The 60,948-nt window shown below is 49.8% G+C and overlaps 4 protein-coding genes across 4 annotated transcripts in view; all 4 read right to left on the bottom strand.

The window, feature by feature from the left end:
• Positions 1-10,774: 10,774 nt before the first annotated feature.
• On the bottom strand, positions 10,775-22,911 carry LOC308530672 (myeloid cell surface antigen CD33-like; the record flags this gene model as incomplete). The annotated part of the gene is made up of 7 exons (XM_081107368.1): positions 10,775-11,686; positions 16,558-16,636; positions 16,916-17,012; positions 18,521-18,799; positions 19,001-19,387; positions 19,453-19,509; positions 22,881-22,911. The coding sequence occupies 7 exons, from the start codon at positions 22,909-22,911 to the stop codon at positions 11,510-11,512; spliced, it is 1,107 nt and encodes a 368-aa protein (XP_080963494.1). The 3' UTR covers positions 10,775-11,509.
• A 4,994-nt stretch (positions 22,912-27,905) lies between these two features.
• LOC308530671 (myeloid cell surface antigen CD33-like) lies at positions 27,906-31,564 on the bottom strand (the record flags this gene model as incomplete). The annotated part of the gene is made up of 5 exons (XM_081107367.1): positions 27,906-28,003; positions 30,315-30,362; positions 30,592-30,870; positions 31,070-31,459; positions 31,525-31,564. 5 exons carry the CDS (start codon positions 31,562-31,564, stop codon positions 27,906-27,908), a joined length of 855 nt encoding a protein of 284 aa, XP_080963493.1.
• Positions 31,565-37,270: 5,706 nt separating this feature from the next.
• On the bottom strand, positions 37,271-40,936 carry LOC308530670 (myeloid cell surface antigen CD33-like; the record flags this gene model as incomplete). Its single annotated transcript, XM_081107366.1, has 5 exons — positions 37,271-37,368; positions 39,685-39,732; positions 39,962-40,240; positions 40,442-40,831; positions 40,897-40,936. 5 exons carry the CDS (start codon positions 40,934-40,936, stop codon positions 37,271-37,273), a joined length of 855 nt encoding a protein of 284 aa, XP_080963492.1.
• Positions 40,937-52,224: 11,288 nt separating this feature from the next.
• Positions 52,225-60,948, bottom strand: part of LOC308530669 (myeloid cell surface antigen CD33-like) — a gene marked incomplete at its 5' end in the record, with an annotated part of 12,193 nt that continues 3,469 nt past the window's right edge. Inside the window, 7 exons of the mRNA XM_081107365.1 lie at positions 52,225-53,128; positions 57,969-58,047; positions 58,327-58,423; positions 59,657-59,704; positions 59,932-60,210; positions 60,412-60,798; positions 60,864-60,920. Of these exons, the coding sequence (XP_080963491.1) occupies positions 52,952-53,128; positions 57,969-58,047; positions 58,327-58,423; positions 59,657-59,704; positions 59,932-60,210; positions 60,412-60,798; positions 60,864-60,920 (1,124 nt within the window). The 3' untranslated portion in view covers positions 52,225-52,951. The remainder of the gene's footprint in view (positions 53,129-57,968; positions 58,048-58,326; positions 58,424-59,656; positions 59,705-59,931; positions 60,211-60,411; positions 60,799-60,863; positions 60,921-60,948) is intronic.

Raw genomic sequence — 60,948 nt, 5'->3', positions numbered from 1 at the left:
CTTGGCTATTGTAAATAATGCTGCAATGAACACAGGGTTGCATATCTTTTGAATTAGTGTTGTGGGTTTCATAGGCTATATTCCCTGAAGTGGGATCGCTGGGTCAAAAGGCAGTTTTATTTTTAATGTTTTGAGGTAACTCCACACTGTTTTCCACAGTGGCTGTGCCTACCCTGTGGTACGTTTATACCTGGAACACTACTAGGCCATAAAAATAAAGAACTTTTACTTTTTGTGACATCATGGATGGACCTGGAGAGCATTATGCTAAGTGAAATGAGCCAGTCAGAGAAGACAAAAACCACATGCTCTCACTCATATGTGGAATCTAATGAACAAAATAAACTGATGAACAAAATAGAAATAGAGGCATGGATACATGGAACAGACTGACAGCTGTCGGAGATGAGGGCAGTTGGGGGACTGGATGAAAGAAGGTGAAGGGATTAACAGACACAGACAACAGTTGGTGGTAGCCAGAAGGAAAGGGGGGGAGGGGAGTAGGTTGAGGTGGGCAAAGGTGGGGAATGGGGATGGAAGGAGACTTTACTTGGGGCGATGGGTGCATGATGCAGTGTGCAGATGATGTTTTACTGAGCTGTACACTTGAAACCTGGATGGTTTGTGAACCAATGTCACCCCAATAAATTCATTTTTTTTTTTTAAAAAAAAGCACATTCCTTTGTGATGGCGCTCTTTCTTTCATTCCTTCAGTCAAACAACATTTTTGAGCTCCTCCTATATGACAGGTGGCAGTAAACAAGAATGATTCTTCCTTGTCCTCATTCTAATATGGAAGGTAGACAATAAACAGATTGACAATGAAGACAATTTGGTACCTGTAAGCACTATGAAGAAAAATGACACAGGATAATAGGAAAGCTATGGGATGTTATGGGATGGGGTAACAGTGTAGGTAGGGTGGGTCAGAAAAGGCCTCTTTGAGGGAGTGACATTTCAGCAAAACATAGAGGGAGTACAACCATGGCAAACTGGGGGAGGGAAATGGCAGGCAGAGGGCACAGCAATTGTAAAGCTTGAGGAGTTCATCATGCTTAAGAGGAAACATGTTCTACACTTAAAAAGGGTGAGTGTTATGGTATGTCAATTACATCTCAATTTTTAAAATCGATTATAAAATTGTAGGTAAAACAACTCAGTTCAAAACTTTTCTTTCATCAGCGATATTCATTGGATACGTACTATGTTGGGTGCTGAAGAGTCAGTGACTGTGTCACAGTGATTTTCTCACAGGGCTCAAAGTTTGGTGGGGGAGACAGACACAATAACTGCCTAAACTTAAGTCATCTTCGATTCTTCTCTTTCCCTCACCTCTCTAATTCACCAATTTAACTCCAAATACAAGTAATCATAAATCTCCACTCTGAGCCAAGCCATCGTCACCTTTATCCAGCTGCCTGAAGCAGCCTCCCAAATGGTCTCTGTGCTTCCACTCTTGCCCTCTACATGATCCATGTTTCACACAGAAGTCATAATGAATGTACTCGCCATCCCCTAAAAACCTGGTATCCATGAACAGTCACTCTTTTTTTGTTTGTTTTTGTTAATCCTCACCCCAGGATATTTTCCGCTGATTTTTAGAGAGAGTGAGAGGGAGGGGAAGAGACACACACAGAGAAACATCAATGTGTGTGTGTGTGAGAAAGAGATCAATTGGTTGCCTCCCTGATGTGCCCCAACCAGGGCTGGGCATCAAGCCTGCAACCAAGGTATGTGCCCTTGACCAGAATCGAATTCCGGACCCTTCAGTCCACAGGCCAATGCACAGTCCACTGAGCCGAACCAGCTGGGGCGAACATTCACTCTTACTCTCCCCTAACCCTCATCCCCGCCCCTTGTGTTAGGCAACCACTAATCTATTTTTATGTATCTATGTATTTGCCTATTCGGGGGTGTTTTATACAACTAAAATGATACCGTATGTGGTCTTTTGTGTCTGGCTTCTTTCACTTAGCATAATGTTTTCAAGGTTCATTCACGTTGTATCAGTGCTTCTATTGTTATGGTTGAAACATATTTCACGTATGGGCAGATAGACCATATTTTGCTGAGCCATTCATCAACTGACAGACAGTTGGATTGTTTCTACTCTTTAGCTATTATGAATCCATTATAATAGCAGCTGCTACAACTGGTAGCCACTTTGCAGTTAGCATCTAATGAGAAAATATCGTTGTCATTTACAACTCTAGAGACTTGGAAATTTTATGTCACTGAAACCTCTCAATAACCCTATGAGATAGACTTCATTATTATGATTTCACAGAAGAGAGCACAGACCCCAAAGTACATGACTGACCCAAACATTTGCAGCCATTAGGTTGACAGATTTCAGACTCAACCCCTGACTCCAAAGGCAGTGTCCTTTCCATGACACAATTTTTCCTTAAAAATTGCTGTGCCAGCATGGTCAAGTCCATTCTCTTCTCTGAATCCAAATCCTCATGAATAAAATATGGGAATAAATCAGTTAGCCCTCACAGGACTGGTAAAATATGTAGGGAAAGAGCTATAAACCACACAGCAATGTGAGTTAAAGACGTTTTTAGCTATGACCTGTTAAGACACACAGTATACTCAGGATAGAGTTCTAGATTCTTCCTGGAAGTGAACCAGAAGTCAGAAGGCCTCATCTTTGTCTCCCACGTCTGGGAGATTCTAGGTAAGTCCCTTCTCTCACTGTGGGTCAATGAATTTTCTCTCATCATTGATGTTTCTCTCTCTCTCTCTCTCTCTCCCTAACTCTCTGAAACCAACAAAAACATATTTAAAAAGAAATAAAGCAAGTCTAATTAACCGATGAACAGGGCAGGCTATCCGTGGTTCTCAACCTTCTGGCCCTTTAAATACAGTTCCTCATGCGGTGACCCAACCATAAGACTATTTTCGTTGCTACTTCACAACTGTCATGTTGCTACTGTGATGAATCGTCATGTAAATATCTGATATGCAGAATGGTCTTAGGCGACCCCTGTGAAAGGGTCGTTGGACCGCCAAAGGGGTCGCGGCCCACAGGTTGAGAACCGCTGGAACTGGTTCGCAAGGGGACGAACTGTTGACGCAATAAAGCACTCACCTGGTCACTAACCGACCGACCGCTTGGCGGCCCCTCAGCTGGGCCCAGTGGCCGGCTGGGCGGCCGGCTGGCGATACAGAGACAGGCTCCTGGGCGACTGACTAGCCGGCTCTCCGGGAGCCTCCCCGCCGGACTGACCCAGAACTGCTCTTGGTCCAACCGGGAGGCTCGAGGGGGGCCTCTGAGGCCCGAGAGCCGCCTGGCTGCCCACACTCACGCTGACGGACGGCCTGCCCGACTGACAGACAAGTCCCGCTTTCAGGGGAGTCCGGTTTGGTCAGTCCCAACGCACGTCCCACATTCAATGATGGTCAGGAAAAGCCAACAGGCCGGGCACAGCCTCGTGAGGCCAGTTGTCGCGGAAGCCTGCGTAATGGCGCTCGGAAGTCTCTCTCTGGGTCCTCCCAGCATGCCTTGGGCGGGGAGCGTCCACCCGGCAGCCAATCAGCGGCTGCAGGTGCTCTTCCACTGCAGCCAATCAGCGGCTGCGTGCTTTGTTACCCTGCAGCCAATCAATGAGGCAGGTGAAGATTTGCATTCATGGACGCACGTCTGTGGCTTGGGAGTTATTAGCACGCGCAGCTGCAGAGTGGCTGCCGGTGGCCGATACCCGCGCAAGGCATGCTGGAGGGCCCAGAGAGAGACTGCCGAGGGCCATTACACAGGCTTCCCCAACAACTGGCATCAGGAGGTCCTCCCGGCATGCCTTGCGCGGGGAGCGTCCATCTTGCAGCCAATCAATGAGGCAGATGAAGATTTGCATTCACGAGTACACGCCTGTTAGACCTGATGACAGCGACCAGAGCCAATCAGGAGCTGATAGTGAATGTCCCTCCCCCCCTTTGTGTGAGTGTGTGAGTGTGTGTGTGTGTGTGTGTGTGTGGTGGGGGGCGGTGTGAGGTGGGAGATGGGGAGGGCTAGTGCAAATCCGTATTTGTGGGCTGTGCCACGGGAATTTGGGCGTCAGTTTGCTTCTCTGAGAGGCCTTTCTTGACCCTGTTAATGAAAACCATGTTCCTCTCCCATTATGATTGCTTCATGGCTCTTCGTTAACTCTGCTTTATTTTTTTTTACACTGTACTCATGAAACACATTCTTACCCACTAAGCATTGTTCAAAAACACTTGTTGCTGAGTTATATTTTTGCTCATGGCCTGACTACCCCACTAGAATGTAAGCTGATAGTGGACAGAGGTGTTTTGTTTGTTTTTCACTGCTGTTTCCTCCCCACCTGGAACACTGAGGGTGGATTCATATTCATCAATAAGTATTTATTTATTCATGAACCGGCCTTTGGAGGCAAGGGCTCAGAGTTTCATGTTAGGTGTATGTTTAGCATTGTCTGATATTGCCAAAGAATTTTTCAAAGTGGATGAACCAGTGTACACGTCCACCTAAATGGTGAACTCTTATAGCGTTGAACTCTTATAACTCAACTAAAGGCCCAGTGCATGAAATTTGTGCATGGGTAGGGTCCCTAGGCCTGGCCAGCGGTCAGGGCTGATCTGCAGGGCTACCGGAAGGGCATTTGGGGGATGCCCACTGGCACCCACCTTGGCTGGCCTGGGACCTGTGGGCTGGGGGCAGTTCCTGCGTTGAGTGTCTGCCCCCTGGTGGTCAGTGGCCATCACAGTGACTGGTCATTCTGCTGGTCTATTTGCATATTAGGCTTTTATTATATAGGATAATGCTCAGGAATGTAGGAGAGTACCAGGTGGTTCACATCCTTGCTAACATGCGATTAGCCAATTAATATACATATATACATATACATATATATATATATATATATATATATATATATATATGGTTGATTTTCAAAGAGGAAGGGAGAGGGAGAGAGAGATAGAAACATTAATGATAAGAGACAATCACTGATGGGCTGCCTCCTGCAGGCCCCCTACTGGGGATCCAGCCCACAACCAGGCATGTGCCCTGACTGGGAATCGAATCTCCTGGCTCATAGGTCAAAACTCAACCACTGAGTCATGCCTGCTGGGCAGCCAATTTTTAATTTTAGCCATTCTGGTGTTTGTATAGTGGTATTTTACCGTGGTTTTAATTTGCATTTCCCTGATGCAAATTTTCATATTATTGTTAATCATTTGGAAATACTTTTTTTGGTGAAGTGCCCATGTAGACTCTCTTCCTGTTAAAATAAAATATAGTTGATGGCTGGCTTTAAAAAAAACTTTTGAAGAAGTAATTTATATATCCTGGATTTCTTTGTCATATTTTTTAAAACAAATATCTTCTTTAAATTTTTTGCCTGTCTTTCACTCTCTTAATGGTGTTTATGATTAAGAGAAGTTCTTTATTTAAGTGAAATTCAATTTATCATTTAATTTTTTTATTGGTCTGATTTGGAGGAATTGTCTAGCTCAGACTTAAATTTTTTTTATGGTAGTGATACTTGTGTTTCGTTTAAGAATTCTTAGACTCCCCTAAGGTGGTAAAATATCCTCTTTGTTTTCTGGAAGCTTTATTGTTGTACCATTCATGTTTAAGTGTCTGATACAAACCAAATGAATGTGTGGGTGTAATTTGAAGTGTGGGTCCAGTTTAATTCTTTATGAATAGATATATAATGTCTTATTAAAAAGACAATTATTTTCTCCCTCAATTGCAGGATCACCTTATTCATAAATCAAGTCTCTATCTGTGTGGATCTATATTTAATTACTGTTTGCATTCCAATGACTGATTATCTATGCTTACACCAATACCGGGCATATGCCCTGACTGGGAATTGAATCTGGGACCTCTTGGGTCCATAGGCCAACTTTCAACCACTGAGCAATACCAGCCAGGCCCATATTGTGTTTTAACAGTTTACATATTTCTGTGCCTTCCCCAAGCCCTACACCATGCACTTGAATGTTTCTGGCGTATAATCACATGCAGTAAAATTTTGGAGAACAAAAACATGAGGGGAAGATGTAGGGGTTTCTCAATGCTCCCTTCATGAATGCATTTAAAAAGGAGCTGAAATGCACTTTTGTTTCGAAACTAGCCAGGAGCGAAGGTTTCTGTGGTGGCCTTGAAAAGAAAAACTAGAGAAAGTTTGTCGTTCTGCTGACATATCTCTGTGAAGGCAGAAGAGGGAGGCTCTAACGGTTAGAGTCTAACCCAGTGGTTCTCAAACTGGGGTTTTTTTTTTGCCACCCGCGGACATTTGACAATGTTTGGAGATACTTTTGGTTGTCAAAACAGGGCAGGGGAAGCTCCTGGCATCTCATGTGTGGAGGCCAGGGATGCTCCTTAACATCCTACAATGCACAGGGAAGCCCACCCCCCACACAACAAAAAAATCACCCAGCTACAAATGCCCAAATATCAATGGCACTGAGGTTGACTAAAACCATGGCCCTAATCCAACCTGTGGGAATGGCCAGGAGTGGAAGTGTTCTTAAGGCAGGGAATGCAGTTTGCCTGAGGAGGTGATATTTGAGCTGCATTTCAAAAGATAAGCATATGCTGCAAAGATGGAGAAAGGGGACCCTATGACCGGGAGATGGAACCATGTGAATGAAGCATGGAGAGGCAAGAAGGGGCAGGATCCCTAGCTAGGTACCTCAGGTGATTAGAGCACCATCCTGATACACCTGGGACAGGCCCTGGTCAGGGCACATACAAGGAGCAACCAATGAATGCATCAATAAGTGGAACAACAGTCCTAACCGGTTTGGCTCAGTAGCTAGAGCATCGACCTTCGGACTGAAGGGTCCTTGGTTCGATTCTGGTCAAGGACATGTACCTGGGTTGTGGGCACATCCCCAGTAGGGGGTGTGCAGGAGGCAGCTGACCGATGTTTCTCTCTCATCAATGTTTCTCTCTATCTCTCTCCCTTCCTCTCTGTAAAAAATCAATAAAATATATTTTTTTAAAAAGTGGAAAAACAAATCAATGTGTTTCTCTCTCTCTCCCTAGAAATCCATAAATAAACTTTTAAAAATTGACTTTAGAGAGAAAGGAACGGAGAAGGATAGAGAGATAGAAACATCAATGAGAGAGAAACATTGATCGGCTGCCTCCTGCACGCCCCCTCCCGGTGATCGTGCCCCAAACCCCGGGCAGGTGCCCTGATTGGTAATCAGACCAGTGACCTCTTGGTTCATGGGTGGATGCTCAGCCACTGAGCCACATCAGTCAGACAATAAAATAATTTTTTTTTTTTTTTTTTTTTTTTTTACAAAAAGAAGGAGCAGGAGGTCTTCAGGTGGTGTCAAGGATGTGGCTGAAGTGTGTGATGGTTGGTGGCTGAGAGAAAGGAGCAAGGTAGATGACGGTGAGGTTGTGAAGATTCTTGAACAACTCCCACTGGAGTTGATACCTCGAACGCGGCAGGTGTGGAAGGATGTTTATCTGGGAGACGGGCAGAGTTGGAGCTGAGTATCAGAAAGCTCTCTTTGCTGCTGGCGCTGGTGCTGGTGCTGGGCTGGATGGGGTGAAACGAAGCCCAGAGGCTGGGGGGTGGGGGTGGGGGTAGGCATGAGGCTGTTTCAATGGTCCTGAAGTGAAGGATCAGGTTAGGACCCAGTCAGGGGATGGAGAAGAGGGGACAGATCCTGGGCTTGGTGACTCATGAGAAGGGGCAATGTGGGAGGGGAAGTGAAACAAAACCCTGGCCGTAAATACTACTGACCTAAAATAGGCCTGATACTTATTTGCTAACTTGCTCATCAGCAGCCTTTCCCGTAACAAGAACGCCCACTTGGTCAGGCTGCAAGTAGAAAGCCTCTCACCACTTATTTACATATGGGAACCGAGAGGTCATCTAGGGAGTCAAATGATCCCCTTGGCAGAGTTTATCTGAGTGTACTTGACCAGCTGCCCATGGCTGACGGTTACTGCAGGCTCGCCGTGCCTCCGGCCCTGCCCATGCCTGTGCGAATTAAATCATGGAATCCTCAGAACAAGCACATGAGCTAAGGACTGTTCTTGCCCCCATTTAACAGATGAGCTGGTGGAAGGAGCAAGAGGCTCGGTGGTGAAGCAGGTGTTTGAATCCTGGTGGGATGACTTTAAGAGCTTAAATGCTTGTTTTTAATTGAGGGAAAATTGCATAACAAAATGAACCATTTTAAAGTGAACAATTCAGTGGCACAATGTTGTGTAACCACCACCTCAGCCTCCTCGCAAAACATTTTCCATCACCCGCCAAAAACCCCGTCCCCATTCAACAGTCACTCGCCATTGCATCTTCCCAGAAGCCCCTAGCAGCCCTGAATCTACATTCTGTCCCTATGGGTTTATCTATTTTGGGTGTTTTGTGTTAATAGAATCATACAACATGTGAACTTTTGTGTACAGTGTCTTTCATGTAGCATGTCTTTGAGGTTCATCCATGTTGAAGCATGTATCTGTGTACCACCTTTTGTTATGGCTGAATAATATTCCATGTGTGGGTGGTCCACATTTTGTTTATTCATTCATGTATTGATGGACATTTTGGTTGTTTCCACCTTTAGGTGGAGGCTTAAATTTTAAAAAAAATCCTCACTTGATGACATGCTTATTGATTTTAAAGAGAGAGAGAGAGAGAGAGAGAGAGAGAGAGAGAGAGAGAGAGACATTGACCAGTTGCCTCCTATACTTGCCCTGACAGGGGATCAAAATGCAACCTAGATATGTGCCATGCCAGGAATTGAACCTGCAACTTTTTTGGTGTACAGGATGATGCTCCAACCAACTGAGCCACATTGACTAGGGCTATACTAAATGCCACTGGATTGTTCACTTTAAAAATTCAACCACTGTCCTCTACTGCCTTCATTAAGACAGTTTAGGTGGTCTGTAGTACCTGGGATTAAAGCTTGGGGGAGAGATGAATGGAGTCCGTGGGGTCCCAGAAGAAGGAGTTCCAGAATCTTCCACAGGGCAGTGGAAGCAAAGCAGTTAAAGAAGACATCACGTTGGAAGTTCTGTACCCGTTCAACATTAACTGCCTACCCGCTCCCCCAATCTGAAGCCCTCGGTAACTACTATATATTACTTTTCTTCATTGTGGTTAAAAAAAACAACAAACCCATAAAATCTACTATCTTAACTATTTCAGTTGAGGATGCTTTTCCCTTCATCTTTTCAACCCAGACACATATTTTTGAGCCCATTTTGAAGGATAATTTTGAGCCCATTTTGAAGGAGGGATGTGGATGCTCAAAGACAGTGAGGAACACACCAGAACAAGGGTTCTTAGAGAATGGCTTGAGGAGTTGATGACTTAGGCTATGGTGATGGAAAAGTGGACTGCATGAGATTAAGAATAACTTAGAACAGCCCTGGCTGGGTGGCTCAGTTGGTTGGAGCATTGTCCTATACACTAAAAGGTGAAAAGTTTGATTCCTGGTCAGGGCACATACCTAGGTTGTGGGTTCCATCCCCAATAAGGGTATATATAGGAGACGACCAATTGATGTTTCTCTTTCACCTCTCTCTCGCTCTCTCTTTCTCTCTCTCTCAAAATCAAATAAACATATCCTCAATGAAAATTTTTAAAAAAAGAATAACTTAGAGCAGAGGTCAGAAAACTATAGCCGGGAGGAGGGGGGCTGCCTACTTTTGTAAATAAAATTTTGTTGAGACACAGCCACATTAATATATTTTCAGATTGCCTATGGCTGTGTTTGCACTGCAAACAGAGATGCCTAGTTGCAACAAAAACCACACAGCTTGCAAAGCCTAACATATTTGCTCTCTGTCCCCTTACTAAGTTTTTTCCCTGATTCGTGATCTAGAATATCAAATTGAGAGGCTTGTCAATGGTTCTTTTGGGCTGAGTAGATAGAGCAGTGTTTTGCCTCCGAGTTTTAGGAAATTCTATAAGTGTTAGTAAGTGATTTTGCCCATAGCAGGCAGGCAGGACGGACAGGAAAGATTCAGGAGTGGAGCGAGATGATGGGAAGGGATCCACAGAAGGAATCTGCGTAGAGAGTGAGGCTGACATGTTGCAATACAGTGTCCGGGACAGGACAGATTATACCCAGCCTCTGAGTGATGCCACTAACACCATCCCGGGGACGGAGCCAGCGTGCATCAAACTCTCACAGCATACCAGGACTTTTGCTGGGTGTTTCCCATATGTACTTTTAAAAAAACATCTTTGTTAAAGAAGAATCTCTTACCCATTGAGACAGCCTGGAGGGACCTGGAGAATGTCATGCTAAGTGAAATAAGTCAGTCAGAAAGACAAGTATCACATGATTGCATAGGTGGAATCTACATAACAAAATAAACTGATGAACGGAGTGGATCTAGAGACACGGAAGCATGGAACAGAGTGCAGGCGGATCTCAGAGGGAAGGCAGGGGAAGGTGGGTGGGTGGGAGGTAACCAACCAAAGAAATTGTATGCATATATGCATGACCCATGGACACAGACAATAGGGTGTTAAAGGTCTTGGGTGGGGGTGGTGAGCGGGGGTGGGTTGGAGGGGGTCAATGGGGGAATAAAGGGGACATATGTAAGACTTTCAACAATAAAGAATTCTTAAAAAAAGAAAAAATATCTTTTTAAATTGATTTCAGAGAGGAAGGAAGAGGGAAAGAGAGAAACATCAATGATGAGAGAGAATTGAGCCCACAACCCAGTCATATGCCCTGACCAGGAATTGAACCATGATCTCCTGGTTCATAGGTCGACACTCAACCACTAAACCACACCAGCCAGGCACCATATGCATTTTCTTAAAAAAAATTTTTATTGATTGATTTGAGAGAGAGAGAGAGAGAGAGAGAGAGAGAGAGAGAGAGAGAGAGATTTGTTGTTCCACTTACGCATTCATTGGTTGGTTCTTTTTTTAAAAATATTTTCATTGATTTTTTTTTTTGAAAGACAGGGGAATGGAGAGGGAGAGAGAAAGAGAAACATGGATGCGAGAGCAGGGCATTGATCAGCTGTCTCCTGCACGGCCCCTACTGGGAATCAAGCCAGAAACCTGGGCATGGAATCAAACCAGCAACCTTTCAGCGCACGGGATGCACTCAACCAACGGAGCCACACCAGCCGGCGCCATTGGTTGATTGTTGTGTGTGCCCTGACTGAGGCTCACCGCCTTGGCGTAACAGGACAACACTCTAACCAACTGAGCCGCCGGCTAGGTTCCATGCGTACTTTTATTTAATGCTCATAACAATCCTGTGATGTAGAACTTCTTACGCCTGATCACAAATCAGGAAATCAAGTCCCGGAGGAGTAAGGTGGCTCAGGTGTGTCATATATTTTTCTTAATCGACGGAAAGAGCATGAACTTGCTCCCAGGTCTCTCTGAATGCAATGTCTAAGATGGTTCCAACATACCAGGAAAGGCATCTACAGTAGTTTATAAACCCACTGCCTGTGGGGATGTGAGCTCTCCAAAAGTCAGCTGGTAGGTCCCCCTTCCTCCCAGAGGGATATGGACATTTCGGCCTCTCACTGGGTCCTAACATCTGAGTATTCCGGTTCGGTGCTTGTCTGAGTACGATTCTTCCCCTGAAAGCGGATGGAGGCATAATACACCTCTGGCTCCACCCTCAAGGTCCGGGCGGCCTCTGCACAGCTAGTGGAGTCAGCTGCTGGGCTGTCTAATTCCGGCGTCTTCTGGTGACCCTGTGTGGAGAGCAAAGAACATCAAGGTCATAGCAGGGTGGAGGTAGCGGGAGGAGTTCCTGCAACGAATTTGATTGTAATAGCATCTTTGTTCATTCTCCCATCTCTTTAAAATAAATTTTTAAATTTTATTTTTTGTTAATCCTCACCTGAGGATATCTTTTTCCATTGATTTTTAGAGAGGGGGGAGGAGAGAGAGAGAGAGAGAGAGAGAGAGAGAGAGAGAGAGAGAGAGAGGGAGAGAAACATTGATTTGAGAGAGACACATCTATTGGGTGCCTCCTGCATGCACCCCGAATGGGGTGGGGCTGGAACCTCTAACCCAGGTACGTGCCCTTGACCAGAAATTGAATCCACAACCCTTCTGTGCATGGGCTGACACTCTAACCACTGAGAAATATCAGTCAGATCATTCTTTCATTCTTTTATTGAATATTTCTCAAGGTCCCATTTAATCACTTATCCAACAAAGATAGCTCTCATTGGTTGCTTTCCAATTCTAGTGACCACTCTAACAGACCTTTGTGGGAAATACTATTATTTTACAAGGAAAGACAGTAAGTCTCAGAGAAGTTAGGTACTTCTCAAGAGCACACATCTACTGGTCATGAACTCAACCCCTGGTCTCTCAGAGCTCTCCTTTGTGCCAAACACTGGATGTTTATGAAAAAGAACTTCTACTCCTGTGTGTCTCTCCTTTACTCCCTTTAAAAAAAATTCTCCCCCACGGATATGTTTTTATTGATTTATAGAAAGAGAGGAAGGGAGAGAGAAACATCGATGTGAGAGAGAAACATGGATCAGTTTCCTCCCGTATGTGCCCCAACCAGGCATCTAACCTGCAACCTTTTGGTGTTATGAGATGACGCTCTAACCAACTGAGCCACCCAGTCAGGGATCTCCTTTAGTCTTAAACCAAGCAATTCTCTGACACCAGCTGGACATCCTACAACTGGACGCAGTTCTGACACCATCTGCTTGAAGATATTGTCAGATCCCACAGGTTAAAGGCTCAGTCCCACAGGATCCCCCATCCCCACTGCCACTTCAGATGCCAATCACAAGTCCAGGTTGCCACCTGTGCTTCTGTCCTACTGGCTGTAAATCAGAGGTCTCCACAATTCCCTCCTCAAGTTCAATTAATTCTCTAGTGTGACTCACAGAATTCAGGGAAACTAGCCATAGAGCAGCTTGTTATGGAAGGATGTGATACAGGATACAGATGAGCATCCGATGAAGAGATGCAAGGGCCCAGGTATGAGGGAAGGGCAAGGAGCTTCTATGTCTCGCCAACTGCACCAACTTGAAATCTCCCTCAGCCCCATACTCGGCATTTTTATGCAGGTTTCATCATGTAGACATGCTCAATAATTAATTCCATTTCCAGCCCCTCTCTCCTCTCTGGAGAATGGAGGATGGAACTTAAATGTCTAAGCTTCTAATTATAGCTCAGTCTTTCTGGTGGCCAGCCCCCACCCAGGAGTCCACAAGAGTTGCCTCATTACACCCTGGCTGGTGTTCTCAGTGGTTAGAGTGCCAGCCGAGCACTAAAGGGTCATGGTTTGAATTCCTGTCAAGGGCAGGTACCTGGATTGCAGGTTTGATTCCTGGCCCCGGTCCGGCACCTATGGGAGGCAATCAATCAATGTGTCTCTCTCACATCGATGTTTCTGTTTCTCTCTTTCTCTCCCCCTCTCTCTTTCCCGCACCCTTGCCCTCCCTCCTTTCCACTCTTTCTAAAAAAATCAATGGAGAAAATATCCTCAGGTAAGGATTAACAACAACAACAAAAATGTTGCCCCATTAGAAAAAAAAAATGACTCTTCTATCACTTTGGAAATTCCAAGGGACTGAGGAGTACAGCCATTTTCTGCTATAGACTCATTCCTTGGCTGCAGAGTTACTGCAACATTTCTCAAACGAGGCTTTCACTTCCTCTTCCTTCATTCTCTCTTGAACTCAAGCCACTGAAGATATCTGCCTCTGTAAGGCCACCAGCTCTGCTTTTGTCCAGATCATTTCTGATGCCACTTAGCTAAATTTAAACCAGTGGTTCCCAATGTGGGGCACACGCCCCACGGGGCAGGGGGGAGAATTTGATTTTTAAGGGGGGCAATTGGGGAATGAGTTATTAACAGTGAATTTTTTGCATTTCTTATGGTTCTAGGGGCCTCATATACAGCATATAAATATATATTGTGATGTATTTATGCATTTCAGTTCTCTATTATATGTTTTGAAAATTTGCTATTTTTTAATATCACTTCATATTATGTTATTTTTTAAAGCAATTTCTTAGTGATTTCTTCCTCAGTACTTCAACTGTCCTTTCATTCTTTTATTTTTCTCTTTCACAGGTGCCATGTTCTTTGGAAGCTTGTTTAGACCATTTAATGGCCTTTTTAGCTTCCTCCACGTGAATAGGAATTCACTTTTTGAATAATAAGAATTATATGTCAGAGGGGTAGAGGGGTATCAGGATTTTAGAGATGCTTAGGTGCGGAGTGGCCAAAGAAAGGTTGGGAACCACTGATTTAAAGTCATTTCTCAGACCCTATTTTACCAGACTTATTAGCATTTGAAAAAAGGTGGGCACTCTCGCCCCCTTGAAGTTCCATCCCCACGTGGCCACCAGGACCCAACTCTACACTCTCCTGGTGAATTATTTTTCTTCAGTGGTCTTTTTGCTCTTTCCACCACATCTCCCTGACTCTAAGTGCTGGAGGGCCCCAGGGCTCTGTCCGCAGGCCCCTTCTTTCCTTGCTGGATTCATCCACTATCAGACCTTCATGTGGAAGACCACCAAATCTCCGTGCCTCCCACCTGGACCCCTCTCCTGAACTCCAGACTCTGGCCATCTACTTGTCCTCTTCTCATAAACATCTCAGAAGTGCCTCAAACTTACCATAACCAAAGCAAAGTTTGATCACCTCTCAAAAACATACCTTTCCTGCAGAGTTGGCAATTTCAAGAATTCGTATTTCAATTCTTTAAGTTGCTCAGGGCAACCACATTAGAGTCATCCTTGGTATCTATGGACATTTGTGGACATCTATGACTATCTATGGACCCCTATAACATCGTTGGACATCTGTGACATCCATGAATATATCCATGACAATCAATGGACATCTCTGACCACCTTTGAATATCTGTGACATTTCTGGGCATCTATACTATCGAGAGTTATCTTTGACATCTATAAGTATTTAAGGGCATCTATGACTATAGATGGACTTATGACATCACTGGACATCTATGACATCTATGGAATCCTCCTTGACGTCTATGACACCTATGAGGTAAAGACAGTGAGCTCACACCAAAGTATACCCTATCATTCAAATCCTGTTGACCCAACCTGCAAAATGTATCCAGATCTGCTTCACACCAGATTCATCACTGATACCCTGATTAAGTCTGTTTTATGGACTGAACTGTGTCTCCCAAATTCATATGTTGAAGCTTTAACTTCCAATGTGACTGTATCTGGTGATAAGACCTTTAAAGAGGTACTTAATTTTTTAAATGGGGTCATTAGAGTTGGACACAACATGACTCAAGTCTTTATAAAAAGAAGAGAGACCAGGAATGCATGGGCACTCAGCAAAGGCCATGAGAGAGCAAGGAGGTGGCCATCTGCAAACTCAGGAGGGACAGTTTACATTTGTAATGTAATGATTTGTAAAAATACAGATATTGACAAGTGGGAGATACTGGCCGAAGGAAAAGATAAATGCATGGGTGATGGCTGATCGTGTGCTCAAAAACCTCACAGCGGTACCCACATAAGTTAGAGTTCGATGAGAGTCAGAATTTGGAGGATGAGCAGGAGCAGGGCGGGTTGAGGCAGGCATGTGAAGAGGAGGGGACAGCCAAGCTATGATTCTGAGATGCAAAAAGCATACTTTGCTGGAGGTGAATGAACAGGCGAGTGTGGGAGGCACAAAGCATGGAAAGTGACTGGTTTTTCCTGCCTCAAATGCCAGACCAAGTTGTCTGGGTGCTCGGCAGTGTGGAGAACCAGTGCATTTCAGACTTGGGTGTGATGTGGCAGTGCTGGGGAGGAGAGGTAGGAGGGCTTCAGTAGACATGCTTTGCAGTGTATTAGTGCAGAAAGAGCTGGTGGAGGACTGGGCAGGACAGGGCCAGGTCTCTGGTTGGGTTTCAGGGACAAGAATGCCATTAGTGAGATGGAGAGCCCAGCAGAAGTATATTGTGGGGGTGTATTAACCATGTGCATTTTATGTTTTGATATTTGGGGCTTTGATAACCCTAGAGAAACTGTCCCTGCCAGGACAAGCTAATTGCTAGAGATAGGAAAGGACTTGCCTGTAAGTGTGACTTTCATATTGCAAACCAACCAGTCCAATCCAAACTCCATGCCTCCAACCATCTCCTGTATAGAACTCTTACACTTCTGACCAGTCCCCTCCTGCCCTGATCACACCAGGACCAGGGACCAGACAACGAGAGACAGCCCCTACACCCCAGAGCCTTTTGAAATTATTCAAACTAGCTAGTCCTAAGCCTGCTCCCCCTGCCTCACCTCACCTTCCCCATGGAAACCATCATCAAGGTTCCTGCCCACATTTTCCCCTTCACTCCTTCTGCCCCCTGACCGACCCTGGTGCTGCCCTGTGTGGCCCTGTGGTGTGACGTTTTCCCCTCCTCTTGGGAACTGTGAGGAACAAATCAACAAGTTGTCTCCTGATCTGTTGGCCTGACATACCTGAATAATAATAAAACCTACATTTTCCAAAGGAGTGGAAAGATGAAGAGCTCATTTCTGGACACGCTGAATGGAACGCAAATGAGGGTCACCCAGGAAGTGGGGCAGGGTTGCATGCCAGGATGTCCATGTTACTCACCAGGGAAGCTGGCCCCGTGGCAGTGTGGATGTTGTCCATGCCCATGGCTGTCCTGGCTTTCTTCCTGCGGGTCTTCACTCTGTTGGGAGATGCCAGGGTCTTTGACACAGGGTCACAATTTGAGGCTGGAGTGAGTGACTAGGGAAGGCCAAGGGTGGGGCAAGACCAGGAGCCTTCATAACAAGACTTTGGAACAAGGTTTTCCCCCACCACCACCACCCTCACCCCGATGCAAGCCTGGCTCAGTGGATACAGTCTGGATTCTCACCACCATGGCACCCCTTACCCTTGCTCTGGGCCCTCACAACCCCTCCAGATCCCTATATTCCACCTCTGGCCCACACCTGTCCCATCTCACACAAAATAGATGAGGCAGAGACAGCCAGCCAGCAGTGCAGTGACACTGGCTCCCCCGACGGCCGCCCGAACCACATCTGTCTTCGTCCTCAGTTCCCCTGCAGACAAGAGAGACAGGGGCGAACTCCAAGCTTGATGAGCAGGCATGTATCCCCTCTTCTCAATCAGGAAGAGATGGGTTCCCCTCTCCTCCCATCCAGGGCTGAGCAACTAGGTCCTCCAGGACCATGGGGTGAAGGACACGGTCTATGTGACATCTCCTATCCAGTCCCCACACTCCTGTGCAGTAAACCTCATCTTTTCTAGGACCTGGGTTCTTCTCCATCTAGGGTTTCTCTGCCACAGACTCCAGACCTGGCTGTAGTAGGATCTTGAGCCTCAGTGTCCCATGGGCACTCCAGGGAGAGACACACACAGAGAGCTGTGGGTTGCTGAAAGACCTCTCTTCTTCCTTCCTAGGAAGGTGTCAGAGTATTCTCTCCTGGCCTCCATTGGCCCTGTCTCTCAGGTGGTCTTTTGTGCCTCCAGAAGAAGGTGAAATCCAGGAGGTTCTCAGACCTTCAGGTGAGACCCAGCTTTTGTGGTCTCATTTGGCCTCCCAGGAGCCCTGGGGTCAGGGATGTGTCTCTGAGCATCACCTGTTACAGTCTGATGGAACTGCTCAGAGAGTCCTAACAGGGTCACTGACCAGTCGGGGTGGGGACCAGATGCCATCACCAATGGGAATAAGGCAGGAGGAGGAGAGGGCTCCAGAGACAGGTCAAGGTGAGGGCCAAGGGGAGGGCAGGCAAAAACATAGAGATTATCAGAGAAGTGAAACTGCTCTGCATGACGCTATAATGGTGTACAGATGTCATGATACAATGTCCAAGCCCATCGAGTGTACAACACCAAGAGTAAACCATAAATATGAGTTTTGGTTGACAATGATGTGTCAGTGTAGGTTCATCGATTGTACAAATGTCCCCTCTGGTGGGGGATGTGCATTTGAGGGAGGGTGTGACTGCTTTAGGGGAAATCTCTCTACCTTCTGTCTCCTGCTCAATATTGCTGTGAATTTATAACTTCTCTTAAAACCTAAGTCTACTCTAAAAATGACTCAAGGCATTTGTAACTGGGGCAAGATAAAGAGCATCTGTTAGGGTGGGCAGGGAGACGGCTGTGGTCACTCTGGCCAGACTGTGGTTGGAGGGTATTGGGGAAGAGGTCAGATGGGGTGTTCATGTTTAACTGCACCCACACCCCCCTGCTGAACTCTGAAGTCCAGCTCTGAATCACCCAGACAGAGACCTACGTCAGTCAATGCCCCATGACAGAAGGCTCCTTCCCACCTGCACTGTCTCCTAGGCAACCACCTGATGAAGGGTTCTGTGGGGCACCTAGGACAGGAAGAGAGGAATTCCTTCTTCGGTGGGCTGAGATGGAGTAAGGATCATTTAGACATTCCCCATCCACCCTCAGAGACCACAGAAATGCAAGAGGGACAGGGCTTTCTCCTGCAAGTCCCCTACACAGCAAGGTCCCCAGGCCAAAAGCACCGACCACACCAGCCTGGCCCTCCTGCTCTGCACACCCTCATGGACTTGTGTTCCGACCCAGCACTCACAGGTGACGTTGAGCTGGATGGTTGTCTCCACTGTCACACCAGCGGCAGAAAAATGCACCTGACAGGTGAGGTTAGTGCCGTGGTCCTGGGGCCGTGGGGTGAGGGTGAGCACGGAGGAGAGACGGGTCCTGGGGCCCAGGGAGCTGTGGGCAGCTGACGTCCAGGAGAAGATGGGGGGCGTGCCCCGCTCACAGGCCCAGGGCACAGAGCAGGTCAGGTTCCTGGGGAGGCCGCTCTCCAGGGTCTCCGGGATGAGGATCTGGGGTGTGTGGTTGAGGGCTGATGATGAGGAGGAGACAGGGGATCAGGAGGGAGGGTCCCAGGTGCAGCCCTGAGAGAAGCCTCAGGCTTTGGTCCAGCTCCTGCCTCTCAGCCCAACAGGCTGTACCCCAACCCCCTCACAGAATGGGGCCCCATCCCAGTCCTGTCCGGGACCACCATGAACTTCTCCCAAGGCCTCTTCTGGAGCCCATTCCTTACCTGTCACTCGCACGGAGAGCATGTCCTGTACATAAGAATATTTAAACCCTTGGTAAAGTCCCCTCTCCACTCGAAAAAAATATAATCCCTCATCTGTCTTCCTGGCGTCTCTGATGTCCAGGGAGCAGTTCTTGGTCTGGGGATCCCCGAGGAGGTGGAATCGGCCCTGGGTCTCCTCCTGCACTTTACGAGTCTGGTTGTTTGTGACCACAGCAGCATCGTGGAATACATTAGCTCCTTCTGGGAACCAGTAGCCATATGTAGGGATAGAAATCCGAGTGGTCCACGGGGCAGTGAAGGTGCAAGACACAGAAACACACAGGCCCTCCTGCACTGTCACGGGTGTCTGCACTGTCACCGTGTATCTTGTATCCTGAGCCAGGGACCCTGCAGGGAAAGGAGGGTCAGCCGCAGCCCCCGCCCTACGCCCCCTTCTCCCCTCAGACACTCACCTGCCCACAGCAGAGGCAGCAGCCACAGCATCTCTGACATGGAGCGTTTCTGGGCTCCTGTGGGTGAAAAAAGAATCAAGACAGTGGGAGGGGGGACCATGGTGAGACCACGGAAGCTGGGGAGGAGCACGAGATCTTGGCCGTTCACAAAAGAGGAACCTCAGAGTCCAAGCCCTTCCTCTCTCTGCACAGAGCAGGCAGACACCCCGCAGCCCAGGACAGACAGAAAGCCAGCACCGAGTCCTGCCCAATCTCGGGTCTTTCCTGCAGCTCCAGAGCAGAACCAGAACCACTGAGGACATCTGAGGAGGGGACACAGGAGTCTCTTAAGGTCCTCCCATTAGGGACTTTTCTGAGCTCTGGTGTCTACACCAGGCATGTAAATGTACAGTTGGGTCTTAGGTAAAGTGTCAGGGGCAGCCATTATTTCAGGAATTCATTCATTCACTCACTCATTCATTCATTCACCCATTCTCTCCCTCATCCATTCATTCTGCACAGAGTGGGAGGACACCCCACAGCCCAGAGACCCTCAGAGGCAGGTCCATCCAGCATGTTCTGGACCTGGGTGAGGGCCGCCCTGACCCACGAGGGTGAAAGCAGGGGCCTCTGCAGATCCGAGGCTTGCCAGACCACGGGTGGGTGTCTGAGTCCTGCCCAGGCAGAGTTGTTGTTGGTGCCTTCAGTGGGCACTGGGGAGTCGTCATGCATTTACCCATTCATTCATTCATTCATTCACCCATTCACTCACTCTTTCATTCACCCATTCATTTAGTCACCCATTCATTCACTCACTCACTCATTCATTCATCCATTCATGCATTTACCCATTCATTCATTCATTCATTCATTCATTCATTCAGTCATTCAGCCATTCATCAATTCATTTACCCATTCACTCACTCCTTCATTCACCAATTCAGTTTTTCACCCATTCAATCATTCACTCATTTGTTTATTCATTCACCCGACAAACAGACTGAGCCTGTGCCCTGTGTGGGCGCTGGAGGAGAGAAGACGGGCAGATGCCCTCTGTCCACGCTCAGTGATGCTCCCCATGGCGGGGGGCGGGGGGGGGGGGGCAGATGACCTCAGGACCTGCCTGGTAGAGGCGGTGATGGTGCTACAAGGCTGGGGCCATGACTGGAGGCCCCGCTGGCTGGTGGCTCTTGGGCACAACAGGGCAGACTGGACGTGGCCTGGACTCTGAGGGGACAAGGAGGAACATTCCCAGCTGTGGGACCTGCTGTGGGCCCAGGGACAGTGAGGGGGTGAAGTCGCTGAGGGCGGTGGGTAAGGAGCGCTCTGCTTTCTCCCTGCTCACATGACATCGGCCCCCTGGTCTGGCCTCCTTTCTCACTTCCCTTCCTCCTGCCCTGTCACCTCTGCTGGAAGCCATCCCTGGGCACCAGGGGCGCTAGCCGCCCACGTCTTCTTTGTCATCAACTCTCTGACCTCCACGTGGTGACCGGCCTGTCCATTCTCCCGGCATTCCCTGTGCTGGAGCTGGGGGTGGACAGACAGACACACCCTGAACCCTGGCCGGGCTACTGCGAGGCGTGTGCAGGGAGCTCTTAGCAGCTATACCAGGGAAGCTCAGCTGGTGTTGCCCAGCCCTGGGCTTGCTCACATCCCCTTTCCCGTGTCTCTCTCCCCAGAACCCCAGTGCCGCAGCCACACGCCGGACAGGCCCCAGGCCCTTCACCCAGGCCCAGGCCCCCCAGGACAAGCGCCCCGCCCCAACACACACACACACACACCACTGTGTGTCCCCGGCATCCCTGAAGCTGAACCGGAGAATAAGGTAGAGCTGTTGGACTTCATCCCGGCTGAACTGGGATCCCCATTGGCCTGGAGTAGCCCCCCTCTGCCCCCTTCCCCATCCTCACTTATATCTCTCAAGCAGGAGCAGCTCAGACCCCAGCTTTCCCTCGCTCTGCCCCCCCCAACCCCCCCATGCAAGGAGACCTGGACACCCACAGGTGCCATGCCAGCAGGTGAACTCCCCAGGTCTCCAGCCCTGCTGCGCGGGACAGCTCCGCACCAGGGCATGGAGGACTGGCAGGGCTCAGGGCGTGGCCTCTGACATTCGAATCATCTCCTAGTCCCCCAACCTGGAGGGAGGACACCCCGTCCCCGGGTCCTGGGAAAGGCTGCACTCCTGGCAGTTCACATGGAGCAGACTAGGTGCACAGCAGTGTGTGAGTTTAGGGGGTAGGACCCCCCCACCATGCAGGCCCTGCGGGCTGACCCGGAGGGGGGGGGGGCAGCGTGACACGACCCGCTGTGCAGGAGGCTCCGCAGTGACAGGAGGGAGCGAGCCTGGCTCCCAGGGCAAGATTGCACGGGCTTGTTGATGTGACTCCGCGGGTGGACTGGGAACTCGGCCAGCGCAGGCTCCAGGCTCCGTGACAGCATCCTAGGACCCGCAGCTCAAAGGACGGAGCTGTGTTTCTTTCGGCTTTGGAGGCTGGGAGGCCCAGGGTCAAATGCCAGCAGATTGGGTTCCTGGTGTGAGCATGCCTCCGGGCCTCACATCGCCTATGTTTTATTATTATTACTAGAGGCCCAGTGCATGAAATTCGTGCATGGGGTTGGGGGGGGGGGGCGGCAGTTCCCTCAGCCCGGCCTGCACCCTCTCACAATTCAGGACCCCCTCGGGGGATGTCAGACTGCCGATCAGGCCTAAACTGGCAGTCGGACATCCCTCTCACAATTCGGGACTGCTGGCTCCTAACTGCTTGCCTGCCTGCCTGATGCCTGATCGCCCCTAACTGCCTCTGCCTCAACCCCCGCCACCATGGCTTCATGCAGAAGGTCGTTTGGCTGTCAAGTCTAATTAGCATATGAGCCTTTTATTATTATAGATTACTAGAGGCCCGGTGCACGAAATTCATGCACTGGAGGGTGGGGTTCCCTCAGCCCAGCCTGCCCCTCTCACAGTCCGGGAGCCCTCAGTGGCTGTCCTACTGATGGCCACAGTCTGGCAGCAGAGGTTTGGAGCAGGCGTCCTCTGTGTGTGTGTGTGTGTGTGTGTGTGTGTGTGTGTGTGTGTGTCTGTCTGCTAGGGTCTGCCCCAGCCGCGCCATGTAGGCTCGAAGCAGTTGCCGTGTGTGTGTGTGTGTGTGTGTGTGTGTGTGTGTGTGTGTCTGCTGGGGGCCTGCCCCCAGCCACACCATGGAGGCTTGGAGCAAGAGCCCCTCTGTGTTGATCTCTCAGGCTCCTGGCCTCCACTGCATGTTGTACTCTCCATTGAGCTATGGCCAGGATGGGGGTGCTGTTTGCAAGTCAGGCTTTCCAGCGCCTGGATCACCTTGGCGACCGGGGGGCAGGCCCAGCTGGGGGCTGCCCACAGGCTGGGCTTGCTCTCCTGCTTCCAGATCCGCATGGAAACTGGGAGCATGCAAAGTTTGGGGCCGCCCGCAGACCAGGCTTGCTCTCCTGCTCCGGGATCCTCATGGCGACCGGGGGGAAGGAGCAGCTGGGGGCTGCCCGCAGGCCTGGCTTGCTTTCCTTGCTCCTGGATCAGGCCAACTGGGGGGGCTGCCTGCAGGCAGCACTTTTCTACTTACCGATGGCCGGATCACCACAACGACCCAGAGCCCAGCGGCACTTTCCTACTCTCCAATAGTCATAGAGTTCTGGCTTGGGTCGGGGCTTAGCAGTGCGGGGCTTAGGTGGCACGGGGGTCCCGGCTGGGGGCTCAGGTGGCACACAGGGGTCCTGGCTGGGGGCAGGGCTTATGCCCCGCTTTCCAGGGCTGCACATGGGGCCCAGATGGCAGCTCGCGCTGTCCTGCCCTGCCTGTAGTATAGGATAGAGGCCTGGTGCACGGGTGGGGGCCAGCTGGTTTACCCTGAAAGTGTCCCAGATCAGGGTAGGGGTCCCGCTTGGGTGCCTGGCCAGCCTGGATGACGAGCTGATGGCTATTTGCAGCTGGCAACACCCTCTTCAGGGTGGGGGTCCCCACTGGGGTACCTGGCCAGTCTGGGTGAGGGCCTGAGAGCCGTTTTCAGGCTGGAGGGCAACTTAAGCTCCCAGCCTCTCCTTTTCCTTTTTTTTTTTAATTCTGGGATTTATTTACCTTCTATAGCTGTCACTGGAGCTGAGAGCTGGCTCCAGCTCTGAGGGCTGAAAGCAAGTTCTGGGTCTGTTTAGCTTCTATAATTGAAACTCTGTTGCCATCACAGCAGCTCTAAGCTCTGAGGCCGAAGCTGGCTGAAAGCAGGTCTCTGGAGCTTGTTTAGCTTCTATAATTGCAACATAGTTGCTTAGAGTGCAGCTCAGAGCCCAGCAGCGGCAGGCCGGGAATGTTGGCTTCCTCTGTCACTGGAACAAGCAAGCCTCCTGTTCGCTTCAGCTGCGTGGCTGCCGGCCGCCATCTTGGTTGTCAGTTAATTTGCATATCCTGCTGATTAGCCAATGGGAAGGGTGTCGGGTTATGGTCAATTTGCATGTTTCTCTTTTATTAGATAGGATTACAGGTGGGGAGAGAAATGGAAGATCACTTTCTCACTTTCTCTTCCTTGTCTTTTCTTTTTTTTTCTTGTCAGATTTGGCTCTGAGCTTTTTTTTTTTTTTTTAAATTGTCAAAAGTTTTACATAGGTCTCCTTTTTCTCCGATTGACCCTCCACCCCCAGCCATTCCCACCCCAGGCAAGCCCTTAACCCCCAGTGTCTGTGTCCTCGCGTCCTTTCCTTATCAGGCCCTCAGTTTCAGAAGGCCACCCTCATGGGCTCCTTTAATGTCACTCTTTCTGAAAGAACAATCCTGTTGGGGGTTAAGGCTTCAAGAGATGAATGTGGTGGGAGGGGACCCAATTCTGTCTAGAACATCCAGGTTCCTGGGGTCCCCACCTTCCATCCATCCTTGTCTTTATTATTTTATTGTATGTATTTTTAATGATTTCAGAGAGAAAGGGAGAGGGAGAGACAGATAGAAACATCAATAATGACAGAGAATGAGTGATCAGCTGCCTCCTGCACACCCCCTACTGAGGATCGAGCCTGCAACCTAGGCATGTGCCCTGACCAAAAATTGAACCTGGAACCTTCAGTCTGCAGGCCGAGGGTCTATCCACTGAGCCAAACAGATTAGGGCCATCCTCGTCCTTAATACAGGCGGTACCGCACCTGGTACGTGCAGAAAAACCAAGCATGTAAGTAATTACATCATTCCTTCTCCCCTGTTGAAAGAAATACGTCCATCTCCATCATCCAGGTGATATTCAAAGCACGGTTATATTTCCAGGGACTTGACTGAGGGGGGCTGCAGTCCTGAGGGCACCCTCCCCAGGCTCCTCCCAGCTCTGGAACCGGTAGCCACAGGGAGGTGCGGGTTTGCTCCAGCCGCCCGTGGGCAGGAGATGGTGCAGGGTGCGGGGACGCACAAGCCCTCCTGTATCATCACTTCCAGCTTGAAATCCGGGTGCTGGGCCTAGGACCCGGGAGTGGGCCCTTGCCCTTCCAGCTCACCCCAGACGCCAGGGGCAGCGGCCTCTCTGGAACGGGACATGCCACACCCCTTCCTGGTTTAGTCTGATGTCGAAGTTTCCTCTTTCAAAGAACGAAGAGCTGCAGAGCGCAGAGGAAGCCCCGACAATAAGGTGAGGAGGTTTTGGTGCACACAGGAGAGGAACCTCGGGCCCACTCTCCATCACAACCGCGTGGGCTGCCCTGGGAGACTTGCTCGCTCCCTCATTTCTCAGAGGCGGAGCCTGCGGTTCAGAGAGGGCCACAGACAGGTCACCGGAGCCTGGGAGGCCAGCACCTGCCCCATCTCTCTCCTGGCTCCTTCCCGTAGCCTGTCCTTTGCCACCAGCGACCGAGGCATCTGAATCCTGCTAAGAAGTGGAGAAAAAGGCCCCAGCCGGTTTGGCTCAGTGGATAGAGTGTCGGCCTGCAGCATGAAGGGTCCTGGGTTTGATCCCAGTCAGGGCACATGCCCGGGTTGCAGGCTGAATCCCCAATAGGGGGTGGGGGTGGGGGGGCGTGCAGGAGGCAGCCCATCAGATTCTTTCTCATCGTCGATGTTTCTATTTCTCTCTCCCTCTCCCTTCCTCTCTGAAATCAAGGGAGAGAGAGACAAAGTGGAGAAAGAGGATGGAAATATGGATTTCCATGAAGCCACAAGCCATGCCCCTAATTACCCGGGCATTTAGCACACAGAATGCACTCATCGCCTGGGCCCCTGGCCAGCCTCTCTCCACCAGCACATGAGGGCGGGGCTGGGGGAGGGCTTGAAGGCTGCTGGCAACGCCCCTTCTAAGCCACAGTGCAGGTTTCCTCTGCACCTGGCCTCCCGCCTTTGATTCGGGCAGCACCTCCTCTGGTCCAGGCTGGTCTCTGTGGGGGTTTCTCTAGCTTTTCACAAGCCCCGCAGCCTGCAACTGTTCGTCCTGAGCCACCCGGGATCACCCAGAGGTCATATTGTGTCTGGTACGATGTGGTGTGCAGTAAGCTTACTTACAGCTTCCCGGTAGCACCAGGGAAAGTGTTCTCTCTCTCTTCCTTTCTCTCTCTCTCTCTCTCTCTCTCTCTCTCTCTCTCTCTCTCTCTCTCTCCCTCTCTCCCCTTCTATCTTTCCCCCTCCCCCTCTCTCCCCTTCTCTCTTTCCTCTCCCTGCTCTAGACTTTCAGTCCCCAAGTCAACTTGAACTTCAAGATATATCCAGAAATTAAACCTCACCATCCACCTCACTTCCCTGGTTCAGCCACCATCCCTTCTAGCCTTCTGTGTCCTTCCCATTCTCTGTTTGGCTGCTATGGACACGCTAGTCTATTCTGAAAAGAGCAGCCATGAGAATTGGTTACAAAGAATGTTCAACCATATCTCTGATTTCCTCAATGGCTCCCCGGTTCTTGCATTTGCTGCAAGCTTTCACTAGGCTGCACACCATAAGTTCTGCACCTCCCTCCAGGGCTCTCCCCTCCCAGGCGCCCCTGGACTGTTATGCCAGAGTCCTGTCTCCATCACACACCAGGCTGCTTCTGCCTCAGAGCTGGGACACTGCTCTCCATCTTTCTGGCTAATCTCCCTGAGGGCAACACACAGTGTGCTCTCTCACCAGCATCAAGTCTAGGCTCAGAATCACAGTTCATACTCTCAAATGTTGGAATTGTCCCTCCATGTCACCTGATCTTTTCCTTGTATGATTCCTCCCCCAACGTATATCACCATCCAACAGGCTGTAATAATTTTTAAATTTATTTTTAATTTATCCTCTTGTCTCCAGAATGACAGCTTCTGGATGACAGAGATTTTTGATGCCAGGTTCATGGTTGCATATCCATTACCTACAACACTGCTGGCACATAGTAGGTGTTCAGTTATACTTTCTAAAGTGTCTGTATATAAATGACTAAATATGATTTCATTAAAATTTATACAATAATCACACACACATGTTCAATTGGATGACTATTAACTAAGTTCGAAGTATGGTCATCCGTTGGAGATGTAGGAATGGGGAGGGAAGGATATTTCAGCCAAAGGAACTGCACATGCAAAGTCTAAGAGTCACAAAGGCCCGGGCCCAGCCAGATGTGGAGATGATGTGAGATGCAGGGAGATAATAGAATCTAGTGGAGAGTCCAGCAGGAGACAGACCACGCTGAGCCCTCAAGTCCAGCCTGTGGTGGTTGCACCTCATCTCTGGCCATGGAGGGGAAGCATCATTGTTCACACTGTGCAGGAAGTGGACCATATGTCTCTGGATACACAATCTGGAGACAGGTAGCTGGTGGGTTCAAGGACCCAGGGAAGAGATGAGGCCACAGGAACAATCCCAGCATGATGAGCAGGAGATGGCCCTCAATGTAGGCTCTGACTGGGATGAAGGATGGACAAGTCTTAGTGGATTGGGGAGAACGGGATGGTCTTAGAGAAGGGGGCCACCATGTCATCACTGTGATGGGAAGCCCAGCAGAGAAGTGGGTTTGGGGAGGAAGGTGACAGCTCCATTTCAGCAATGCTGATGGGCAGACTGGTGGGAGGTGTCAGTGGGTGTTGGGTGGTGACACACCTGTATCACTCACCTGAGGGGTTAACCTGAGACTGTGTTTGCATCCTTTGTGCTCCTTTGGGGCCTCGGGGCCTTCCTCCTATAGTACCTGACTCTGAGGGAAGACACCAGGATCTTTCAGTATGATTGCATCAGGTCCAGTGGGCAGCAGACCCAACCCCCTATTCCCTGTTCAAGGCCTGGAGAGGTGACTGAAGTGGGAAAGGGTGTGTCTGGCCTGACAGACCCTCCTGATCACTGTAGGTACCTCCCACCCTGGACACCTGGCTTATGGGACACTCAACAGGTCTGTCTGTATGGAGTCCTCATTCACCACACCTTCGCCTCCTTCCAGCCCTGCCTCTGACCCATCGGGATCCAAGGTCTCAGTTCAGCACTCAGCCTCCTGTCCCCTGCCCTCTTTAGGCCTCCCTTCCCCCCTGAGCTGAGCTCACATGAGGACGATGAGGCAGAGGAGGAGGAACAGGATCTTGACAGCGGCTTCCCCGATGGCCACCAACACCACCTCTGCCCTGGGTCCTGATAATCCTGCAGGAAAGAGGGACGAGGATGGAGTCACCTGTTCTGCCGCAATCCTGAGTCCTTCTTCCCCCAGTAGGACCCTGGACGTCGTTCACCAGGCGTTCCTGCATCTCTGGATTTGGGACCATTTGGGCTCTCAGCATAGACCCCGTCCTTATCCCCAGCAATTGGACAGAAATGGAAATGTGTAAGTTGGAATTCATCAAATTGAAACATTCTGCTGATCAATGGACATGATGGGGAAAATGAAAAGCCAACCCACTTAATGGGAGAGAACATTTGCTAGCTATAGATTGGATAAGTATTAATAACCTGCCCATATACCAAACTCTTAAAACTCAACAACAAAAAGTCAAAGAACCTGATTAAACAACTGGCAGAAGACTTGAACTAAAATGTTCTTTAAAGGTGACATACAAATGAACAATAATTCTGTGATATAATAAGCGGCGTCGTAATTATCACAGAAATGCAAATCAAAGCCATGTTGAAGTAGCCTTTCACACCCACTAGTAGCCTATGATTTTTTTGTTTTTGTCTTTTTATAATTTTTATTTCTTGAAGTATTACAAAGAGTATTACATATGTCTCCTCCCCCCCCCTTGACATTTCCCTGGCCCCTACCCCGCCCCCCGCTCCGCCCCCCCCGGTGTCTTGTGTCCATTGGTTAATCTTATATGCATGCATATAAGTCCTTCGGTTGATCTCTTAATCCCCCCCTCAAACCCTCACCAGGCTTCCCACTGTAGTTTGACAGTCTGTTCAATATTGCTCTGCCCTGCATCTACCCCTGTTCATCAGTCTATACTGGTCCCCATTTTCTGTCCCAACCTCACTGGAGCAGTCCCAACCTCACTGGGGCCGTCTCAGCCTCACCGGGGCCGTTTCAACCTCACCGGGGCCATGCTGACCTCACCGGGGCCGTTTCAACCTCACCGGGGCCATGCTGACCTCACTGGGCCCGCTTCAACCTCACCGGGGTCATCCCGACCTCACTGGGCCCGCTTCAACCTCACCGGGGTCATCCCGACCTCACCGGGGCTGTTTCAACCTCACCGGGGTGGTCCCGACATCACCAGAGCAGTTTCAACCTCACCAGGGCCGCTATGATTTTTTTTTAAAGGAAAATATCAATGTTGGCAATTGTGTGGAGAAATTGGAAGCCTTATAGTTTGCTGGTGGGAATGTAAACTGATGCTGCTACTGTGGAATACAGTCCAGAATTTTCTCAGAAAGTTATACATAGAAAGTACCATTTGACTCAGCAATTCCACTCCCAGGTACATGACCTAAAAAACAGAAAACATGTCTGAACAAAAAAACGTACATCAAGTTCACAGCAGTATTATAACCACCCAAAACTGGGAACACCCTAATGTTTATCAACTGATCAACAGAAGAACTCAATGTGGTACATCCATACAATGGACTATTTATTCAGAAAACCCCTTAATGCCCTTGTTCTCCATTAGAAAAGATGTGCACACAGCCAGATCCCTTCACACCATGGACAATTCCACAGTCACAGAGATGGCGATGGGGGGGAGGGGGGGGTAACGTCTATCTTTCTGGTGGCAAAGAACCTGTTAGGTCCTTCAGGTGAACAACCAATGCTCACAGCAGTGTATGGACCCTGCTCACTTGCAGGGGGAGACTGAGCTTCTGAGGGCAGACTTCAGTGCCTCTAAGGGAAAAGTCTTTTGTTTTTAATAATTGATGTTTAGAGGGAGAGAGGAAAGGAAAGAGAGAAGGGAGAGAGAGAGAGAGAGAGAGAGAGAGAGAGAGAGAGAGAAACATTGGTGTGCTGTTCCAATAATTTATGCATTCATTGGTTGCCTCTTGTATGTGCCCTGACAGGGGGATCAAATTCACAACCTTGGTGCACTGGGGCAGCAGTATAACCAACTGAGTTACCTGGCCAGGGCCAACTTCAGTGCTTCCTTCATTATTGGCCATGTGACTATATTGCTTGTTCAAAAATACATAAATTAAACTATTGGAAGAAAATGAAAACGTGAGCCTGGAGGATTCGTCAGGAGATGGAGGAAAAAGGCCTTGAGAGGCAGCTCAGCCATGTGCAGGGTGCCTAGTTCTCCTGGTGCAGCTGACAGGGGCTGGGAGAAGTCCTCAGGGGAGCAAGGGGCCAATGGGGACAGCTGCTCACAGTGGCCATGGGGCTGAGGAAGAAGTGGGAGCACTGTGTCCACCCACAGGGGGCGTCTGGTCACCAGGTGAGTCCAGAATGAGACAGAGTTTAGCCCTGTCCATATCTGGAAATGGCCCTGCTCCCTACAGCCCATGAGGGGCTCCTTCTTACCTGTGCCGTCTCCTAGGCAACCACCTGTTGTTGGGTTCTCCGGCGCACCTGGGACAGGAAGAGAGGTGTTTGCTCATCAGTGAGCAGAGATGGGGTGAGGATTTTTTCAGGCATTGCACTTTGACCCACAGAGAACACAGAAATGCAAGAGGGCCAGGTATTGTGTCCTTGAGGTCCCCTACACAGCCAGGCCTCCGGGACAAAGCACCAAGCACACCTGCCTGGCCCTCTTTCTCTTCACACCCTCAGGGACCTGGTGTTCCGACCCAGCACTCACAGGTGACGCTGAGCTGGATGGTTGTCTCCACGGTCACACCAGCGGCAGGAAAATGCACCTGACAGGTGAGGTTGGTGCCGTGGTCCTGAGGCTGTGGGGTGAGGGTGAGCACGGAGGAGAGACGGGTCCTGGGGCCCAGGGAGCTGTGGGCAGCTGACGTCCAGGAGAAGATGGGGGGCGTGCCCCGCTCACAGGCCCAGGGCACAGAGCAGGTCAGGTTCCTGGGGAGGCCGCTCTCCAGGGGCCCCGGGTTGAGGATGTGGGGTGTGTGGCTGAGGGCTGGTCGGAGGGGGAGACAGGGGATCAGGAGGGAGGGTCCCAGGTGCGGCCCTGAGAGAAGCCTCGGCTTTGGTCCAGCTCCTCCCTCTGAGCCCAACAGGCTGTACCCCAACCCTCTCGCAGAATGGGGTTCCCTCCCAGTCCTGCCCAGGGCTACCGTGAACTTCTCCCAAGGCCTCTTCTGGAGCCCATTCCTTACCTGTCACTCGCACAGAAAGCATGTCCTGTATGTAAGAATATTTATGCCACTGGGAAATTCCTCTCTCCACCCGAAAAAAATATAATCCATCATCTGTCCTCCTGGCGTCTCTGATGTCCAGGGAGCAGTTGTTGGTCCGGGGATCCCCAAGGAGGTGGAATCGGCCCTGGGTCTCCTCCTGCATGTTACGAGCCGGGTTGTTTGTGACCACAGCAGCATCCTGATTTATATTAGCTCCTCCCTGGAACCAGTAGCCATATGCAGGGGAAAGATGATTCCAGTCGCGCCCCGGGTGGGTGAAGGTGCAGGGCACAAACACACACAGGCCCTCCTGCACCATCACGGGTGTCTGCACTGTGAGCGTGAGTCTTTCATCCTGAGCCTGGGACCCTGCAGGAAAAGGAGGGTCAGCCACAGCCCCCGCCCTACGCCCCCTTCTCCCCTCAGACACTCACCTGCCCACAGCAGGGGCAGCAGCCACAGCATCTCTGACATGGAGGGTTTCTGGGCTCCTGTGGGTGAAAAAAGAATGAAGACAGTGGGAGGGGGGACCATGGTGAGGCCACGGAAGCTGGGGAGGGGCGTGAGATCTCGGCCTTTCACAAAAGAGGAACCACAGAGCCCAAGCGCTTCCCCTCTCTACACAGAGACCGAGGGCACCCTCCCAGAGAAGGACAGACAGGAAGCTCACCATGAGTCCTGCCCAATCTCAGGTCTTCCCTGCAGCTTCAGAGCTGAACCAGGACCTCTGAGGACATTTGAGGAGGGGACACGGGAGTCTCCTATGGTCCTCCCATTAGGGGCTTTTCTGAGCTCTGGTGTCTACACCAGGCATGTAAAATATACGGAAGGATCTTAGGTAAAGTGTCAGGGGCAGCCATTATTTCAGGCATTCATTCATTCATTCATTCATTCATTCATTCACTCATTCATTCATTCACCCATTCACTCCCTCATTCATTCATTCTGCACAGAGAGGGAGACACCCCACAGCCCAGAGACTCTCAGGAGCAGGTCCATCCAGCATGTTCTGGACCTGGGTGAGGCCCAACCTGACCCACAAGGGGGCCAGCAGAGGCCTCTGCAGATCTGAGGATTGACAGACCATGGGTGGGTGTCTGAGTCCTGCCCAGGCAGAGGTGCTGTTGGTGCCCTCAGTGTGCACTGGGGAGTGGGCACTTCCTGGCCTGAAAGTCACAGTGTTGCATAAACTTGTGGTTCTGAACCAGGGCCCACTGGGAACATTTGGCAAGGTTGGGACACATGTCATGGTCACGGCTAGAGAGGAAGGTGTAATGGGCAGCCAGTAGGTAGAGTCCAGAGATGTTTCTGCACATCCTGTTTTGCACAGGACGGCCTCCCAACAGCAAGCCCTAAGGTCAGCCATGCCAAGGTCAAGACACCAGATCTAGACCCAGAGGCCGGCAGGAAGGGGTGTGGGATGTTTATGTGAGGGTGTGGTATGTCAAATATATGTAAGGATCTTAGTAAAGTATAGAAGGCAGCCATTATTTCAGGCATTCATTCACCCATTCACTCATTTATTCACTCCCTCATTCATTCAACAAACAGAGTGAGCCTGTGCCCTGTGCGGGGGCTGGAGGAGAGAAGACCAGCAGACGCCCTCCATCCATGCCCAGAGATGGTCCCCATAGGGATGGAAAGGAAAGATGACCTCAGGACATGCCTGGGAGGGGCCATGATGGTGAAACAAGGCTGGGGCCATGACTGGAGGCCTCAAGAGCCACAAGAGAGCAGATTGGATGCGGCCTGGACTCTCCAGGGACAAGGAGAAACATTCCCAGCTGTGGGACCTGCTGTGGGCCCAGGGACAGTAAGGAGGTGAAATTGCTGAGGGGTTGGGGGGTTAGGGAGCTTTCTGCTTTCTCCCTTTTCACATGACATCGTCCCCCAGGTCTGGCCTCCTTTCTCACTTCCCTTCCTCCTGCCCTCTCACAATCTGGGACTGCTGGCTCCTGACCACTTGCCTGCCTTCCTGATTTCCCCTAACCACTTCTGCCTGCCAGCCTCTTCGCCCCCTAACTGCTTCCCTGCCAGCCTGATTGACACCTAACAGCTCCTCTGCCTGCCAGATTTCCCCCAACTGCCCTCCCCTGTAGGCCATCCTGTCACTATGGGGGAGCAGCCATCTTGTGATGACATGGAGCGGCCAACTTGTGATGCGAAGGCGTGAGGGTCAATTTGCATATTACCTCTTTAATATATAGAATTACATGTGGTGAGAGAAATGGAAGATCACTTTCTCACTTTCTCTTCCTTGTCATTTTTTCTTTTTTTTTTTGGTGAGATTTGGCTCTGAGCTTTTTTTTCTTGTTTTTTTTTTTTTTTTTAATTGTCAAAAGTTTTACATAGGTCTCCTTTTTCTCTGATTTACCCCCTGCCCCCAGCCATTCCCACCCCAGGAAAGCCCCCACCTCCCCAGTGTCTGTGTCCTCTCTTCCTTTCCTTATCAGGCCCTCAGTTTTAGAAGGCCACCCTCATGGGCTCCTTTAATGTCACTCCTTCTGAAAGAACAATCCTGTTGGGGGTTAAGGCTTCAAGAGATGAATGTGGGGGGAGGGGACCCAATTCTGTCTAGAGCATCCAGGTTCCTGGGGTCCCCACCTTCCATTCATCCTTGTCTTTATTATTTTATTGTATGTATTTTTATTGATTGCAGAGGGGAAGGGAGAGGGAGAGAGAGATAGAAACATCAATGATGACAGAGAATAAGTGATCAGCTGCCTCCTGAACACCCCCTAATGGGGATCGAGCCTGCAACCCGGGCACGTGCCCTGACCAGGAATTGAACCTGGGACCTTCAGTCTGCAGGCCGAGGCTCTATCCACTGAGCCAAACAGATTAGGGCCATCCTTGTCCTTATTACAGGTGGTACCACACCTGGTACGTGCAGAGAAAATATGCATGTAAGTAATTACATCATTCCTTTTTACCAGTTGAAAGAAATACGTCCATCTCCATCATCCAGGTGATATTCAAAGCACGGTTATATTTCCAGGGACTTGACTGAGGGGGGCTGCAGTCCTGAGGGCACCGTCCCCAGGCTCCTCCCAGCTCTGGAACCGGTAGCCACAGGCAGGTGCGGGTTTGCTCCAGCCGCCCGAGGGCAGGAGATGGTGCAGGGTGCGGGGACGCACAAGCCCTCCTGTATCATCACTTCCAGCTTGAAATCCAGGTGCTGGGCCTGGGACCCCAGGGTGGGCGGCTCGGCCTCACCCCCTGCCCTTCCAGCTCACCCCAGACGCCAGGGGCAGGGGCCCCTCTGGAGCGGGACATGCCACGCCCGTTCCTGGTTTAGTCGGATGTCGAAGTTTCCTCTTTCAAGGAATGAAGAGCTGCAGAGCCCAGAGGAAGCCCGACAATAAGGTGAGGAGGTTTTGGTGCACACAGGAGAGGAACCTCGGGCCCACTCTCCATCACAACCGCCTGGGCTGCCCTGGGAGACTTGCTCGCTTCCTCATTTCTCAGAGACTCAGCCTGCGGTTCAGAGAGGGCCACAGACAGGCCACCGGAGCCTGGGAGGGCAGCACCTGCCCCATCTCTCTCCTGGCTCCTTCCCGTAGCCTGTCCTTTGCCACCAGCGACCGAGGCATCTGAATCCTGCTAAGAAGTGGAGAAAAAGGCCCCAGCCGGTTTGGCTCAGTGGATAGAGTGTCGGCCTGCAGCATGAAGGGTCCTGGGTTTGATCCCAGTCAGGGCACATGCCCGGGTTGCAGGCTGAATCCCCAATAGGGGATGGGGGTGGGGGGGCGTGCAGGAGGCAGCCCATCAGATTCTTTCTCATCGTCGATGTTTCTATTTCTCTCTCCCTCTCCCTTCCTCTCTGAAATCAAGGGAGAGAGAGACAAAGTGGAGAAAGAGGATGGAAATATGGATTTCCATGAAGCCACAAGCCATGCCCCTAATTACCCGGGCATTTAGCACACAGAATGCACTCATCGCCTGGGCCCCTGGCCAGCCTCTCTCCACCAGCACATGAGGGCGGGGCTGGGGGAGGGCTTGAAGGCTGCTGGCAACGCCCCTTCTAAGCCACAGTGCAGGTTTCCTCTGCACCTGGCCTCCCGCCTTTGATTCGGGCAGCACCTCCTCTGGTCCAGGCTGGTCTCTGTGGCGGTTTCTCTAGCTTTTCACAAGCCCCGCAGCCTGCAACTGTTCGTCCTGAGCCCCCGGGATCACCCAGAGGTCATATTGTGTCTGGTACGATGTGGTGTGCAGTAAGCTTACTTACAGCTTCCCGGTAGCACCAGGGAAAGTGTTCTCTCTCTCTTCCTTTCTCTCTCTCTCTCTCTCCCTCTCTCCCCTTCTATCTTTCCCCCTCCCCCTCTCTCCCCTTCTCTCTTTCCTCTCCCTGCTCTAGACTTTCAGTCCCCAAGTCAACTTGAACTTCAAGATATATCCAGAAATTAAACCTCACCATCCACCTCACTTCCCTGGTTCAGCCACCATCCCTTCTAGCCTTCTGTGTCCTTCCCATTCTCTGTTTGGCTGCTATGGACACGCTAGTCTATTCTGAAAAGAGCAGCCATGAGAATTGGTTACAAAGAATGTTCAACCATATCTCTGATTTCCTCAATGGCTCCCCGGTTCTTGCATTTGCTGCAAGCTTTCACTAGGCTGCACACCATAAGTTCTGCACCTCCCTCCAGGGCTCTCCCCTCCCAGGCGCCCCTGGACTGTTATGCCAGAGTCCTGTCTCCATCACACACCAGGCTGCTTCTGCCTCAGAGCTGGGACACTGCTCTCCATCTTTCTGGCTAATCTCCCTGAGGGCAACACACAGTGTGCTCTCTCACCAGCATCAAGTCTAGGCTCAGAATCACAGTTCATACTCTCAAATGTTGGAATTGTCCCTCCATGTCACCTGATCTTTTCCTTGTATGATTCCTCCCCCAACGTATATCACCATCCAACAGGCTGTAATAATTTTTAAATTTATTTTTAATTTATCCTCTTGTCTCCAGAATGACAGCTTCTGGATGACAGAGATTTTTGATGCCAGGTTCATGGTTGCATATCCATTACCTACAACACTGCTGGCACATAGTAGGTGTTCAGTTATACTTTCTAAAGTGTCTGTATATAAATGACTAAATATGATTTCATTAAAATTTATACAATAATCACACACACATGTTCAATTGGATGACTATTAACTAAGTTCGAAGTATGGTCATCCGTTGGAGATGTAGGAATGGGGAGGGAAGGATATTTCAGCCAAAGGAACTGCACATGCAAAGTCTAAGAGTCACAAAGGCCCGGGCCCAGCCAGATGTGGAGATGATGTGAGATGCAGGGAGATAATAGAATCTAGTGGAGAGTCCAGCAGGAGACAGACCACGCTGAGCCCTCAAGTCCAGCCTGTGGTGGTTGCACCTCATCTCTGGCCATGGAGGGGAAGCATCATTGTTCACACTGTGCAGGAAGTGGGCCATATGTCTCTGGATACACAATCTGGAGACAGGTAGCTGGTGGGTTCAAGGACCCAGGGAAGAGATGAGGCCACAGGAACAATCCCAGCATGATGAGCAGGAGATGGCCCTCAACGTAGGCTCTGACTGGGATGAAGGATGGACAAGTCTTAGTGGATTGGGGAGAACGGGATGGTCTTAGAGAAGGGGGCCACCATGTCATCACTGTGATGGGAAGCCCAGCAGAGAAGTGGGTTTGGGGAGGAAGGTGACAGCTCCATTTCAGCAATGATGATGGGCAGACTGGTGGGAGGTGTCAGTGGGTGTTGGGTGGTGACACACCTGTATCACTCACCTGAGGGGTTAACCTGAGACTGTGTTTGCATCCTTTGTGCTCCTTTGGGGCCTCGGGGCCTTCCTCCTATAGTACCTGACTCTGAGGGAAGACACCAGGATCTTTCAGTATGATTGCATCAGGTCCAGTGGGCAGCAGACCCAACCCCCTATTCCCTGTTCAAGGCCTGGAGAGGTGACTGAAGTGGGAAAGGGTGTGTCTGGCCTGACAGACCCTCCTGATCACTGTAGGTACCTCCCACCCTGGACACCTGGCTTATGGGACACTCAACAGGTCTGTCTGTATGGAGTCCTCATTCACCACACCTTCGCCTCCTTCCAGCCCTGCCTCTGACCCATCGGGATCCAAGGTCTCAGTTCAGCACTCAGCCTCCTGTCCCCTGCCCTCTTTAGGCCTCCCTTCCCCCCTGAGCTGAGCTCACATGAGGACGATGAGGCAGAGGAGGAGGAACAGGATCTTGACAGCGGCTTCCCCGATGGCCACCAACACCACCTCTGCCCTGGGTCCTGATAATCCTGCAGGAAAGAGGGACGAGGATGGAGTCACCTGTTCTGCCGCAATCCTGAGTCCTTCTTCCCCCAGTAGGACCCTGGACGTCGTTCACCAGGCGTTCCTGCATCTCTGGATTCGGGACCATTTGGGCTCTCAGCATAGACCCCGTCCTTATCCCCAGCAATTGGACAGAAATGGAAATGTGTAAGTTGGAATTCATCAAATTGAAACATTCTGCTGATCAATGGACATGATGGGGAAAATGAAAAGCCAACCCACTTAATGGGAGAGAACATTTGCTAGCTATAGATTGGATAAGTATTAATAACCTGCCCATATACCAAACTCTTAAAACTCAACAACAAAAAGTCAAAGAACCTGATTAAACAACTGGCAGAAGACTTGAACTAAAATGTTCTTTAAAGGTGACATACAAATGAACAATAATTCTGTGATATAATAAGCGGCGTCGTAATTATCACAGAAATGCAAATCAAAGCCATGTTGAAGTAGCCTTTCACACCCACTAGTAGCCTATGATTTTTTTGTTTTTGTCTTTTTATAATTTTTATTTCTTGAAGTATTACAAAGAGTATTACATATGTCTCCTCCCCCCCCCCCTTGACATTTCCCTGGCCCCTACCCCGCCCCCCGCTCCGCCCCCCCGGTGTCTTGTGTCCATTGGTTAATCTTATATGCATGCATATAAGTCCTTCGGTTGATCTCTTAATCCCCCCCTCAAACCCTCACCAGGCTTCCCACTGTAGTTTGACAGTCTGTTCAATATTGCTCTGCCCTGCATCTACCCCTGTTCATCAGTCTATACTGGTCCCCATTTTCTGTCCCAACCTCACTGGAGCAGTCCCAACCTCACTGGGGCCGTCTCAGCCTCACCGGGGCCGTTTCAACCTCACCGGGGCCATGCTGACCTCACCGGGGTCGATTCAATCTCACCGGGGCTGTCTCGACCTCACTGGGCCCGCTTCAACCTCACCGGGGTCATCCCGACCTCACTGGGCCCGCTTCAACCTCACCGGGGTCATCCCGACCTCACCGGGGCTGTTTCAACCTCACCGGGGTGGTCCCGACATCACCAGAGCCGTTTCAGCCTCACCAGGGCCGCTATGATTTTTTTTTAAAGGAAAATATCAATGTTGGCAATTGTGTGGAGAAATTGGAAGCCTTATACTTTGCTGGTGGGAATGTAAACTGATGCTGCTACTGTGGAATACAGTCCAGAATTTTCTCAGAAAGTTATACATAGAAAGTACCATTTGACTCAGCAATTCCACTCCCAGGTACATGACCTAAAAAACAGAAAACATGTCTGAACAAAAAAACGTACATCAAGTTCACAGCAGTATTATAACCACCCAAAACTGGGAACACCCTAATGTTTATCAACTGATCAACAGAAGAACTCAATGTGGTACATCCATACAATGGACTATTTATTCAGAAAACCCCTTAATGCCCTTGTTCTCCATTAGAAAAGATGTGCACACAGCCAGATCCCTTCACACCATGGACAATTCCACAGTCACAGAGATGGCGATGGGGGGGAGGGGGGGGTAACGTCTATCTTTCTGGTGGCAAAGAACCTGTTAGGTCCTTCAGGTGAACAACCAATGCTCACAGCAGTGTATGGACCCTGCTCACTTGCAGGGGGAGACTGAGCTTCTGAGGGCAGACTTCAGTGCCTCTAAGGGAAAAGTCTTTTGTTTTTAATAATTGATGTTTAGAGGGAGAGAGGAAAGGAAAGAGAGAAGGGAGAGAGAGAGAGAGAGAGAGAGAGAGAGAGAGAGAGAGAGAGAAACATTGGTGTGCTGTTCCAATAATTTATGCATTCATTGGTTGCCTCTTGTATGTGCCCTGACAGGGGGATCAAATTCACAACCTTGGTGCACTGGGGCAGCAGTATAACCAACTGAGTTACCTGGCCAGGGCCAACTTCAGTGCTTCCTTCATTATTGGCCATGTGACTATATTGCTTGTTCAAAAATACATAAATTAAACTATTGGAAGAAAATGAAAACGTGAGCCTGGAGGATTCGTCAGGAGATGGAGGAAAAAGGCCTTGAGAGGCAGCTCAGCCATGTGCAGGGTGCCTAGTTCTCCTGGTGCAGCTGACAGGGGCTGGGAGAAGTCCTCAGGGGAGCAAGGGGCCAATGGGGACAGCTGCTCACAGTGGCCATGGGGCTGAGGAAGAAGTGGGAGCACTGTGTCCACCCACAGGGGGCGTCTGGTCACCAGGTGAGTCCAGAATGAGACAGAGGTTAGCCCTGTCCATATCTGGAAATGGCCCTGCTCCCTACAGCCCATGAGGGGCTCCTTCTTACCTGTGCCGTCTCCTAGGCAACCACCTGTTGTTGGGTTCTCCGGCGCACCTGGGACAGGAAGAGAGGTGTTTGCTCGTCAGTGAGCAGAGATGGGGTGAGGATTTTTTCAGGCATTGCACTTCGACCCACAGAGAACACAGAAATGCAAGAGGGCCAGGTATTGTGTCCTTGAGGTCCCCTACACAGCCAGGCCTCCGGGACAAAGCACCAAGCACACCTGCCTGGCCCTCTTTCTCTTCACACCCTCAGGGACCTGGTATTCCGACCCAGCACTCACAGGTGACGCTGAGCTGGATGGTTGTCTCCACGGTCACACCAGCAGCAGGAAAATGCACCTGACAGGTGAGGTTGGTGCCGTGGTCCTGGGGCCGTGGGGTGAGGGTGAGCACGGAGGAGAGGCGGGTCCTGGGGCCCAGGGAGCTGTGGGCAGCTGACGTCCAGGAGAAGATGGGGGGCGTGCCCCGCTCACAGGCCCAGGGCACAGAGCAGGTCAGGTTCCTGGGGCGGCCGCTCTCCAGGGGCCCCGGGATGAGGATGTGGGGTGTGTGGTTGAGAGCTGGTGAGGAGGAGGAGACAGGGGATCAGGAGGGAGGGTCCCAGGTGCAGCCCTGAGAGAAGCCTCGGGCTTTGGTCCAGCTCCTCCCTCTGAGCCCAACAGGCTGTACCCCAACCCCCTCGCAGAATGGGGTTCCCTCCCAGTCCTGCCCAGGGCTACCGTGAACTTCTCCCGAGGCCTCTTCTGGAGCCCATTCCTTACCTGTCACTCGCACAGAAAGCATGTCCTGTATGTAAGAATATTTATGCCACTGGGAAATTCCTCTCTCCACCCGAAAAAAATATAATCCATCATCTGTCCTCCTGGCGTCTCTGATATCCAGGGAGCAGTTGTTGGTCCGAGGATCCCCAAGGAGGTGGAATCGGCCCTGGGTCTCCTCCTGCACGTTACGAGCCAGGTTGTTTGTGACCACAGCAGCATCGTGGAATACATTAGCTCCTTCTGGGAACCAGTAGCCATATGCAGGGGAAAGATGATTCCAGTCGCGCCCCGGGTGGGTGAAGGTGCAGGGCACAAACACACACAGGCCCTCCTGCACCATCACGGGTGTCTGCACTGTGAGCGTGAGTCTTTCATCCTGAGCCTGGGACCCTGCAGGAAAAGGAGGGTCAGCCACAGCCCCCGCCCTACTCCCCCTTCTCCCCTCAGACACTCACCTGCCCACAGCAGGGGCAGCAACCACAGCATCTCTGACATGGAATGTTTCTGGGCTCCTGTGGGTGAAAAAAGAATGAAGACAGTGGGAGCGGGGACCATGGTGAGGCCACGGAAGCTGGGGAGGGGCGTGAGATCTCGGCCTTTCACAAAAGAGGAACCACAGAGCCCAAGCGCTTCCCCTCTCTACACAGAGACCGAGGGCACCCTCCCAGAGGACAGACAGGAAGCTCACCCTGAGTCCTGCCCAATCTTGGGTCTTCCCTGCAGCTTCAGAGCTGAACCAGGACCTCTGAGGACATTTGAGGAGGGGACACGGGAGTCTCCTATGGTCCTCCCATTAGGGGCTTTTCTGAGCTCTGGTGTCTACACCAGGCATGTAAAATATACGGAAGGATCTTAGGCAAAGTGTCAGGGGCAGCCATTATTTCAGGCATTCACTCATTCATTCATTCACTCATTCACTAATTCACCCATTCACTCCCTCATTCATTCATTCTGCACAGAGAGGGAGACACCCCACAGCCCAGAGACTCTCAGGCGCAGGTCCATCCAGCATGTTCTGGACCTGGGTGAGGCCCAACCTGACCCACAAGGGGGCCAGCAGGGGCCTCTGCAGATCTGAGGATTGACAGACCATGGGTGGGTGTCTGAGTCCTGCCCAGGCAGAGGTGCTGTTGGTGCCCTCAGTGTGCACTGGGGAGTGGGCACTTCCTGGCCTGAAAGTCACAGTGTTGCATAAACTTGTGGTTCTGAACCAGGGCCCACCGGGAACATTTGGCAACGTCGGGACACATGTCATGGTCACGGCTAGAGAGGAAGGTGCAATGGGCAGCCAGTAGGTAGAGTCCAGAGATGTTTCTGCACATCCTGTTTTGCACAGGACGGCCTCTCAACAGCAAGCCCAAAGGTCAGCCATGCCAAGGTCAAGACACCAGATCTAGACCCAGAGGCCGGCAGGAAGGGGTGTGGGATGTTTATGTGAGGGTGTGGTATGTCAAATATATGTAAGGATCTTAGTAAAGTATAGAAGGCAGCCATTATTTCAGGCATTCATTCACCCATTCACTCATTTATTCACTCCCTCATTCATTCAACAAACAGAGTGAGCCTGTGCCCTGTGCGGGGGCTGGAGGAGAGAAGACCAGCAGACGCCCTCCATCCATGCCCAGAGATGGTCCCCATAGGGATGGAAAGGAAAGATGACCTCAGGACATTCCTGGGAGGGGCCATGATGGTGAAACAATGCTGGGGCCATGACTGGAGGCCTCAAGAGCCACAAGAGAGCAGATTGGATGCGGCCTGGACTCTCCAGGGACAAGGAGAAACATTCCCAGCCATGGGACCTGCTATGGGCCCAGGGACAGTAAGGAGGTGAAATTGCTGAGGGGTTGGGGGGTTAGGGAGCTTTCTGCTTTCTCCCTTTTCACATGACATCGTCCCCCAGGTCTGGCCTCCTTTCTCACTTCCCTTCCTCCTGCCCTCTCACAATCTGGGACTGCTGGCTCCTAACCACTTGCCTGCCTGCCTGATTTCCCCTAACCACTTCTGCCTGCCAGCCTCATCGCCCACTAACTGCTTCCCTGCCAGCCTGATTGACACCTAACAGCTCCTCTGCCTGCCAGATTTCCCCCCAACTGCCCTCCCCTGTAGGCCTGGTCGCCCCCAACTGCCCTCCCCTGCTGGCCATCCTGTCACAGTGGGGGAGCAGCCATCTTGTGATGACATGGAGCGGCCAACTTGTGATGCGAAGGCGTGAGGGTCAATTTGCATATTACCTCTTTATTATATAGAATTACATGTGGGGAGAGAAATGGAAGATCACTTTCTCACTTTCTCTTCCTTGTCATTTTTTCTTTTTTTTTGGTCAGATTTGGCTCTGAGTTTTTTTTGTGTGTTTTTTTTTTTTAAATTATCTAAAGTTTTACATAGGTCTCCTTTTTCTCTGATTTACCCCCTGCCCCCAGTCATTCCCACCCCAGGCAAGCCCCCACCCCCCAGTGTCTGTGTCCTCTCTTCCTTTCCTTATCAGGCCCTCAGTTTTAGAAGGCCACCCTCATGGGCTCCTTTAATGTCACTCCTTCTGAAAGAATAATCCCATTGGGGGTTTAGGCTTCAACAGATAAATATGGGGGGAGGGGACCCAATTCTGTATATAACATCCAGGTTTCTGGGGTCCCAACCTTCCACCATCCTTGTCTTTATTATTTTATTTTATGTATTTTTATTGATTTCAGAGAGGAAGGGAGAGGGAGAGAGAGATAGAAACATCAGTGATGACAAAGAATCATTGATCAGCTGCCTCCTGCACGCCCCCTACTGGGGATCAAGCCTGCAACCCGGGCATGTGCCCTGACCAGGAATTGAACCTGGGAACCTTCAGTCTACAGGCTGAGGCTCTATCCACCGAGCCCAACAGATTAGGGCCAACCTTGTCCTTATTACAGGTGGTACCTCACCTGGTACATGCAGAGAAAGCGAGCATGTAAGTAATTGCATCATTCCTTCTTCCCAGTTGAAAGAAGTACGTCCATCTCCATCATCCAGGGGATATTCAAAGCACAGTATATTTCCATGGACTTGATTGAGGGGGGGCTGCGGCCCTGAGGGCACCCTCCCCAGGCTCCTCCCAGCTCTGGAACCAGTAGCCACAGGCAGGTGCGGGTTTGCTCCAGCCGCCCGAGGGCAGGAGATGGTGCAGGGTGCGGGGACACACAAGCCCTCCTGTATCATCACTTCCAGCTTGAAATCCGGGTGCTGGGCCTGGGACCCCAGGGTGGGCCGCTCGGCCTCACCCCCTGCCCTTCCAGCTCAACCCAGACGCCAGGGGCAGTGGCCCAGCTGGAGCGGGACCTCTCACACCCATTCCTGGTTTAGTCTGATGTCGAAGTTTCCTCTTTCAAGGAACGAAGAGCTGAAGAGCCCAGAGGAAGCCCAACAATAAGGTGAGGAGGTTTTGCTGCACACAGGAGAGGAACCTCGGGCCCACTCTCCATCACAACCGCGTGGGCTGCCCTGGGAGACTTGCTTGCTTCCTCATTTCTCAGAGGCGGAGCCTGCGGTTCTGAGAGGGCCACAGACAGGTCACCGGAGCCTGGGAGGCCAGCACCTGCCCCGTCTCTCTCCTGGCTCCTGCCCTTAGCCTGTCCTTTGCCACCTGATCTCTATACCAGCGACCGAGGCATCTGAATCCTGATAAGAAGTGGAGAAAGAGGCCCCAGCCGGTTTGGCTCAGTGGATAGACTGTCAGCCTGCGGCAAGAAGGGTCCTGGGTTTGATCCCAGTCAGGGCACATGCCTGGGTTGCGGGCTGAATCCCCAATAGGGGCCGCGTGCAGGAGGCAGCCAATCAATGATTCTTTCTCATCATCGATGTTTCTATTTCTCTCTCCCTCTCCCTTCCTCTCTGAAATCAAGGGAGAGAGAGACAAAGTGGAGAAAGAGGATGGAAATATGGGTTTCCATGAAGCCACAAGCCATGCCCCTAATTACCTGGGCATTTAGCACACAGAATGCACTCATCGCCTGGGCCCCTGGCCAGCCTCTCTCCACCAGCACATGAGGGCGAGGCTGGGTGAGGGCTTGAAGGCTGCTGGGAACGCCCCTTCTAAGACACAGTGCAGGTATCCTCTGCACCTGGCCTCCCGCCTTTGATTCAGGCAGCACCTCCTCTGGTCCAGGCTGGTCTCTGTGGCTGTTCCTCTAGCTTTTCACAAGCCCCAGCAACCTGCAACTGTTCGTCCTGAGCCACCCGGGATCACCCAGAGGTCATGTTGTGTCTGGTACGAATGTGGTGTGCAGTAAGCTTACTTACAGCTTCCCGGTAGCACCAGGGAAAGTGTTCTCTCTCTCTCTCTCTCTCTCTCTCTCTCTCTCTCTCTCTCTCTCTCTCTCTCTCCCGTTCTATCTTTCCCCCTCCCCCTCTCTCTCCCTCTCTCCCCTCCTCTCTCTTTTCTCTCTCCCTCCTCTCTCCCCTCCTCTCCTCTCTCTCCCTTTGTCTCTCCCTCCTCTCTCTCCCCAATCCCTCCTCCCTAGAGGTTCCTGACACCCTACTTTGCAACCACCTCCCATCCAATGCCCAGCAAACCAAATTAGAACCTCCTGGGAAACCTCAGCTCAGCCAAGAGAACCTGCAGAGGCAGAAATTCATGTTTCTGCCACCAGGTGGCAGCAATGGCCCTTCCAGCTCTGGTCCTCTTCAACCAGCCATTGGAACCAGGGGAATGGTCAGCCAAGACTTCTGTCATCAGCTCCAGCGGGTCCAGCTAATTGCTTGAAGCCAGTTAGTGTGAATATTTAGCATCGATTAATTACTCTTCTGACTACTTTATCTACAAAAGCCACTTTGAGCTTTAGGACCACCCACTGAGGTCCAAAGTAATGATCTGTTTTCCACTGGAGGAGCGATAATGAGGTTCGCTGATGTGTCTCTATTTTTTAAAATAGATTTATTGAGGTACAGTTGATAGACAAAAAATGGCACCCAGTTAATGCATGCAATTTGATGTGTTTGGACATATGCATATACCCGTTGAAACCATGACCATAATCAAGGTGAGAAATATATCTATCACTTCACAGTGTTTCCCTGTGCCTCGTGTTTTGGGGAGCTTTGTTTGTTTGTCGTAAGAAAATGTAAGCCCTGGCCGGTTGCTCAGTAGGTGAGAGTGTCTTCCTGATACACAAAGGTTGTGGGTTCAATACCCAGTCAGGACACATACAAGAAGCAACCAATGATTGTGTGAATAAGTGGAACAACAAATTGATGTCTCTCTCTCTCTCTCTCTCTCTCTCTCTCTCTCTCTCTCTCTCTCCCTCCCTCTTTCTCTAAAAAAACAAACAAGAAAAAAACTTAATAAATAGCCCAGCTAGCAGAGATGAGTGGTTGAGCATCAACCTATTAACCAGGAGGTCGCGGTTTGATTCCCTGCCAGGAATCATGCCCAGGTTTCGGGCTCCATCTCCAATGGGGTGCATGCAGGAGGCAACCGATCAATGATTCTCTCTCATCCTTAATATTTCTACCTCTCCCTCCCTCTCCCTTCCTCTCTGAAATCAATAAAAAAATACATTTAAAAAACTTCATAACTAAATAAAATGAAACTTTAATGTGAGATCTACTTTCTTAACAAAAATTTTAAGTGCACAATGCAGGCACTCCGTTGGACAGCCGGCCTCCAGTAGTTATACATCTTGCATTACTGACACTTTATACCTTTTGAATACACACTCACCATTTCCCCTTCCTCCAGGCCTGGGCAGCCCACACTCTATCCTCTGCTCCTATGAACCTGAGTATCTTAGATACTTCAAACAAGTGGAATCATGAAGTATTTGTCCTTCTGTGACTGGCTTATTCCACTTAGCATGAAGCTTGACAGGAAACGCGTAAGAGAGTTCTTGAAGCTGAGAGGACGGGATGTTCAATGCAGTCACGTGCTGCTTCACAGGTCCTGAGGACTGTGTCCCCCGTGACTTATCAGGGGGTCACTTCATAAATTATATAAATGTTTAACAACTATGCTATACACCTGAAAGTCATATAATATTGTACATCAACTGTAATTTAAAAATAAATTATAAACATAGTACTAGAGTGGGGAAAGTCAAAGGCATGAAGGAAAATTCTGATACGTTCAACCAGTGATTTACTGGTAAATGTTTAACAACCAGATCATTGGGTACAGAGAGAGTCCTGATTTGCAGTGTTTTCCAATGTCCTGGGTGTAAATGTTGCCATCTTGGCCAATTCCAAGCACCCAATTTGAAGTCACTGAGCCTGGAGTTGGGAAAAGAAGGGCACAATTGGCTCTTGCCAACCAGAGAGAGCCAGCTTCAATACACAACTGTGTGCAATGTAATGAGAAATGTTTTTGCCTGGCAAAACCACCATATGCTAAGTCAAAAGGCCATCATTAGGCAGGAAATAAACTTTTTCAACTAACACTCAGCTGATTTCCTTCATATGAAAAGAGTGTCTTCAAATCATTAAGAAATCCACAAGGAAATACAAATGGTCCTTAAAGATAACTCAACGTAGTTATCTTTAACCTAGTCACAAAATGACAAGGCAAGTTAAAATGGTAGTGAGTTCATTTAGTATATCATCAAGGATGAAAATGTTTAGCACAGAAATAAGCATATTGCAGGGCTATAAACAGAACAACATCCAGGAAGCAGGATTTGCCAATATCTGTAGAAATTACAAACATACCCTTTGATCTAGGACTTTCTTCTCTAGGAAATTATTTTACACACACACACACACACACACACACACTCACACACACGATGGATGTTCATACAAGTAATTCGTTACAGTATAATTTGACTTAGCTGAAGACTGAAAGCGCCATAGTTTTCCACCAACGGGGGCCAAGTACTTTATAGAATAATATACTTCCAATTGGAAGACCATGGAGTCATCAGTAAGAATAGAGAATGTTTCCTATGTACTGATTGATCCAGAAAGATCTCCAAGGAGGGCTTAGTTCATAGTAATGCACCAATGTAACTTTCTTAGCTGTGACAAATGCGTCATGATGATGGAAGACTTTAATGATGAGGGGAGCTGGGTGAGGGATTTATGGGATGGGGGAGCTCTGAGGAGGGGGTAAGTGTGTGCCTGGAGGTTAGAACAGATGAGCTGGGATGTGGAAGACGAATCTTTGAAATCAAGAATGTGCAACTCTCTCAAGCACCGTGGACGTGTTTTGCACAAAGTAGCAGCACAGTAGTGATAAATATGTGTGAAATGACAGGCTTTGCAGATCTCCATAGAAGCAAATGCACAAGTCGCAGGATTTTGCGTAAAGTTTTGCTTTAATTTTGGTAAAGGAAATGACATATATCTGTTTTTCTTCTCCCTGTATCTGCTCACTCACAACCAGAGGGAATGATAGTTCAAGAAACCAGAAGTGAGAGGTGAACAAAAGTTTGTTTTTCTCTCTAGGGACAGGGCCAACTCAGCAAAGTGCTTCCCTAATGTGCAGGAGTGGGTTGGGGGTGGGAAGAAAGGTTGGAGTATGCCTGTGTCTGGCCCTTTCTTTCTGGATCCGGTGTCCAAGACCTTTCCTGTGTCCTCAAGTTTTTCTCATCCCTCCTTTATTTTGGAGGCACCCAACCCTGCCAGGAAAAACAGGAGTGATGCTGGCGTCCGGTAGAATGCTGGCTCTTTGGGCTGAGCAGCTAGCATGCTGTGTTTTGGTGTTTGGGGGACTCAGATAAGGGGTCACCCGTGAGAGGCCACAGGGGAGGAGGAAGCCAGCTCCCATGTGGGTACTCCTGAGCTGGGTGAAGTCCGGAAGGAAAGGCAGGTGTAGGAATATGTTGGGAGGACATGAACTTCCTCTTTTCAGCCCTACGGGGAACCACACTTTCTGCCACTTTTTGACGGTGGGGCTCTGGACAGTCTGGGCTAGTAAGAGCAGGAAGTGTCTGCACAGAAGTTGGGGTGGGAGCCCTGGGGTGCGTGAGACCACCCAGAGAGAGACCAGAAGGCTCCAGACAGAAATGTGAGAAAACCCCAAAATAGGGATAGCCTGTCCCTGACTGATCGAGTTAAAACCAGCTCTGATGGGGAAAGACAGACAGTACACCCAAAGTTCTTCAGCTGGTCGTGAGACAGATACAGATACAAAATTAAGAGGAAACCTCATTTCTCCCAAGGTCTTGCAACGGCTATAAAATGTCATAAAATGTCATCACTTGGAGTGGCGAATGCTTTCCTCCCAGGACGCTCCGAGTCTGGTTTTGCTATTCCCATCTAACTACTCAACACAGCATCCAATTCCTAGTTAACACCCATACTGGGCGAAGGGCCCAAGCATGAGGGGGCGGCAAGTCCTGGAAGGTCCTGGACACGCTGACCAGCTTCATTGACCAGGATGTCACCAGATCCTTCCCCAGGCTCCTCCTACTCTGCACTGGGGCCTGTAAATGTTTGACCTCCCCGGGGGGCGCTCCAGAGACACCCGGAAGTCATGTTGGGGAGCTGTCCTGTCCGTGGTGCTGAAACAGGGTCTCCAGAGGCTTCTGTCCAGTTTGAGGCCAGGAGGGAAAAGGGGCGGGGGTGGATGGAACCAGGGGAGAAGCCGACCATCGGAAGTGATGGGGAAGGGAAGCACTTCCTGGATACTTATTTCTGGCTCCAAGTGATTCCTCTTGCTGGACTCACCTGACAGTGTCAGAGGGACTTGGAGAAGAATCAGGCTACCTGGCTGCCTTTTGATTCTGAGTCAGGATGTGGGAAACCACGGGTCTGAGTGTCCGTCCACTGTTGGGCCAGCGACTGAGGTGCCCTGCCTCTGTATTGCTCTCGACCAATTTGCTGTCTTCTTACCACTTTCCAGAACTCTCCATGGGTTGTCTCTTGCACCATTCATGGGGTTTATAGCTGTGAGTAGCGGGGAGGTGCCGGGGACAATGGGTCCATGCCATCTGCTCTGGATTGGAAGTTTAAGCATCAATGTTTAATGTTTTTAGCGGACGGGTTGATCTGTATTGCTATAATGACACTAGGATGAACAGAAGTCTGACTCAGCTATTCCTTCTGGATCTAGGGCAGAGGGTTTCAGGCGTTTTCTTATACCATATTTGTTTCCTTAGGGGTCACTTTATGAACATACTATATAGAGGCCCAGTGTATGAAATTCTTGCATGGGAGTGGGGGGGGGGGGCGGATCCCTCAGACCAGCCTGAACCCTCTCCAATCTGGGACTGCTGGCTCCTAACCACTCACCTGCCTGCCTGATCACTCCTAACCACTCTCCCTGCCTGCATGATGCCCCTAACTGCTCCCCTGCTGGACTGATCACCTCTAACTGCTCTCCTCTGCTGGACTGATTACTCCTAACTGCTCTCTCCTGTTAGCCTGATTTCCCCTAATCACCTCTGCATTGGACCCTGCCACTGTGACTTTGTCTGATGCTGCAAGTAAATTCTGGGCTGTTTTTGTTTAAAATATTTTTAAGTTCAAATATTGTTTTATTTTCAGGAGGAAGATTACGAGCTCCTGCTTTTTACTTCATTTCTCAACCCAGACATATATTTTTGAGCCCATTTTGAAGGATAAGAGTGTGTTACCCACATGGTGATTTGGTGAAGGGAGTTCCTGGAGGAGAGATGTGGATGCTCAAAGGCAGTGAGGAACGCACTAGAACAAGAGTTCTTAGAGAATGGCTTGAGGAGTTGATGACTTAGGCTATGGTGATGGAAAAGTGGACTGCATGAGATTAAGAATAACTTAGAACAGCCCTGGCTGGGTGGCTCAGTTGGTTGGAGCATTGTCCCATATGCTAAAAGGTGACAAGTTTGATTCCTGGTCAGGGCACATACCTAGGTTGTGGGTTCCATCCCCAATAAGGGTATATATAGGAGACGACCAATTGATGTTTCTCTTTCACCTCTCTCTCGCTCTCTCTTTCTCTCTCTCAAAATCAAATAAACATATCCTTGATGAGGATTTTTTTTTTAAAAAAAGAATACCTTAGAGCAGAGGTCAGAAAACTATAGCCAGGGGGGCTGCCTGCTTTTGTAAATAAAATTTTGTTGAGACACAGCCACATTAATTTATATTTTCAGATTGCCTATGGCTGTGTTTGCACTCAAACAGAGATGCCTAGTTGCAACAAAAACCACACAGCTTGCAAAGCCTAACATATTTGCTCTCTGTCCCCTTACAAAGTTTTTTCCCTGATTCGTGATCTAGATTGTCAAATTGAGAGGCTTGTCAATGGTTCTTTTGGGCTGAGGTGAGAGAGCAGTGTTTTGACTCTGAGTTTTAGGAAATTCTATAAGTGTTAGTAAGTGATTTTGCCCGTAGCAGGCAGCCAGGATGGACAAGGAAGATTCAGGAGTGGAGTGAGATGATGGGAAGGGATCCACAGAAGGAATCTGCGTAGAGAGTGAGGCTGACGTGTTGCAATACAGTGTCCAGGACAGAACAGATTATACCCAGCCTCTGAGTGACGCCACTGACACCATCCCTGGGACAGAGCCAGCGTGCATCAAACTCTCACAGCATACCAGGACTTTTGCTGGGTGTTTCCCATATGTACTTTTTAAAAATTATATATGTATATATATGATCATGTGATACTTGTCTTTCTCTGACTGACTTATTTCACTAAGCATGACATTGTCCAGGTCCCTCCAGGCTGTCTCAACGGGTAAGAGATTCTTCTTTAAAAAAGATGTTTTTTAAAAGTACATATGGGAGCCCTAACCGGTTTGGCTCAGTGGAGAGAGCGTCAGCCTGCGGACTGAAAGGTCCCAGGTTCAATTCCAGTCGAGGGCATGTGCTGCGGTTTCGGGCACATCCCCAATAGGGGGTGTGCAGGAGGCAGCTGATGGAGGTTTCTGTCCTCTGTACCACTCCTTTCAATAGTGGTAGAGAGCCTTAGCACAACCCCTCAAGCCATTCTCTAAGAACCCTTGTTCTGGTGCGTTCCTCACTGTCTTTGTGCATCCACATCCCTTCTCCAGGAACTCCCCTCACCAAATCATCATCTGGGTAACACCCTCTTATCCAAAATCAATTCTCACAGAGAGGAAGTAAGAGGGACAGAGAGTCAGAAACATCAATCAGCTGCCTCCTGCACACCCCCTATTGGGGATGTGCCCGAAACCGCAGCACATGCCCTCGACTGGAATCGAACCTGGGACCTTTCAGTCCGCAGGCTGACGCTCTCTCCACTAAGCCAAACCGGTTAGGGCTCCCATATGTACTTTTAAAAAACATCTTTTTTAAAGAAGAATCTCTTACCTGTTGAGACAGCCTGGAGGGACCTGGACAATGTCATGCTAAGTGAAATAAGTCAGTCAGAGAAAGACAAGTATCACATGATCGCACTCATGGGTAGAATCTACATAACAAAATAAACTGATGAACGGAGTGGATCCAGAGACATGGAAGCATGGAACAGAGTATGGAATCTCAGAGGGAAGGCAAGGGAGAGTGTGTGGATGGGAGGTAATCAGCCAAAGAACTTGTATGCATATTTGCATGACCCATGGACACAGACAATAGGGTGCTAAAGGTCTTGGGTGGGCTGGTGGGCGGGGGTAGATTGGAGGGGGTCAATGGGGGAATAAAGGGGACATATGTAAGACTTTCAACAATAAAGAATTCTTAAAAAAAGAAAAAATATCTTTTTAAATTGATTTCAGAGAGGAAGGAAGAGGGAAAGAGAGAAACATCAATAATGAGAGAGAATTGAGCCCACAACCCAGTCATATGCCCTGACCAGGAATTGAACCATGACCTCCTGGTTCATAGGTCAACACTCAACCACTGAACCACACCAGCCAGGCACCATATGCATTTTTTTTAAAAAAAATTTTATTAATTGATGAGAGAGAGAGAGAGAGAGAGAGAGAGAGAGAGAGAGAGAGAGAGACATCGATTTGTTGTTCCACTTATGCATTCATTGGTTGGTTCTTCTTTTAAAAATATTTTCATTGATTTTTTTTTGAAAGACAGGGCAATGGAGAGGGAGAGAGAAAGAGAAACATGGATGCGAGAGCAGGGCATTGATCAGCTGTCTCCTGCACGGCCCCTACTGGGAATCAAGCCAGAAACCTGGGCATGGAATCAAACCAGCAACCTTTCAGCGCACGGGACGCACTCAACCAACGGAACCACACCAGCCGGCGCCATTGGTTGATTGTTGTGTGTGCCCTGACTGAGACTCACAGCCTTGGTGTAACAGGACAACACTCTAACCAACTGAGCTGCCCGCCAGGTTCCATGACTACTTTTATTTAATGCTCATAGCAACCCTGCGATGTAGAACTTCTTATGCCTGATCACAAATCAGGAAATCAAGTCCCGGAGGAGTAAGGTGGCTCAGGTGGTGTCATATATTTTTCTTAATCGACGGAAAGAGCATGAACTTGCTCCCAGGTCTCTCTGATTGCAATGTCTAAGATAGTTCCAACATACCAGGAAAGGCATCTACAGTAGTTTATAAACCCACTGCCTGTGGGGATGTGAGCTCTTCAAAAGTCAGCTGGTAGGTCCCCCTTCCTCCCAGAGGGATATGGACATTTTGGCCTCTCACTGGGTCCTGACATTTGAGTATTCCGGTTCGGTGTTTGTCTGAGGAGGGTTCTTCCCCTGAAAGCGGAGGGAGGCATAATAAACCTCTGGCTCCACCCTCAAGGTCGGGGCGGCCTCTGCAGAGCTAGTGGAGTCAGCCACTGGGCTGTCTAACTCCGGAGTCTTCCGGTGACCCTGTGTGGAGAGCAAAGAACAAAAGAGTCAGAGCAGGGTGGGGACAGCGGGAGGAGTTCCTGCAATGAATTTGATTGTAATAGGATCTTTGTTCATTCTCCCATTTTTTAAAATAAATTTTTAAAATTTATTTTTTGTTAATCCTCACCTGAGGATATCTTTTTCCATTGATTTTTAGAGAGGCGGGGAGGGAGAGAGAGAGAGAGAGAAAGAAGTAGAAACATCGATGTGAGCGAGACACATCTATTGGTTGCCTCCTGCATGCACTCCGAAAGGGGCGGGCATGGAACCCATAACCCAGGTACGTGCCTTTGACCAGAAATTGAATCCACAACCCTTTTGTGTGCGTGGGCTGACACTCTAACCACTGAGAAATATCGGTCAGATCATTCTTTCATTCTTTTATTGAATATTTCTCAAGGTCCCATTTAATCACTTATCCAACAAAGATAGCTCTTATTGGTTGCTTTCCAATTCTAGTGACCACTCTCACAGACCTTTGTGGGAAATACTCTTATTTTACAAGGAAAGACAGTACGTCTCAGAGAAGTTAGTTACTTCTCAAGAGCACACATCTCCTGGTCATGAACTCATCCCCTGGTCTCTCAGAGCTCTCCTTTGTGCCAAACACTGGATGTTTATGAAAAAGAACTTCTCCTCCTGTGTGTCTCTCCTTTATTCCCTTTTTTAAAAAAATCCTCCCCCAAGGATATGTTTTTATTGATTTATAGAAAGAGAGGAAGGGAGAGAGAAACATCGATGTGAGAGAGAAACATGGATCAGTTGCCTCCCGTATGTGCCCCAACCAGGCATCTAACCTGCAACCTTTTGGTGTATGAGATGACGCTCTAACCAACTGAGCCACCCAGCCAGGGATCTCCTCTACTTTCACACCAAGCAATTCTCTGACACCAGCTGGACATCCTACAACTGGACTCAGTTCTGACGCCATCTGCTTGAAGATATTGTCAGATCCCACAGGTTAAAGGCTCAGTCCCACAGGATCCCCCACCCCCACTGCCACTTCAGATGCCAATCACAAGTCCAGGTTGCCACCTGTGCTTCTGTCCAACTGGCTGTAAATCAGAGGTCCCCACGATTCCCTCCTCAAGTTCAATTAATTCGCTAGAGTGACTCACAGGATTCAGGGTAACTAGCCATACAGCAGCTTGTTATGGAAGGATGTGATACAGGATACAGATGAGCATCCGATGAAGAGATGCAAGGGCCCAGGTATGAGGGAAGGGCAAGGAGCTTCTATGTTGTCGCCAAGTGCACCAACTTGAAATCTCCCTCAGCCCCATACTCAGCATTTTTATGCAGGTTTCATCATGTAGACATGATCAATAATTAATTCCATTTCCAGCCCTCTCCCCTCTCTGGAGAATGGAGGATGGAGCTGAAATGTCTAAGCTTCTAATTATAGCTCAGTCTTTCTGGTGACCAGCCCCCACCCAGGAATCCACAAGAGTTGCCTCATTACACCCTGGCTGGGTGTTCTCAGTGGTTAGAGTGCCAGCCGAGCACTAAAGGGTCATGGGTTGAATTCCTGTCAAGGGCAGGTACCTGGGTTGCAGGTTTGATTCCTGGCCCCAGTCTGGCACCTATGAAACGCAATAAATGGGTGTGTTTCTGTTTATCTCTCTCTCTTTTTCCCTTACCCTTGCCCTCCCTCCCTTCCACTCTTTTTAAAAAATCAGTGGAGAAAATATCCTCAGGTAAGGATTAACAACAACAACAAAAATGTTGCCTCATTAGAAAAAAAAAAAAAAAAGACTCTTCTATCACTCAGAAATTCCAAGGGACTGAGGAGTACAGCCATTTTCTGCTATAGACTCATTCCTTGGCTGCAGAGTTACTGCAACATTTCTCAAACGAGGCTTTTCACTTCCTCTTCCTCCATTCTCCCTTGAACTCAAGCCAATGAAGATATCTGCCTCTGTAAGGCCACCAGATCTGCTTTTGTCCAGATCATTTCTGATGCCACTTAGCTAAATTTAAGCCAGTGGTTCCCAATGTGGGGCACACGCCCCACGGGGCAGGGGGGAGAATTTGATTTTTAAGGGGGGCAATTGGGGAATGAGTTATTAACAGTGAATTTTTTGCATTTCTTATGGTTCTAGGGGCCTCATATACAGCATATAAATATATATTGTGATGTATTTATGCATTTCAGTTCTCTATTATATGTTTTGAAAATTTGCTATTTTTTTAATATCACTTCATATTATGTTATTTTTAAAAACAATTTCTTAGTGATTTCTTCCTCAGTACTTCAACTGTCCTTTCATTCTTTTATTTTTCTCTTTCACAGGTGCCATGTTCTTTGGAAGCTTGTTTAGACCATTTAATGGCCTTTTAGGCTTCCTCCACGTGAATAGGAGTTCACTTTTTGAATAATAAGAATTATATGTCAGAGGGGTAGAAGGGTATCAGGATTTTAGAGATGCTTAGGTGCGGAGTGGCCAAAGAAAGGTTGGGAACCACTGATTTAAAGTCATTTCTCAGACCCTATTTTACCAGACTTATTAGCATTTGAAAAAAGGTGAGCACTCTCGCCCCCTTGAAGTTCCATCCCCACGTGGCCATCATGACCCAACTCTACACTCTCCTGGTGAATTATTTTTCTTCAGTGGTCTTTTTGCTCTTTCCACCACAACTCCCTGACTCTAAGTGCTGGAGGGCCCCAGGGCTCTGTCCGCAGGCCCCTTCTTTCCTTGCTGGATTCATCCACTATCAGACCTTCATGTGGAAGACCCCCAAATCTCCGTGCCTCCCACCTGGACCCCTCTCCTGAACTCCAGACTCTGGCCATCTACTTGTCCTCTTCCCATAAACATCTCAGAAGTGCCTCAAACTTACCGTGACCAAAGCAAAGTTTGATCACCTCTCAAAAACATACCTTTCCTGCAGAGTTGGCAATTTCAAGAATTCTTATTTCAATTCTTTAAGTTGCTCAGGGCAACCACATTAGAATCATCCTTGGTATCTATGGACATTTGTGGACATCTATGGCTATCTATGGACCCCTATGACATTATTGGACATCTGTGACATCCATGAATATATCCATGAAATCAATGGACATCTGACCATCTTTGAATATCTGTGACATTTCTGGGCATCTATACTATCGATAGAGTAATCTTTGACATCTATAAGTATTTAAGGGCATCTATGACTATAGATGGACTTCTATGACATCACTGGACATCTATGACATCTATGGAGTCCTCCTTGACGTCTATGACACCTATGAGGTAAAGACAGTGAGCTCACACCCAAGTGCACACTATCATTCCATTGGCAAATCCTGTTGACCCCACCTGCAAAATGTATCCAGACCCCAACTGCTTCACACCAGATTCATCACCGATGCCCTGATTAAGTCTGTTTTATGGACTGAACTGTGTCTCCCAAATTCATATGTTGAAGCTTTAACTCCCAATGTGACTGTATTTGGTGATAAGACCTTTAAAGAGGTACTTAATTTTTTAAATGGGGTCATTAGAGTTGGACAAAACATGACTCAAGTCTTTATAAAAAGAAGAGAGACCAGGAATGCATGGGCACTCAGCAAAGGCCATGAGAGAGCAAGAAGGTGGCCATCTGCAAGCTCAGCAGGGACATTTTACATTTGTAACATAATAATTTGTAAAAATACAGATATTGACAAGTGGGAGATACTGGCCGAAGGAAAAGATAAATGCATGGGTGATGGCTGATCATGTGCTCAAAAACCTCACAGCAGTACCCACATAAGTTAGAGTTCGATGAGAGTCAGAATTTGGAGGATGAGCAGGAGCAGGGCGGGTTGAGGCAGGCAGGTGAAGAGGAGGGGACAGCCAAGCTATGATTCTGAGATGCAAAAAGCATACTTTGCTGGAGGTGAATGAACAGGCGAGTGTGGGAGGCACAAAGCATGGAAAGTGACTGGTTTTTCCTGCCTCAAATGCCAGACCAAGTTGTCTGGGTGCTCGGCAGTGTGGAGAACCAGTGCATTTCAGACTTGGGTGTGATGTGGCAGTGCTGGGGAGGAGAGGTAGGAGGGCTTCAGTAGACATGCTTTGCAGTGTATTAGTGCAGAAAGAGCTGGTGGAGGACTGGGAAGGACAGGGCCGGGTCTCTTTTGGGTTTCAGGGACAAGAATACCATTGGTGAGATGGAGAGCCCAGCAGAAGTATATTTTGGGGGTGTATTAATCATGTGCATTTTATGTTTTGATATTTGGGGCTTTGATAACCCTAGAGAAACTGTCCCTGCCAGGACTAGCTAATTGCTAGAGATAGTAAAGGACTTGCCTCTAAGTGTGACTTTCATATTGCAAACCAACCAGTCCAATCCAAACTCCATGCCTCCAACCATCTCCTTTATAGAACTCTTACACTTCTGACCAGTCCCCTCCTGCCCTGATCACACCAGGACCAGGGACCAGACAACGAGAGACAGCCCCTACACCCCAGAGCCTTTTGAAATTATTCAAACTAGCTAGTCCTAAGCCTGCTCCCCCTGCCTCACCTCACCTTCCCCATGGAAACCATCATCAAGGTTCCTGCCCACATTTTCCCCTTTACTCCTTCTGCCCCCTGACCGACCCTGGTGCTGCCCTGTGTGGCCCTGTGGTGTGACGTTTTCCCCTCCTCTTGGGAACTGTGAGGAACAAATCAACAAGTTGTCTCCTGATCTGTTGGCCTGACATACCTGAATAATAATAAAACCTACATTTTCCAAAGGAGTGGAAAGATGAAGAGCTCATTTCTGGACACGCTGAATGGAACGCAAATGAGGGTCACCCAGGAAGTGGGGCAGGGTTGCATGCCAGGATGTCCATGTTACTCACCAGGGAAGCTGGCCCCGTGGCAGTGTGGATGTTGTCCATGCCCATGGCTGTCCTGGCTTTCTTCCTGCGGGTCTTCACTCTGTTGGGAGATGCCAGGGTCTTTGACACAGGGTCACAATTTGAGGCTGGAGTGAGTGACTAGGGAAGGCCAAGGGTGGGGCAAGACCAGGAGCCTTCATAACAAGACTTTGGAACAAGGTTTTCCCCCACCACCACCACCCTCACCCCGATGCAAGCCTGGCTCAGTGGATACAGTCTGGATTCTCACCACCATGGCACCCCTTACCCTTGCTCTGGGCCCTCACAACCCCTCCAGATCCCTATATTCCACCTCTGGCCCACACCTGTCCCATCTCACACAAAATAGATGAGGCAGAGACAGCCAGCCAGCAGTGCAGTGACACTGGCTCCCCCGACGGCCGCCCGAACCACATCTGTCTTCGTCCTCAGTTCCCCTGCAGACAAGAGAGACATGGGCGAACTCCAAGCTTGATGAGCAGGCATGTATCCCCTCTTCTCAATCAGGAAGAGATGGGTTCCCCTCTCCTCCCATCCAGGGCTGAGCAACTAGGTCCTCCAGGACCATGGGGTGAAGGACACGGTCTATGTGACATCTCCTATCCAGTCCCCACACTCCTGTGCAGCAAACCTCATCTTTTCTAGGACCTGGGTTCTTCTCCATCTAGGGTTTCTCTGCCACAGACTCCAGACCTCGCTGTAGTAGTATCTTGAGCCTCAGTGTCCCATGGGCACTCCAGGGAGAGACACACACAGAGCGCTGTGGGTTGCTGAAAGACCTCTCTTCTTCCTTCCTAGGAAGGTGTCAGAGTATTCTCTCCTGGCCTCCATTGGCCCTGTCTCTCAGGTGGTCTTTTGTGCCTCCAGAAGAAGGTGAAATCCAGGAGGTTCTCAGACCTTCAGGTGAGACCCAGCTTTTGTGGTCTCATTTGGCCTCCCAGGAGCCCTGGGGTCAGGGATGTGTCTCTGAGCATCACCTGTTACAGTCTGATGGAACTTCTCAGAGAGTCCTAACAGAGTCACTGACCAGTCGGGGTGGGGACCAGATGCCATCACCAATGGGAATAAGGCAGGAGGAGGAGAGGGCTCCAGAGACAGGTCAAGGTGAGGGCCAAGGGGAGGGCAGGCAAAAACATAGAGATTATCAGAGAAGTGAAACTGCTCTGCATGACGCTATAATGGTGTACAGATGTCATGATACAATGTCCAAGCCCATCGAGTGTACAACACCAAGAGTAAACCATAAATATGAGTTTTGGTTGACAATGATGTGTCAGTGTCGGTTCATCGATTGTACAAATGTCCCCTCTGGTGGGGGATGTGCATTTGAGGGAGGGTGTGACTGCTTTAGGGGAAATCTCTCTACCTTCTGTCTCCTGCTCAATATTGCTGTGAATTTATAACTTCTCTTAAAACCTAAGTCTACTCTAAAAATGACTCAAGGCATTTGTAACTGGGGCAAGATAAAGAGCATCTGTTAGGGTGGGCAGGGAGACGGCTGTGGTCACTCTGGCCAGACTGTGGTTGGAGGGTATTGGGGAAGAGGTCAGATGGGGTGTTCATGTTTAACTGCACCCACACCCCCCTGCTGAACTCTGAAGTCCAGCTCTGAATCACCCAGACAGAGACCTACGTCAGTCAATGCCCCATGACAGAAGGCTCCTTCCCACCTGCACTGTCTCCTAGGCAACCACCTGATGAAGGGTTCTGTGGGGCACCTAGGACAGGAAGAGAGGAATTCCTTCTTCGGTGGACTGAGATGGAGTAAGGATCATTTAGACATTCCCCCTCCACCCTCAGAGACCACAGAAATGCAAGAGGGACAGGGCTTTCTCCTGCAAGTCTCCTACACAGCAAGGTCCCCAGGCCAAAAGCACCGACCACACCAGCCTGGCCCTCCTGCTCTGCACACCCTCAGGGACTTGTGTTCCGACACAGCACTCACAGGTGACGTTGAGCTGGATGGTTGTCTCCACTGTCACACCAGCGGCAGAAAAATGCACCTGACAGGTGAGGTTGGTGCCGTGGTCCTGGGGCCGTGGGGTGAGGGTGAGCACGGAGGAGAGACGGGTCCTGGGGCCCAGGGAGCTGTGGGCAGCTGACGTCCAGGAGAAGATGGGGGGCGTGCCCCGCTCACAGGCCCAGGGCACAGAGCAGGTCAGGTTCCTGGGGAGGCCGCTCTCCAGGGTCTCCGGGATGAGGATCTGGGGTGTGTGGTTGAGAGCTGATGATGAGGAGGAGACAGGGGATCAGGAGGGAGGGTCCCAGGTGCAGTCCTGAGAGAAGCCTCGGGCTTTGGTCCAGCTCCTGCCTCTCAGCCCAACAGGCTGTACCCCAACCCCCTCACAGAATGGGGCCCCATCCCAGTCCTGTCCGGGACCACCATGAACTTCTCCCAAGGCCTCTTCTGGAGCCCATTCCTTACCTGTCACTCGCACGGAGAGCATGTCCTGTACATAAGAATATTTAAACCCTTGGTAAAGTCCCCTCTCCACTCGAAAAAAATATAATCCCTCATCTGTCTTCCTGGCGTCTCTGATGTCCAGGGAGCAGTTCTTGGTCTGGGGATCCCCGAGGAGGTGGAATCGGCCCTGGGTCTCCTCCTGCACTTTACGAGTCTGGTTGTTTGTGACCACAGCAGCATCGTGGAATACATTAGCTCCTTCTGGGAACCAGTAGCCATATGTAGGGATAGAAATCCGAGTGGTCCACGGGGCAGTGAAGGTGCAAGACACAGAAACACACAGGCCCTCCTGCACTGTCACGGGTGTCTGCACTGTCACCGTGTATCTTGTATCCTGAGCCAGGGACCCTGCAGGGAAAGGAGGGTCAGCCGCAGCCCCCGCCCTACGCCCCCTTCTCCCCTCAGACACTCACCTGCCCACAGCAGAGGCAGCAGCCACAGCATCTCTGACATGGAGCGTTTCTGGGCTCCTGTGGGTGAAAAAAGAATCAAGACAGT

The sequence above is a fragment of the Myotis nattereri genome (genome assembly GCF_964212035.1).
Source record: "Myotis nattereri genome assembly, chromosome: 15".
NCBI lineage: Eukaryota > Metazoa > Chordata > Mammalia > Chiroptera > Vespertilionidae > Myotis > Myotis nattereri.
This window is presented reverse-complemented; position numbering and strand designations above follow the sequence as displayed.